The sequence below is a fragment of the Sciurus carolinensis genome, chromosome 6 (assembly GCF_902686445.1).
Source record: "Sciurus carolinensis chromosome 6, mSciCar1.2, whole genome shotgun sequence".
Classification (NCBI taxonomy): domain Eukaryota; kingdom Metazoa; phylum Chordata; class Mammalia; order Rodentia; family Sciuridae; genus Sciurus; species Sciurus carolinensis.
In genome coordinates, this window is record NC_062218.1 from 109,292,198 (window position 1) to 109,364,286 (window position 72,089).

At 34.4% G+C, this 72,089-nt stretch overlaps 1 pseudogene; it reads left to right on the forward strand.

The window, feature by feature from the left end:
* Positions 1 to 18,818: 18,818 nt before the first annotated feature.
* Positions 18,819 to 18,936, forward strand: LOC124987728 (uncharacterized; annotated as a pseudogene).
* Positions 18,937 to 72,089: the final 53,153 nt, after the last annotated feature.

Genomic DNA, 72,089 nt, shown 5'->3' on the forward strand with positions numbered 1-72,089 from the left:
AAGGGATAAAGGAACAACTAAGTGTAACTTCTCAAAAAGAGGAAGAAGAGGAGGAGGGGCTTACGGGGAGGAATTAGAAAGAGCATCAGGGACACGGTCCCCCCACCAGTTATGTCAGGAAGGAACACCAATCCCTTCCTGGAGGCAGCAGTCTGCCCCCTATATCCCCCAAGGTACCCTTGGGAGGAGTTAGCTCCTGCTATAAATCAGATGGGTTTTTCACCATGGGGAGAAGAAACCCCCCTTAAGGAAACCTCAGCAGTCCCACAATTCTTCCCTGTGCTAGAGGACCTAAATAGACAAAGATTCCACCAACCTCTGGATTTCAAAACACTAAAAAATTTTAAGGAAGCAGTAGATACGTACAGTCCACAGGCCCCATTTACAATTAGTATGTTGAAATCAGTATCGGGACTAAATCTAGTGCCAGAAGACTGGAAAAGGACTAGGCAAAAATTTACAAGGTGTTACCTGCCCCATTCAAGCCGAAGGACAAACAGGGACTAAGGGGCTGGGTTTTCTGGAGGGGCCACTGAACCATTAAAGATAACATGGAAATCCAATAATCCTATCTGGGTCCCCCAAGTGGCCCCTTTCTAAAGAAAAAATAGAGGCGGCCCAGGAAATAGTCAACAATTAAAGGAAAACCATATCATTCCTTCCACTTCCCCTTGGAATACACCCATTTTTGTAATAAAAAAGAAGTCTGGGAAAAGGCAACTCTTGCAAGATCTGAGAGCCATAAATTCCAGTATGCAGATTATGGGCCCAGTGTAACTGGGTCTCCCCTCATTAGCTGCTATTCCAAAACATTATCATCTCATCTCTGTAGACATAAAAGATTGTCTCTTTTCCATTCCTGTACATCCCGAGGATAGCCCTCGATTTGCCTTTTCTGTTCTTTATTTGAGTAATGAAGGGTCTAATACTAGATACCAATGGGTGGTCCTTCCCCAGGGAATGGCAAATAGTCCCACTGTGTCAAATATATGTTGGCCAGGCTATATCACAGATTAGACAGAATTATAAAGAACTTTATTGTCTCCATTATATGGATGGTATTCTTTTGGCTTATAGGGAACAGAGACTTTATTAAGGGTATTTGACAATATTATTAAAACCCTACAAAAATGGGGATTACATGTGGTCCCAGAAAAGGTGCAAACCCGCAGCCCTATTACCTTTCTAGGGCATCAAATATTAGATACCTGTGTTAGGTCACAAAAAATTCAATTAGCCACAGAAAAACTTAAGACTCTAAATGATTTCCAAAAATTATTAGGTGATATAAATTGGATAAGGCCAAATTTGGGAATCACCACTGGTCAACTTAAGCCTCTGTTTGATATTCTCCAAGGAGATTCAGACCCTACATCCCCCAGAAATTTAACTCCTGAAGGTAGAAAAGCCTTAAAGTTAATAGAACAAGCTTTAGAAAATGCTCATAGTGATAGAGTTGATCTATCCTTGCCTTTTAATCTCATAGTATTAGATTCTGAATATACTCCTACAGGTCTGTTGTGGCAAACTGGACCCCTGATATGGATACATTTGCCAGTGTCCCCCAAAAATGTTTCCCCGTATCCTGTGATGGTGGCAAATCTAGTTGCATTAGGACTTAAGACAGTCCTTTGAGTTTTTGGAGTTCATCCTCAGACAGTTATTGTCCCATATACGGCAAAACAGATTGAAATACTAGTTAACAATAATGAAGATTGGGCAATTGTCTATTGTTCCACCATGGCCACATTTGATAATCACTTGCCAAGTTCACCTATTGTCAGCTTTTTCAAAAGACATCCTGTTATTTTTCCCTCAGGTTGTTAAGGCTCAACCTATCCTAGCAGCAAAAACAATCTTTACAGATGGCTCCTCCTCCGGTACAGTTACAGTAGTTTCTGATAAAGTACAGACTATTATTACTTCTCATAAGTCTGCTCAAAAAACTGAACTAGAAGCAATAATAACTGCCTTACAAACATTTCCTGAGGAACATTTAAATATTTATACTGACAGTCTCTATATTGCCCAACTTGTGCTGTGGCTTGAGACAGCTGGACCCATTAGTCCTCGATCTACCTTATAACAATGCTTTTTATCAAGTACAAACTCTTCTGTGGACTCACAAAGAACCTTTATATATAGGTCATAACAGAGCACATTCAGGCTTACCTGGGCCTTTAGCTCAAGGAAATTCTACTGCAGACTCTACTGCAGACTGCTACTCGAGATCCTCATGTATTTAATATTATAGAAGAAGCAATTAATTTCCATAAAGATTTTCATGTCAATGCTACTACTCTCAAAATAAAATATAACATTACAAAAGAACAAGCCAGAGATATAGTAAAACAGTGTCCTGCCTGTGCACCTCATTTATCTGTTCCTCATTTTGGAGTCAATCCTAGAGGACTCCTTCCAAATCATCTATGGCAGATGAATGTCACTCACATCCCTGAATTTGGTGCTTTAAGGTTTGTACATGTAACTGTAGATACCTACTCAGGATATATATTTGCTACCGCCCATACAGGGGAAAAAACAAAAGATGTAATCAGTCATTGCCTTCAAGCCTTTGCTACTATGGGAAGGCCAAAATCATTTAAAACAGATAATGGGCCTGTGTATACTTCTTCTTCATTTCAACAGTTTTGCTCAAAGTTTAATATCTATCATTCTACAGGATTGCCCTACAATCCACAAGGACAAGCTATTGTGGAAAGGTCTAATCAAACATTAAAAGTCTGCTTAACTAAACAAAAAGGGGGAATAGGGGCATTATCCCCCCCCCCAAGAACAGACTTAACCTTGCTTTATTCACCCTCAATTTTTTAAAATTTGGATGCTATGGGCTGTACTGCGGCTGATAGACATTTTAGTGGAAAGTCTGGTGGTCATCCACAAGCAATGTGGAAAGACATCTTGACTGGGTCCTGGAAAGGACCTGACCTAGTATTAATTTGGGGGAGAGGATCTGTTTGTGTTTTTCCTCAGGACCAATAACAACCTATCTGGGTCCCGGAGTGCTTGATAAGAACTATCCATAAGAAAGAAAATGGCACCGAAACAAAATGATGGTGATGGTGGTAAGTCTGCTGTTGTTAACCCTTCCTAAAACTTTTGGGGATATATTCTGGGGACTGCTATCTGCATGGCCTATTCTCTTGCCTATCACTCAAGACACACGTTTTCCCTCAATTATTTCCTAGTACAGAACTTCTAGGTAGCCCTTACCTACCAGCTGGTTCCACTGTAAAGCCACTTATTACTAGTGTAAACTTCAAGTTAAGGGATAGTCTTTGCTTCCTCTGGTTAGCCACCTTAAAAACCGCCAATGGTATCTTGCCTTGTGTGCAGTTTGCTTCTAATTGGAATCTTTCTTATGGGTATTATCAAGGAAAGGAATACTATGGCCTTGCTTTAAGTATAACCAAGGCCATTGGTAGTGTAAATTATACACAACAGCCTAGATGGGGTCCCACTTGTACACCAATTTCTTATGGCAATGTTGGATCTATTAAATGGGATATGTGTCAAGGAGATGTTACAGCTTATAAGGTGACTCCTTACTTTTCCTTTGGGCGTTTGCCATAGATTGGGAAACTGTTAATGAAATATTTAAAAATGCAAATGCATCATATAGATATGCTGCTTTAGATACTGATTTTGCTACCGATGACTATTCTCCTCTTTCCATGTGGTCTCTTTGTAGTGCGTCTGCTTGTATGGACATTAGTCTGATTAGTTTGATACAGGGAGTCAGTCTTTCTATCTCTTCACAAAGGTGCAGAATAATGCAAGCCTATATAAAGGGAGTCTTTACCCCTGCTTATAGTTATACAGGGTGCATGGCCAATTACTCTTCCTTTAATCAATCTTTCCCCCCTACTCCTGTGTGTGTCACATCTCTGTTTGTGTTCATTCCATCTAACAGTTCTAAGTTTAATATTAACATTACTAATAACAATGATGATGATACTGAGGTCCTTAACTGCACTAACCAAGAGTTTTATGTATCTAGTTGTTGGAATGCTTCATTATTTCCTCTGGCTGTGATTGCCAGGATTCCTAAATTTATTCCAGTCCCAGTGACCTTAAGTCATAGTGAGTGGAATTTCCTACCTGTGAGAGCAAAAAGAGATTTTGGTATCTCAGCTATTATAGCCATTGCTGTTGCTGCAGTGGCTGCTATAATTGGCTGATAAGTTAGGAGCCTGGGGGAGGAGAGAGGGAGAGAGAAGAAGAAGGAAGAGAGAGAGAGAAACAAAGGAGACAGAGAAACAGAGAAGACGCAATAAATCTCATCAAACTAAAGATTAGTGGTGTCTCCTTTCTCCGTGCCAGTTCCGCTGGACAGAACACTACTAGCTTCCACATAAAAAAACACTACTAGCTTTCACATGAAAAAAAAAAAAAAACAAACACTACTAGCTTCCACATGAAAAAAAAAGAATCTCTGAGTCTGGCTCACTTTATTTAATATGATGCTCTGCAGTTCCATCCATTTTTCTGAAAGTGCCTTAATTTCATTCTGATTTATGGCTGAGTAAGACTCCATTTTGTATGTATACCAAATCTTTATCCATTTATTTGTTGATGGACACCTAGGCCAATTCCATAATTTAGTGTTGCGAATTGCTATGATAAACATGGTAGCATACTGACTTGAATTATTTTGGTTAAGTATCAAAGGAATGTTGTAGTTACATCATCTGGTAGTTCAATTTTTAGTTTATTGAGGAAAAGCTGTTATGGCTTAAATGTGAGGTGTACCCCAAAAACTCAAGTGTGAGACAATGAAAGAAAGTTCAGAGGAGAAATGCAAGCAAGTTCAGAGGGTTGTGACAGTTTTAACCTAATCAGTGAATTAATCCCTGAAGGGAATAACTGAGTGCTATCTGGATGCAGGTGGGGTGTGGCTGGAGAAAGTGGTTAATTGAGGACCTGGCTATGGGATATATATTTTGTATCTGGGGAGTGGAGTCTCTTTCTCTGCTTCCTGATGGCAATATGAGCTGCTTCCCTTTGCCATATTCCCCGCTTCCCGACCACCATGATGTTCAGGCTCACCTCCAGCTCTGAGGAATGGACTTCTATGGTCTAAGACCTGTGAAACTGTGAGCCCTCAAATAAGCTTTTCCTCCTTTAAAATTGTTCTGATCAGATCTTTTAGTCACAGCAATGAAAAGCTGATTAAAACAAAATCCATTCTGATTTCCATAGAGGCTGCATTAATTTCCATTCCCACCAGCAGCTTATGAATTCCTGTCTATTCACTATAAATTTTTCCTTTGCTTTGTTTTGATGCAATTCTTATTATTATTTCCTTACTATTAGGGAATTAAGTGTGCAGTTTTTGTCCTAATATTTCCAAGTGTCAATTCTTATTATTTCTTTACCTATTGGAGACCCATTCAGGATGTTGTTGCCTATAAGTTCAAGAGTGTCATGTTTGTTTTTTTTTTTCTTGTAAAATTTCAGCTTTTATGCCTAGGTCTTTGATTCATTTTATATTGTCTTTTGTACAGAAGGAGAGAGAGGGATCTGGACTCACTCTTCTAAGTGTGGATGTCCACTTTGCCAGCACAATTGGTTAAAGAGGCTGTCTTCTCTACCATATTTTTTACCTCTTTGTGAAGAATCAGATGACCATAACTCTGTGGGTTTGTCGTCTCTCTATTCTATTCTTATACAAGTCTGGTTTTTGTTGTTGTTGTTTTGTTTTGGTTTGATTTTGCCAGTACCAAGCTATTTTTGTTACTCTGGCTCTATAATATAAATTGAAATCAGATATTATGATTCGTCCATTTTTATTCCCTCCTCCCTCTGAATTGTTTTAACTCTTGTAAGTCCTATGTTCTTCCATATGATTTTTAGGATTGTTTTTTCTAGTTCTGTGAAGAATATCATTGATATATTGATGGGGATTACATTGAATCTGTAGATCACTTTTGGAAGTATGGCCACTTTAACAATATTAATTCTACCTACTCATGAACATGGGAGATATTTCCATCTTCTAGTGTCTTCTTTAACACCTTTTTAAATATTTTGTAATTTCAATAATATAGGTCTTTTACCTCCTTCGTTAGATTTTTTCCTGGGTATATATATTTTGAAACTATTGTTAATGAAATTGATCCCCTAATTTTTTTCTCAGTAGATTTACTATTGCTGTGTAGAAAAACTATGAATATTTGTGTGTTTAATTTGCATATTACTGCTTTGCTATATTTTTTATCAGTTCTAAAAGTCTTTTGGTGGAACTTTAGTATCTTTTAATTATAGTATCAGATCATCTGCAAACAGGGATAATTGGACTTCTTTTTCTATTTGTATTCCCTTTATTTCTTCCTCTTGCCTAATTTTTCAGGCTCAGATTTCAAGTACTATATTGAATAGGAAGGTCAGAGTGGACTTCCTTGCCTTATTCCTGATTTTAGAGGAAATGTTTGCAATTTTTCCCATTCAGTATGATGCTAACTTTGGGTTTCTCATATACAGCTTTTATAATGTTGAGATAAGTTCCTTTTATCCCTAGTTACTTTGAAATTTTTTATCATGAAGGTTTGTTGAATTTTGCCAAAGTTTTCTCTGCCTCTATTGAGATGATTTTATGAATTTTGTCCTTGGTTCTGTTTATGTGGTGTATTGCATTTATTGATATGTGTTGAACCATGCTTTCATCCCTGGAATGAAACCAACTTGATCAGGGGTTAAGATCTTTTTAATATATTGTTAAGTTAATTGGGTAATATTTCATTAAGGATTTTTGAATCTATGTTCATCAGTAGTGTTGACTTGTAGTTTCATTTCCTTGAAGTATTCTTATCAGGTTTTGATATCAGGATGAACCTGGCTTTGTAGAATGTTATTGGAAGCATTCCTCCCCTTTCTATTTCATGGAATATTTTGAGAAAAGGGTATTAGTTGTTTAAATATCTGGTAGAAGTCATCTGTGGATCCATCTGCTATTTGACTTTTCTTGGTTGGGAGGCGTTTTACTACTGCTTCAATTTCATTGATTGTTATTGGTGTGTTTAGGTTTTCAATATCCTCTTTGTTCAGCATTAGTAGGTCATCTGAGGTTAGAAATTTATCCATTTCTTCTATATTTTCCAACTTTTTGGAATATAAGTTTTAAAAAGAGACATTTGTGATACTCTGAATTTCAATTGTGTCTTTCAATATTTCTACTTTTATCTTTTCATTAATTTGGGTCTTCTTCTTTCTTAATAAGTCTAACTAAGGGCTCATAATTTTTTTTTTAATCTTTTCAAGGAACAAAGTCTTTGTCTCATTAATCCTTTGTATTATTCTAGTTTCTATTTCATTATTTTGGATCTGAGCTTTATTATGTCTTTCCTTCTACTAGTTTTGGTAATTTTTTTTTCTTTCTTCTTTAAGACTTTGAGATGCATCATTAGTTTATTTATTTGTGATATCTTTTTTTAATGTAGGCACCATTAGCTATAAACTTTCCTCTTAGAACAATCTCTTTTGTGTCCCATAGATTCTGATGTGTGTGTTTCCGTTTTGGTTTAATTCTACAAATTTTAAAATTTCTTCCCTAATTTCTTCAGTGAGCAGACTCATCATTCAAGAGTGTCTTGTTCAATTTCCATATATTTATATAGTTTCTGTAGTTTTTCTTGGCGTTGATTTCTAATTTTATTCCATTATGATATGTAAAAATACAAAAGATCAATTCAATTTTCTTTACTTGCAAAATTTTGCTTTATGGCCTAATATAAGGTCAACTTTGGAGGAAGTTCCACATGCAGCTGAAAAGAATGTGTACTCAGTTTTCATCAGATAAAATACTTTATAGACATCTTTGAAGTCTATATGATCAATAGTACAGTTTAAATCTGATGTGTCTTTGTTGATTTTCTATCTGGATGAGTTCTGTATTTGTTAGAGTGATTTAGTGGAGTCCCCAATATTGTATTGGGACTTATAAGCCCCTTTATAATGAATAATATTTGTTTTTTGAAATTGAATGCACCAGTAATGGGGACAAAAGTATTAATAATCATTTATCTTCTTGTAGTATTGCTTTCTTTATCAACATGTAATGACCATTGTCTCTTTTGACTAATTTTGGCTTGAACTCATCTGTGAAAATAGCTACTCCTCCATGTTTTAAGACTCCATTTTCATGCTATATAATTTTTCATTCATTCATTTTCAGTCTCTGAATGTTTTTGTGAGATGTTTCTAGGAGACAATATAAGTTGGATATTGTTTTTTGATACAATCTGCCAATCTATTTTTTAATTGTAAAATAAAGACCATTTACATTTAGCATAATTATGGAGAGGTATATGAAGTATATTATTTTAGAGAGATATTGAAGTTTTAAATACCCCCAGTACCTGCATGTTTTACCCAATCCCAAGATTATGGAATATTTCTTTTATGATTTTGCTATGAAGTTTTCTATGTAATTTGTCTGTACTTCCTCTCCTTCTTCAAGACCTATGCATCTTATGTTTGTCCTTCTAATTTTAATCTCAGGATTCAGAACTTCTGTATTGTCTGTTCATAAGTTCTTGCTTTTAATTCTTTATTAGTGCCTGAAAATTCTAATTGCTCCATCTTGTCTTTGAGTCCTCAGATTATTTTTTCTGTTTGATTTGTCTGTTGGTGAGGCTCTCCACTGAGTTTTTAAGTGTAATTAGTTGTTTTATTTTTCATTTCCAATATTTCAGTTTGATTTCTTTTCAGAATATCTCTATGGAAATGCCCTTCCAAATATTCTGTGTTCCCCCTGAGTTAATTCCTTAAATCTTCTTTTAATTCATTGATCATTTTATTAACCAACTCTTTGAGTTCTTTGTCCAGTATTTCCTCCACTTCATTATCTATGAATTCAGTCATTGGAGTGTTGTGATATCTTGCAGATGTCTTATTACCTTATTTTCTCATGTTTTCTATATTAATGTGTTGAGATTTTTTTACACCATTATTCACAGTTCATTCTATTGAGCTCCTTTTTCTTTATGTGTCCCACACTGGTGTATATCTGAGTTTCAAAGTACCCACTCGACATGAGCATAATGTTATCATCAATCCTCACACTGCTTTAAGATAAGGTACTAATCACTGATAACTACAACCATTTGAGAGTGGTTCATATACTTAAAAAAACACGAAACCAGTCTAAAATATTCTCATCCACTCTGCTAGTCAAAAAAAATGGGAAATGGGAATAATACTCTAGGATAGATTGAAAATTTTGGTATCAATGTAAGTGAAATTATGATTAAATTATATAGGTCATGGAAAGAAAGGAAAGCAGCAGCAAAACAAAAAAGAGGGTGGGAGAGAAAGACAGAAGCAGAAAATGTGAGAATAGAATAAGAGTGCAGAAATAATGAAGAAAAAATAAAGAATAAATCCAATTAAAACATCAAAAAATAATTAAAACTGGATTAAAGTATACACTATCAAATAATGGTAAGACCAATTAAATCAGGACCAAAGATAATACCAGGTAATCTTTTTAACCTTAAAGAGTCTAAAATTACTCTCTGTTAAGATATTTGATATGAAGAGATTTCTTACTTGGTCTCCCAGATTTGGATTCTGTCAAGTGTTGTAGGTGTAGCAGAAGGCTGTCTCCTCAGCTTTTCCTCTCTGTTTCTCTAGGTCTGGAGGGAGTGACTGCAGTATGGTTTCTGTGCTGGGTTGAGGAGATATTTATTTTTCCCTCAGTAACTCATCATTCTGCATCAAAAACTGCCCTAGGACTCTAGTCCTGGCACTTATCCACTTACGCCTCATTCTGGCCTCTTTCACAAACCAAGTTGGCTCCTGCAGTTCCTTGACATGCCTGGGAACTTAGTAGCTTTCTGGAGGGTCAGAGGAAACAACACTGGATTATCTGTTGCCCAGAAGCCAGATTTTTCCTTGGCAGGGACTGCAGCCTTGTGTGCCCTTCTGTAGAATTGCTACATGTGCCTAGGGCTTCAAAACCGATTAGCTTTGCCATTCTCTGCTGAATTCAAGGTGACTCTGAACATCACCAGATGAATCTGTGCACTTGATATATCCTGCTGAGGGATATAAAACCATGTGGAGTTGTGGTAGGCCTGTGCTCTCCCTCGTAGTCATTGGTGGTAGACCATGGCAGAGGGACAGCACAGAGCACAGGTACTGCTCCCTAGGTGCCACCCTCTCAGAAAGTGTCAGGCGCTGTGCTCCATTCAACTCCCATTGCCAAATGAAGGGAGGGGGTCAACAGCTTTCAGCTCTTAACCTCCCCACTCACAAATTACTCAGATGGTTTCCTTCTGAGGCATTCCCTGAGATAATATTTGCTCGTATCTCTAAGTGAGATGAAGCTGAAGGAATTCAGTCCTTTTTAAAGCCATAAGTATAGACAAGCACTTTACAAAATGGTTGCCCACAACAGTTCACCAACAACAAATTGAGAAAAGGAAAGCATTTCTTTGCAGCCACGGCCCCAGTTTGACTCATTCTGATTTTCTTTTCTGGTTTCTGAAGGAATCTTGTCAGCTTTGTCTCTCTTTCTTTCTCTCGTTGATGTCTTCTCACAGACCTTGGTATAGGTGCAAGTTTGGAGGTATCAATTCTTTCCTGCTTTCTGTTGTGATAACCTGAATTTCCAAGTCTAAATGTCTAACAATCTAATATTGTGTCTCAGTGCATTCCCTCTCTCACCCACCTTTCTGATGAGTTGTTTTCTTGTTGCTTTGATTCCAAACTGTAGAGGAACTGACATCTGCAATCTACCTCTATCTTGCCATTTTGATTTTCCCCATTATTTCTTCTTTTTCCCTCTGATCATTTGGAAATGTACTTTGTTCCTATCGATTCCTAGGAATTAAATTTAGGCATGTATATTTACTATTAATTTGTGAATTAATCAAAGTACAAAATACACAAGGTAATAGTTGGTAGTATCAGAATCTAAAGGAGTGTTTACTACTGACATACATTTTAAACAAGTAACCTGGTTGCTTTTCATACACAACTGGAGACCTAGATTAGGAAGCAATTACACCAGAAAAAAATATCCTAAATTAGGCAAAGGCAATTATGCTTCAATTTTATCTATTTGTTTTTGATAGTCTAGGCAAAATGGGAATAGGCACTACTGAATTTTCATTATCTAGCAGAAGGAAATACACCAGATAAAGGAGAGACATATTTTGTATTAACAATGAATTTGAAGAGTAATTTTCACTGTCAGATCTTAAATACGCTTTCAAATAACTTTTTAAGTAAGGACATTGATCAGCGTAATGGACTGTGTCATCAGGAGCTATTCTACAAAAGATAAAGAAATATGCTTCATATCATCTATAGCTTAAAGCCAAAATCATCATAATATTTGAATCATATTTCTACAAAGGATTTTTCAGAGATAAAGCAATTGTTCACACATTTTCTTTTTTGAGCAGGTGCAAGCATAGAAGACAGAACTCTGCTTTTTATGTTACAAATATGACAAACAATTTTAGGACTTATCTGTGATTAACACATTTGCATTTAGCATATGTAAGTGGCTAAGATATGGGCTCTGATCTCAAGGAATTATAGTTCAGTAGGGAAGACAGACCAACCCACAGAAGAGGACACTAAACTGTGATAACTGTTTACATAAACATGTTTCTTAGGTATCTCAAGGGACTAGGTCATGATGACTTCTTATATAGGATGACACTCATTGGCTCTTAAAAAAATGTGTGTGTAAAGTATAAAAACTGTTTTTGCCTCTTCAGTCCCCATTTTCTCTTTCTGTAAAATAATTCCTTTATTCCTTATGAAAACATCTCCTCTTCCAACTGGCTGGACTATCACAGTCTTGCCTAACTTTGCAACAGAAGTCATAGTGAGACCCAAATCAAGGGAGTAATCTATCCCCACACGTTCAGTCCAGAAGGGCAGGACCCAGGTAAGGCCAATCGCAGGGTTTTTTTCCAGGAATTATTTTGATTACTAAAGAGTTGAAGTTAACTTTCTTTCCCAGATCTCAAGAGTACTAAAAAAATAATTAATTTCCTGGAACTTTGTAGTGCTATCTTTGCTGCTATTTAGAGAAAGTCTGCTTGCATAGGATAGTGCAATTTATCTGGACCCATAATCCTAGGTTGAAGTCTCACAAAGAAGAAGAGAGGACCACACCATAAAAAAAATAGTGTTCTGTTTAAAAGTACATGTCAAAAGACCTTGAGAATTTTGTTTTAGCTCATAATATTTTCCAGAGATAAAAATGGGAAATTTTTAAAGGAAGGTTTTTCTATGGTCATACAAGGGAGAGAATACTTTCCTTGTATGTGTGGGGAAGCAATCTGGAAGAAAATATGGTGAACATATTTATCAGATTATCTTGAAATAATTTGTCCTGAGGAGATTTTTTATAAAAACCTTATAAAGATGATTGAATGTTGAGATCTTTACCAAGTAGTCAAGTTCAGATATTCTACATTGTTTATTTCTTTATATACTTTAGGTAGAGGGATTTCAGTGAGAAAGACACATTTCTTAAAAAAGTTATATGAAATACTATGTGTGCATAATATGTTAAAATACAATCTACTGTTAAGTATATCTAAGAAGAGCAAATTAAAAAATATATGGAAAAGACTAGTTTTTCTTACTGAGGTAGAAGTTTACTTCACGTGGACAGACTTGAGGAATGCCTACAAATGTCAAGACTTTTGTTATTATTCCTGTATCCCCAACATAGATTTGATTTAAGGTTTGTAATTCAACAGTCCAAATTATTTCAGAAGTCTTCATTATCAGTTTTTTGTCATTGTGACAAAATATATGACAAAAATGACTTAGAGGAAGACGAAATTATTTTGATTCATGGTTTCAGAGATTTCTGCCCATAGTCAGTTGACTTCCTTGCTTTGGGTTTGAGGTTATGCATAACATCATAGTGAAAAGACATGGTAGAACAAAGTTACTCACTCGTGGCAGCCAGAAAGCAAAGAGATTGAGATAAAGAGACTCAAGGACAAGAAATACACTTCCAGGGCATGCCTCCAGTGACCTAGTTCCTATACTAGACATTACCCCCTACATTATCCCTCCCTAAAATTCCAATTAGCTATTTATTCTTCAACAGATCAATCAGTTGATGTCATAATCCTCACAATCCAATCACTTCCCCAAATATCCACCTCAGAACATTGCTGCTTTAGGGAATAAACCTTCAACACATGAGTCTTTGGGGAGACATTCCAGATCCAAGTCATTATAAAGTCCATATCTGAAAAAGTCCAATAACAAATGTTGCATTTTCCACAATAAAAGAGGTTTTCTGTGGCATGGATAAATTGTTTCATTTTTTGAGGTCTGATTCCTGATAGAATGAGAAAAATGATAGTACTAGAAAAGGCGACCATAGATAACCACAAGGTGCATGAGGGAGTTGCTTAGTATTACATCTGCAAGTCAAAGAATGAAAACCACAAATAAAGGCTTGAGTTGGTATTATTGACAGAGGAGTAATTTAAGGATAACTAGTTACTTGTAGCATGAACCATATTAACAATAATTCCACAAAACAAATCTTATTCTCCAATTATTACTTCCTGGCAGCATATAGAAAGTCATCTGAAGCTGTATCAAACATTTAGATGGGGCTGAAAAACCAAGCATTTTGTGATATATTTATGTGATATATTGATATATTTATATATTTATATATATTGTATGATATTCAATACAAAGATAACTTTCATATAATGGAAAATATTTTTATGGTTAAGGGGTAAAAAAATTCCATGATTTTGAAACTCAGGTGTGATTCTTATTATTTAAACTTTGTTTCTGCCTATGTAGGATATATATATTTACACTTACCTAATAGGTTTCTTGTGAAACTTAAAAAATAGAGTATTACTACATCTTATTATAAAATTTAAGTTGCATAAAATATCAGTATTTTTTAAAATTTTCACTATGTAATCCCATACATTTTAATAGAAAATTGACAATACTTGATAAAAATTGATATTTTTCCTTAAGATTTGAAATTAGTAATTTGACAACATAGGAGTATTTACTCTTTTCTTTTTAAAAGTTAGCACTGGAAGTCTTCTTTTTTGTTGCTTTGTCTTTCTTTTCTAACTTTAGCAAACCACCAGACCTAAACTGAGTTATGATAATAAATTTTTAAAACCAAGCAAAATAACAATTTAAAATTTACTCAGTGATTTATATGTCACAGAAATAATTCAAAATCTGAAATTATATTTGCTGCAGCCCCAGTGGTCATTGTGAATCTTAGTTTGGCAGAGATCGTAGAAGGCCAGTCACTGGCTAGAAATATTAACAAGATTCACAAAGCCATTAAATGTTGATATTGTTCATAAAGAATTTTTAAAGGATCATTATAAATCTCAATAATGCTCTGGTCAAAGCATTTACATTAATTAACTAATGCTGATTTGGGGACTAAATATTTTTGTATAATTTCAATGAAAATTATTGAAGCACAAATTCTTATTAATTATTAGTGACTTATTCTAAACTCCATTTCTTATATGTGTGTGTTTAGATGTGAGATCCATCCCTGGATAGCATTTTGGGAAACTTCTTCTTGTCCACATCTCATCCAATTAATCATATTTAAATGAAGTATTTCTGTCATCTGAACAGCCTAATACTTAAGTTGAAATACTTGTTATTCTAAAGGTACTTAACCTATAGCACTGATGTATATTATTATGGGTGACAGTATCTCAAGATCAACACATTCCTGGGTTTGGAATGTTGGCAAAACCAAGAGAATGACCAATATATATTCAAAAGCTGGCAAAACTCCCATTTATTTATTTCCTTCAACAAGTTAAGTTGCAAGAGATCATGAATGGAAAGGTATTTCCTCCCTGGCTCTGCTCACTCAGGGCACATGAGTCCTGTTTGTAGTGACCTCTGTTGGAGGATGATGTAACAAGGAATTATACTTGCCTTAGGATCAGTTTATGACCGTCTGCAGCATGTTCTAGAGACTATGAATAATACATTTTAAAAAAAATAAAAGTGAACTAAGCAACTCAGTGAGACCCCATCTCTAAATAAAATATAATAAAGGAATGGAGATGTGGCTCAGTGGTTAAGTGTCCCTGGGTTTAATCCCCAGTTTCACAAATGAAAAACAAAAACCTGTTTTGTCCCCTCTATATTTTAATCTATGATTCATGTTTCATTTATGTGATTCATTTTCTTAATATTTTTTGTTTTCTTATTCTTTCATTAGAATTCTTGATATTCTGTGCTTTCATGATGTTATAATCCTTTTTTACATTATTTATTGCTTCAGCCTATAGTACATTGCACATAATATATGTATCTGAAAATTTGAGATTGGGTTTAAAATGCATACAGAAAAGCTTCATTTTTTATATATCAGAATGGCCACACTTTTATTTTCACTTTTCTGTAAGCCCCTTGAAGAGACTTCATGTAAATACAAAAACAAAACAAAACAAAAAACAACCTATAATAGCAAGGAGATTGGAAGGAAGTAATTGTTGAAATGATTTTTAATATTTTTATGGAAGAAAAAACTGACTTAAAGAAGGCTTGCAGGTAAAGCCAAGCAGTGGAAGGTAGAGCCATGGCAGAGGTGACAGCTGCTCTTTTAAGCAGAATTCCAATTATGAATATGGGTCCAGAAGTTAGAAAAGGCACAGAAAGCAGACATTGGCAGATAGCCTCTGAATGATGGTTAAATCAGTAAGTCTACAGGCCTCCTGTCCCTCTGCCCCCTGCCCTACCTAACTCTATTCCCATACCCTTATCTCTAGACTCTCCAATGAATGACTTACCCTTAAATGAGGCACCTGAGGGTTCTTCGTTAATGGCTCCCAATGTGGATAATGATGCACTCAGAAAAAGACTTCCTCACTCTGTAATTCAGAAAGTGCTCCATCTGACATGGTACTCCTGGCATATGCACCCTAAGATGACCTTCCATTGGAGAAGTCCACCTGGAACCCAACTCTATCCAGAGGAGTATGGCATAGAATCCTCTCTGGGAGGGGAGGAAAACCCTATTTGTTTTCTAGAACAGTAACACTATGATCCATTAGTAATTTGAACAAGAATCACCAGAGAAGAATAATGAATGAGAAATAAAGCACCATAACAAAAAGAACAAATATTTCCAAAGGGAAAATGGATTATGCAGAAAATAAACAAGTCTAGTTTGAGTTTTAGTTATTAAAAAATAGAATGTAATGAAAAAGAAACAAGAATAAAAGATGATAACAGAAACAATAGCAATCGACATAATAAATTTAAGTTGAGAATAAGATGAATTCATAGAGCAGAATACATAATGTAAGAAGGTTAGAATATAATTTACAACTTTAACTAAGTGAAGGAAAACACAAACCTTCAGATTAAAAGAATGAGATGAATGAAAAATGATTCACATGTAGAGACATTCTTGAGATATTTACTAATATCAGAAATTAACAGAATTTATATCCTCCAGAAAAAGAAATATGATTAACTACAAAGGATGTAAGTTATGCTACATACAGGACTACATCTCCTGCTGCATTTTGTACACATTCTTTTCTCTGCAAAATGTGTGTGTGTGTGTGTGTGTGTGTGTGTGTGTTGGGGGTTGTTTCTAAACTTTGACCATGTGATAGAAGCTTGGGATAAAAGTAGGGTTAGTAGAACTACTGTTTTTATTACAAGAAAATAGATATACCAGAATTGTTTTGGAAAAACAATAGTAAGAACAAAAACCGATGTAAAAAGAATTAATATTCAGAAAAATAATAATAACAAAAGTTGAGCATAATTCTGACAGATTTTAAAAGGTAAGTGATGAACACATTAGCTTCTTTGTGGGGCAGTGCTGAGGATTAAACCCAGGGCTTGGAGCATGCTAGGCATGCACTCTGGCACTGAGTTACATCCCCAACCCACATGAACTTTTATTATTCCTTTTTTATTTTAGACTAATTGAAATGTTAAATAGCAGAACAGAGATCCCTGTGTATTCTTCACTCAGCATAGCTAATGTTAACATCTTGCACAACCACAACACAGTGATCCAAACCAAGAAATTAGCATCAGTAAAACAGTCTTAACTAAGCTGTCAGCCTAACCCAGACTTCACCAGTTTTTTCCACAGACATCCTTTCTCTGCTTCAAGATCTCACATTGTATCTAGTTGTCATGTCCCCTCAGTCTCCCTCAATCTGTGTAGTTTCTGAGTTTTTCCTTATTTTTCATGACCTCAACGCTTTTGAAGAATACAAGGCAGTTATTTTGTAGGATATCCCCTACTGTTTATTTGTCTGATGTTTTTACAAGATTGAGATTACGTATCTTTGACAAGAATACTCCAGAAGCCCTGGCCTAAAAACACACATATGACCTCTTAGCTTGTTACAAAGGTGACACTGTAGAGCTGTGGGGAAAGAGAAGCTTTTAAATAAATTTCGTTGAGTCAACTCAATAAATATATGAAAGAAAATGAACATAGTCATTTCTTTATATCATACACATTGATCAATTTCAGGTGGATTATGTTTTTAAATACAAAAGGCAAAGTGACATTTTAGAAAGAAAACATAGGAAGACTTTGGGATCTATTTTTAAGAATAGGACACAAAAGAAATATGCAGGCAGAAAAATAACCTGGACATTTACAATTAAAAACCTTCATTCTTAATTAACTTAATGACATCAAAAGATATTCCTTAAGGGAGCAAAAAGGCAAAGCACATGGTGGAAAAATATGTTACTTGTTTATTACATCTAGAATGTATGTGTCATATCCAGAATATGTAAAAATTACTAAAAATCGATGTCAAAGAATTCAATGGGTAAATTTTCTGAACAGACATTTTATAAAAGAATCTATGATGAATCTATTCAAATTCAAACAGCAATGAACACATGAAATAAGTGTTCAACCTCATTAGTTTTTAGTCAAATGCAAATTTAAACCACAACGTGATGTTTACTCACCTGTATGGCTAAAGTGAAAAACACATATGCTACTACAGTGCCAAGTGTTGGAGAAGAAAATGACCTAAGAATAGGAATTGTCTCTTCTGTGTCTTCTTTTCCCTCCCTTAATGCTTAACATCATCACCCTACTAAGAGTCAAGCTAGTTAGGCATTTGACACCTGAACTTTATAAGATGGGTGACTCCTGTAAGTTTGGTAGGGTAACTCAGAATGTAGCACTTACAGGGCACCAACAGTGGACACTACATGTTGAAGTCTTGCTGACTTCAACAAGTCTTCACTTGACAAAGTGAGTGTGGTCCGGGCCTATTGGCCCTAAATCCCTATGTGGTTGTGAGGATTGTTATTGTGTCTATGATGAAGGAAATGAGAGATGATGCAACACACGAAGTTTTAAACAGAAGACTCCTGAACCAACCTGAGGATGGTGACTTCAGGATTGAGGCTTGAGCATATAGTTTAGATGGGGATCAAACACATTCGAAGACACACCGTCTGTAGCTTTTTTTAAAAAAGTAATCAGGTGTACTCATTAGTATTTTGGGCATAAAAATCATGGAATCAGGGAGCAAAAACAAGAAAAAAGGCAAAAACAAATGCAACCAGAACAACAGAAATGACGACACCACTTCACTGCAAGCAGGCTTCTCCTCCACAGGAGAAATCCTGGTTCAACTCAACTCTATCTGCCACCTGTGTGACCCGCCGGGACAAGGGCCTCCACACCTCCACTTCAAAGGGAGGAAAAAATATGCTTACTTCATAAGATTGTTGGTAGTGTTAAATCAGAGAATTAAATTAATGGAAGCACTTAGAAAAATGTATGGAACAGCTTCGCACAGTGGCAGTATCATAGCCAATGAGGTTTATCTGAGGCATGGTTGTTGCTAATTGAAAAATGTATGGAACACTGTAAATGCCCAGTAAATCTGTAAGTCTACAGTTAAGTGCCCAGTGCCAGTGGCACATGCCTGTAATCCCAGCAGCTTGGGAGGCTGAGACTGGCAGGTCACAAGTTCAAAGCCAGCCTAAGCAGTGACAAAGTGCTAAGCAACCGGTGAGACCCTGTCTCTCAATAAAATACAAAATAGGGCTGAGGATGTGACTCAGTGATCAAGTGCCCCTGAGTTCAATTCCCAGTACCTTCCCTCCAAAAAAATTGTGAAGAAAGAAGTGGGTGGCAAAGGAGGAGTACAGAGGAGAAGAAAGACTAGGAGAGGAGATGAACAGAGATAAGCTTTGTGTTGAGCATGGGACACATATATTATTAGATTGCCAAAAGTAACGGGTACAGTGAAGGATACACATGTGGTTTGGTGATAAAATAATTAATATGAAGCCTGGCCAAAAATTGAGGGTAGAACAATTTCTGAAGAGCAAATGGGTGACTGATTTTGAATCAAAGCAAACATCCATACCAAGCAACTGATTGTGATAGTTTCAATAAATGGGAAATTCTTTCTTAATAGTTTTTAGTGATGAGCACTTTTCCAGAAAAATGAATGGTAAACTTAAGGAATCTTTTCTAGTGATTCACACTGGATCTGTCATAAGTAGCATGATTTTTGTCCATTGTCCAGCTCTTTATTTTTCAGGACTGTGGAAATTCAGTGTGGAATAGGCAAAGTTTTCATGCTCCTCAGAGAGCAATTTGCTCTTGCCTCAAAATAGCTTCTGTAACATCACTGGTCCTTATATCAGTGAGCTCCAGCTGTGATTAAAGTCATCCTTGCTGCTTGAGTCACTGAGTAGGAGTCTTAGTTTCAATCACAAGGTTTGGTCTCTGAGAGAACCAGAGGTCATTTTCTGCTGCTCAATGCAAGTGATTGTCTGTCTTGGAAGATGGATTTTTTCCATTACTTACAATTTTATGTTTTTAAAATTTTTTTTTAGTTGTTGATGGACACAATCTCTTTATTATATTTATTTATTTATTATTTTTATGTGGTGCTGAAGATTGAACCCAGGGCCTCGCATGTGCCTGTCAAGTTCTACCCCGGAGCTACAACCCCAACCCATACTTACAATTTCATGTTTTGTAGTGAACATGTCATATATTTTGTTGCTAATTTGGGAGCATCAGGATGTTCATTATTTCACAGATTAACATTTGAATCATAATTAAAGAGTTCAATATAAGATTCCCCCTTAATGTGTCATAATAATTAGTTTAATAATTTTATACAATTCAGGATAAAGATAATGTTAATTATAGTAAAACAGCATTGCCTAGGAGGGCTGAAAATTCAGCTTTACATTTTTAAAAATATAGTGCACAGTGCAAAAACTTAAAAAGAAGTGGAGGAGAAAAAGCAATCATGGTCTTATTACAGATAGATAGATATAGTTTGCACTTAAGTACATTTGCTTTTAAACTTTTAAAATAATTATTAATATACTTAAGATCAGGCCACTGTGAAAATTTTTAATGAGCCAGGTGTCTTAGCATTCACCTGTAATCCTGAGACTTGGGAGACTGAGGCAGGAATCAAAACCAGCCTCAGCAACTCAGCAAGGCATGAGGCACATATATGAGTCTGGTCTCAAAATAAAAAAAATAATAATAAAGAGAAAAAAGCTGGGAATGTGCCAATGGTTAAGTGTCCTTGGGTTCAGTCTCCAGTAGCAAAAAAAGAATAAAACAATTTAATGATGTAAGTGCTGTCCCTGTATTTTTAGAAAACCTGTTTCTAAACATTATAACATCATTTTAATGATTATGTAGTATTTAATTGCTTTGTGCATTTTTCCAATTACTAACTGAATGCATGCTATAGGTTATTAACATTATTCTCACTCTATCCTAAAGCTAATGTTATAGCATGCTTATTTCCTTTTCTGTAAAATGTTCATATTCTTTGCTAGGTGTTTTAATTTCGATAATCGCCTTTTATGATGCTGGTGTTCTCTTCCTACTTCAAATATACCATCACTGTATCCTTGCTTCTTTTGCTCTTGATTTAATTTAGCAATACTTTATTTACATCTTTCTAAAAACATTATCTTGGATCTATTGAATGATTCTACTCTTTAAGTATTGAAAAGTCTTTTTTATCTGATTCTTTTCCTTTGATTTTAATCTATTTCATTTCTTTGATGCTTTTTTAGAGATACTTCTTTTCTAAAAATTTAACCTGTGAATTCAATACATATGTCTTTGTTTTTTAACAGTAGAAATGGTATTATAAAGATTTCAAAAATAGTAAAGATACAGTTTTGTAATGTTTTAAGGACTTACTATTCATATCTAACAAAAGTAGATATATTGTCATTTTTACTGCAGATACTTTTTTTAAAGGCTGAAAACATTATTTTACTCTCTCACGTTATTAAAGTAAGTTCCTGCTAATGGCTTATGTGCTAATGTGTTTGATTTCACGCATATTTTTAAGATTTACAACAAATATATAATTACACAAGATATATGGCATTGCTTTGCCTATTTTTAAAAAATATGTAATAATAAAATTTGTATTTTACCATTAGTCTTCTTTTAATTTTTTTTACAAATTGCATGTTGATTCATTGTACACAAATGGGGTACATCATTTCATTTCTATGGTTGTACATGATGTAGATTCATACCATTCGTGTAATCATACATGTACATAGGGTAATGATGTCTGTTTCATTCCACCATTTTTCATACCCCCCTCCCTCTCATTTCCTTCTACATAATCTAAAGTTCCTCCATTCTTCTCTCACTCCCCCCCACACCCCCATTATATATCATCATCCACTTATCAGGGAAAACATTTGGCCTTTCATTTTTTGGAATTGACTTATTTTGGTTAGCAAGACATTCTCCAACTCCATCCATTTACCTGCAAATGCCATAACATTATTATTCTTTATGGTTGAATAATATTATATTGTGTACATACACCACAGTTTCTTTATCCATTTATTTGTTGAAGGGCATCTAAGTTGGTTCCACAATCTAGCTATTGTGAATTGAGCTGCTATAAACATTGATGTGGCTGCGTTTCTGTAGTATGCTGATTTTAAGTCCTTTGTGTATAAACCGAGGAGTGGAATAACTGGGTCAAAAGGTGGGTCCATTCCAAGTTTTGTGAGAATTCTCCACACTGCTTTCCAGAATGGCTGTACCAATTTGCAACTCCACCAGCAATGTAAAAGTGTGCCTTTTCCCCCACATCTACGCCAACATCTATTATTGTTCGTGTTCTTAATAATAGCCATTCTAATTGGAGTAAGATGAAATCTTAGAGTTGTTTTAATTTACATTTCTCTAATTACTAGAGATGTTGAACACTTTTTCATATATTTATTAATTGTCTGTATATCTTCTTCTGTAAAGTGTCTGTCCAGTTCCTTGGCCCATTTATTGATTGGATTCTTTGCATTTTTTGTGTAAAGTTTTGTTAGTTCTTTATAAATTTTGGAGATAACTGCTCTATCTGAAGTGCATGTGGAAAAGATTTTCTCCCATTTTGTAGGCTCTCTTTTCACATTATTGATTGTATCTTTTGCTGAGAAAACGCTTTTTAGTGTGAGTCTATCCCATTTGTTCATTTTTTTCTTTGATTTCTTGTGCTTTGGGAGTCTTGTTAAGGAAGTCTGATCCTAAGTCAACATGATGAAGATTTGGGTCTATTTTGTCTTTTATTTGGTGAAGGGTCTCTGGTCTAATTCCTAAGTCCTTGACCCATTTTGAGTTGAGTTTTGTTCAGGGTGAGAGACAGCAATTTAATTTCATTTTACTGCATCTGGATTTCCAGTTTTCTCAGCACCATTTGTTGAATGGGCTATCTTTTCTCTATTGTACGTTTTTGACTCCTTTGTCTAGTATGAGGTGACTGTATTTATGTGGGTTCATCTCTGTGTCTTCTGTTCTGTACCATTGGTCTGCCTGTCGATTTGGTGCCAATACCATGCCATTTTTGTTACTATTGCCCTGTAGTATAGTTTAGGATCTGGTATTGCGATACCTCCTACTTCACTTTTCCTACTCAGGATTGTTTTGGCTATTTGAGGTCTCTTATTCTTCCAGATGAAGTTCATGATTGCTTTCTCTATTTCTATGAGGAATGTCATTGGGATTTTAATTGGAATTGCCTTGAATCTGTATAGTGCCTTTGGTGGAATGGCTATTTTGACAATGTTAATTCTGCCTATCCAAGAACATGGGAGATCTTTCCATCTTCTAAGGTTTTCTTCAATTTCTTTTCTTAGTGTTCTGTAGTTTTCACCTCTTTTGTTAGATTAATTCCCAAGTATTTTTTTTTTTTTTGAGGCTATCATGAATGGAGTGGTTTTCTTAATTTCTCTTTTAGAGGATTCATCACTTTTGAATAGAAATGCATTAGATTTACATGTATTGATTTTATATTCTGCTACTTTTTTGAATTCATGTATTAGTTCTAGAAGTTTTCTGGATCCTCTAAATATAGAATCATGTCATGGGCAAATAGTGACAGCTTGAGTTCTTCTTTTCCTATTCGTACCCCTTTATTTCTTTGGTGTGTCTAATTGCTCTGGCTAGTGTTTCAAGGACGATGCTGAATAGAAGTGGTGAAAGAGGGCATCCCTGCCTTCTTCCAATTTTTAGAGGGAATGCTTTCAGTTTTTCTCCATTAAGAATAATGTTGGCCATGGGGTTAGCATAGATAGCCTTTACAATGTTGAGGTATGTTCCTACTATTTCTGTTTTTTCTAGTGTTTTGAACATGAAGGAGTGCTGTATTTTATCAAATGCTTTTTCAGCATCTATTAAAATAATCATATTCTTAACTTTAAGTGTATTTATGTGATGAATTAGATTTATTGATTTCTGGATGTTGAACCAACCTTCCCTGGGATAAACCTCACTTGATCATGGTGCACTATCTTTTTAATATATTTTTGTATGCAATTTGCCAGTATTTTGTTAAGGATTTTTGCATCTATGTTCATCAGCAATATTAGTCTAAAGTTTTTTTTCCTTGATGCATCTTTGTCTGGTTTTAGTATCAGAGTGATACTAACTTCATAGAATGAGTTTGGAAGGGTTCCCTCCATTTCTATTTCCTGGAATACCTGAGGAGTATTGATATTATTTCTTTGTTAAAGGTCTTGTTGAATTCGACTGAGAATCCATCTCGTCCTGGGCTTTTCTTGGTTTGTAGACTTTTGATGGCTTCTTCTGTTTTGGTGCTTGAAATTGATCTGTTTAAATTGTGTATGTCTTTCTGATTCAATTTGGGATGTTCCTATGTCTCTAAAAATTTGTCAATGTCTTTGATATTTTCTATTTTGTTGGAGTACAGATTTTCAAAGTAGCTTCTAATTATGTTATGTATTTCAATGGTATCTGTTGTGATCTTTCCTTTTTCATCATGAATTCTAGTAATTTGAGTTTTCTCTCTCCTCTTTGTTAGTGTGGCTAAGGGTTTATCAATTTTGTTTATTTTTTCTAACAACAAACTTTTTGTTTTGTCAATTTTTTGAATTGTTTCTCTTGTTTCAATTTCATTGATTTCAGCTCTGATTTTAATTGTTTCCTGTCTTCTACTATTTTTGGTGTTGAACTGTTCTTCTTTTTCTAGGACTTTGAGATGTAATGTTAGGTCATTTAGTTGTTGACTTTTTTATTCTTTTAATGTATGAGTTTAATGCAATGACCTTTCTTTTTAGTAATGCTTTCAGAGTGTCTCAGAGATTTTGATATGCTGTGTCATTGTTCTCATTTACCTCTAAGAATTTTTTTTTATTTCTTCCCTGGTGTCTTCTGTTATCATTGCATTATTCAATAACATGTTATTTAGTCTCCAGGTGTAGGAGTAATTTTTATTTGTTATTTTATCATTGATTTCTAATTGCATTCAATTATGGTCTGATAAGATACAAGGTAGTATCTCTATGCTTTTGTTGTTACTAATGGCTTCTTTTTGGCATAGTATATGATCTATTTTGAAGAAGGATCCATGAGCTGCTGAGAAGAAAGTATATTCACTTGGTGATGGATGAAATATTCTGAAAATGTCCATTAAGTCTATATCATTGATTGCATTATTTAGTTCTATAGTTTCTTTGTTCTGTTTTTGTTTGGAGGATCTATCCAGTGGTGAGAGCAGTGTGTAAAAGTTCCCCAATATTATTATGTTTTGGTCTATTTGATTCTTAAAATTGAAAATGGTTTCTTTGATGTATATAGATGCTCCATTGTTTGGGACACAGGTATTTATAATTGTTAGGTCTTGCTGATTTATGCTTGCCTTAAGCAGTATGAAATGTCCTTCTTTATCCCTTCTGACTAAACTTATGTTTAACGTCCACTTTATCTGATATGAGGATGAAGACCCCTGCTTTTCTACTGAGTCCATGTGCATAGTATATTTTTCCCCATCCTTTCACCTTTAGTCTGTGAATGTCTTTTTTTATGAGATAAGTCTCTTGAAGGAAGCATATTGTTGGGTCTTTCTTTTTAATCAATCTGCCAGTCTATGTCTTTTGTTTATTGAGTTTAGGTCATTAACATTCAGGGTTATTATTGTGATATGATTTGTATTCCTAGTCATTTTGGCTTATTTTTGGTTTTTCACTTGACTTGATTTCTCCTTTGATTGACTTTTCCTTTAGGGTAGTTCCTCCCTTTGCTGACTTGTATTGTTTTTCATTTCCTTCTCTTGAAATATTTTGCTGAGAATGTTCTGTAGCACAGTCTTTCTATTCATAAATTCTTTTAACTTTTGTTTATTGTGGAAAGATTTTATTTCATCATCAAATCTGAAGGTTAATTTTACTGGGTATACTATTCGTGGTTGGCATTCATGTTGTTTCAGAGCTTTAAATATATTGTTCCAGACCCTTCTTGCTTTTAGGGTCTGGGCTGAGAAACATGCTGATATCTGTATTGGTTTCCCCTTATAAGTAATCTGACACTTTTCTCTCACAATCTTTAAAATCCTATCTTTATTTTGTATATGAGGTATTTTCATTATAATGTGCCTTAGTGTGGCTCTGGTGTAATTTCATGCACCTGGTGTTCTGTAAGCCTCTTACATTTGATTTTCCTTTTCATTTTCAGGTTTGGGAAATTTCCTGATATTATTTCATTGAACAGGTTGTTCATTCCTTTGGTTTGTATCTCTGTGCTTTCCTCAATCCCAATAATTCTTAAATTTCATCTTTTCATGATATCCCATAATTCTTGGAGGTTTTTTCATGGTTTCTTAACATCTCAGTTTGTTCAACTTTATTTTCAAGATTAAATATTTTGTCTTCCTTGTCTGAGATTCTGTCTTCCATGAGATCTATTCTATTAATGATGCTTTCTATTAAGTTTTTAATTTGGTTTATTGTTTCTTTCATTTCAAGTATTTCTGTTGGGTTTTTCTTCAGAATCTCTATCTCTTCATTGAAGTGTTCTTTTGCTTCCTTCATTTGCTCTTTGTTTATTGGAGTGATCATATGTTGCCTGCATCTACTCTCTTATCTCATTTTTTGCTTCATGGATCATTTTAATTGTGCAGATTCTAAATTCTTTTTCTGTCATTTCTACTGCCATGCTGTCATTGGATTCTATCAAAATAGCATCTTGGTTTGTTAGAGACATTTTCTTCCCCTGTTTTTTCATATTGTTTCTGTATATTCCAATCTATTAGTGAAGACTGAGGTTGAAGTTTCCCCTCTGCAGGCTTATTGTGACCCTGCAGTTTTCCAGTACCTCTCCTTTGAAGGGGAGATCAACATTAGAAGCACCCAATACAAAGAAAATGCAGCCCTGAATCAGATAGTTCCTATAAAGACATTAACATTATTGTAATGAACAGGATGAGTTCAATTATTATTTAAAGAATTTCTAGTGGAGAAAGAAGAGGATGGGGATGGGTGTAGAATGTAAGTGAGTAAATAGAGGTCCCTGTCAAAGGGCCTCCAGTCTCCTGTAGGTGTCTCAGGAAAGAGGCTGACTGTCCAGTGATGGTGGCCATGCCCTCAGGAATAATTCAAAATGGTTCACCGGCTTCCAAAGAAGCTGGGGAACTACAGTGAGGATGGACTCAGGGTCCAGCCTCCATCTGTGGTGGGGGCTGAGCAGGCTCAGTGTCTGGCGACTGTCTGTGACTGATGTTGGGTAGGCACAGAGTCCTCCACCAATCTGCAGTTGCGGGGGTGGCAGGTGGGCTTGGTGTCCTGCTACCATCTGCCGCCATTAGTCTTTTGTACTTAATAGTGTGCTTTAATGATATAATCTTGTTCATACACATAAGTATAGTTGATTCATTTAAACTAGTCTGTGAACTTTGGCATTATTGGTATATGTGTCAGAAAATTCTTTGTTAGAACTGTCTTATGCTCTGTGGTATGTTTAGTATCATCCCTGGCCTGTATCACTGAAAGATGCTTGAAAAGATGGTCACTCTTATTGTACTGATAAACATAGCAATGGAACTTCCTCCACTTCCAGGTGTGACAACATTTTGTCTGCAGATATCACCAAAAGATCCTTGATGGAAAAAAATCAACTGACAATTCAACTAATATATAGTAATATATTATAAGAAAGGTTCATTTGATGGATAATTGGGCTGTTTATAGTTTTCAGTATTATAAACGATACTGTAAAGAACAGCAATCATGCATGGCTCTGGTGCACATATGCTAGAATTTTCCCAGGGTACATACCTGGTAGTGAATTTGCTAGATTGTAAAGAATGTTATCTTTATATTCAAAAGACTCTGGAAAGCAGTGTGGAGATTCCTCAGAAAGCTTGGAATGGAAACACCATTTGACCCAGCTATCCCACTCCTTGGCCTATACCCAAAGGACTTAAAATCAGCATACTACAGAGATACAGCCACATCAATGTTCATTGCTGCTCAATTCACCATAGCCAGATTGTGGAACCAACCTAGATGCCCTTCAGTTGATGAATGGATAAAGAAACTGTGGCATATTTATACAATGGAATATTACTCCGCAATGAAGAATGATAAAATTATGGCATTTGTAGGCAAATGGTCGAAATTGGAGAATATCATGCTAAGTGAGATAAGCCAATCTCAAAAAACTAAAGGACAAATGATCTCGCTGATAAGCGGATGAGGACATATAATGGGGGGTGGGAGGGGCTAGCATTAGGTTTAGGGTTAGGTTTAGAGTTAGGCTAAGGAGAGCGGCAAGAATGAAGGAAAGAAGGACTGTGTAGAGGGAAAGGAGGGGTGGGAGGGGTGGGGGGAGGGGAAAAATAAAATAAACATCATTACTCTATGTAAATGTAAAAAAATAAAAAATAAATAAATAAAAAAAAGACATGTTGACTTCAAAATAGTCAAGCAAATTTAAATAATCATCAGCAATATATAAATATCATGTCATTCCATATCTTTGTTAATATTTTCTTTAATAAGAATTTTAAAATTCTTATCAGTATTTTAAGTACAAATAGTAACTTGGTTATTTTAATTTCTATTGCAATGGTTACCATTGAGAATAAGTATGTTTTTAGATGTTTTATTAACCATTTTTGTTTCTTGTTTCATGAATTTGCTGTTCATGTTCTGTTCCTATTTTCAAATTGGGTTTTATTTATTTTTTAATTCATTATAGATATATTTTATCCAAAATATAGCTTAATTTATTGTTATTTCTGTTTTACAGTTTAAAAATAATAGAGCCAAAATTTCCAGCTTTCACTTTTATGATTTTATTTTGTGCATTTTTTTAAAAAAACCTTAAATCATGAAAATGTTTTTGTTTATTTAAATGTTAAAATTTTCCTGTTTTTTGATGTTTTCCTTTAATTCAAGTGAATTTATTTTGTACTTTAACATAGTATTGGGGTATAATGAAAATATACAATCAATTGCTCCTAAAGTATACAATTTTCGATATATGTATAAACCTGTGGTACTATCACTATATTCAAAATAATGACCATGGTTTTCATCCTAAGATATTTTCTCTTGTCTTTTAAAAATCTTTCTTTCCTGCTCTTCCAAGATGCCCATCTCTTTCTATCTGCTTTCTGTCACTGAAGATTCACTTGCATTTTGTGGACTTTTCTATAAAATGGAAGCCGCTACACTTTGGATGTTGACTGTCCCCAGAGGTCCATGTGTAAGGGCTGAGGTCTCAGAGTTGTGCTATTGAGAGGTGCTATGACCTGTAGGAGGTCAGGCTTTAAGTTAGGTCGTCAGGTCCTCGGGGTGTGACCCCACATGATTGTGGGACTCTAGCCTATCCAATCCCTTTCTATTTCCTGGCTCATGATGTGAGTGATTTGCTCTGACACACTCTCCATCATTGCCAGCTGGCACCCCCACCAAAAACCCAAAGCAGTGAGGACACCTGATTTTGGACTAATTACCATGAGCATAAAACCATAAGTTAAACAACCTTTTCTTTTTATTTCTTTTTATAATTATTATTATTATTTTGTACCAGAGAGCCACATTTGCCGTTCACTTTTTATTTTTTTATTTTATTTTGAGGTAGGGTCTCACTAATTTGCTAAGGGCCTGCTAGGTTGCTGAAACTGACTTTGTACTTGAGATTCACCTGCCTCAGCCTCACAAGGCCCTGAAATTACAGGAGTGTGCCACCATGCCCAGCTTCTTTTTCTTTTTATAATTTAACTACTTCGGATAATTTGTTATATTGTTATATGTATTTATTTCTTGTTTTATAAAGCATTATTATTTTGAGAATCATCATGTTGTTAAATGAATTAGTCATTCATTATTTTTTAAGTATACTGCCATTGTATGGCTATATCACAATTTTCTTATTCATTCATCTGATGTATATTCAGCAGTTTTCAGATCTTAGCTTCCAAAAATAAAATTGGTAAGAAATGCACAAGTAAGTATTTATATAAATATATTCTTTCATTTCCTTAGAAGTGGAATGACCAATTCCTGTGGTAGACGTACATATGTCTTTGTAAAAGCTACCAAATCCTTTTCAAGTGATTGTAGCACTTTAAAAGTCCAGTAAGAATATATGAGAGTTCCATTTGCTCTTGGTTTTGGTTGGTGTGAAGAGATTCTCTTAATCAGGGTTTATATTTTAATTTTTTTCTAATTTTATATGTGGTAAAAACTCATTTTTTAATATTTGGGCATATGTGATGCATATTTAAGGTAAAAATATATTCATATGCTATATTGACACAAATCTATTTATCTCATAATCTTTTGACTTTGCTTCAATTTCATGTTGATGAATTGATAATATTCAAGTAATTTAACTGTTTTCACATTTGAAGAATCAAATATGCAAATGGTCTCACTAATTTGATCTAATTACCAGGGTAAAATTGTAGAGAAATATTGTGGAAAAATTACAACACCAATGCTGGGAAATATAATTTGTATTTTTAGATTTTCCATTTTATTCATGATATTAGAGAGCTATCTAACTTCCTCAAATTCCATCTGAAAATTAAGGGTATAAAATGTTTTCTCTATACTTTTCAATAATTCCTGAAATCAAATTTGTATTTCAAAGTTCTTGTTATACAAGCTTAGCAAATGTAAATTACAGTATTCATCTTATCCAAATTAGTTTTACTTTTCAATAAAGGATGAAAATTAATGAGAATTCACTGTTCTGACAATGGAGAATTATAAGATATTTATATAGTTCACAATTCTACTGTGGAGGAGTCTTAAATATTCTAATGTTTTTGAAAAAAATGAGTTGGCAAAATTTAAAGGTAAATGAAAAATATTCTCATTAATATTGATTGCTGCACAAGTTTAAATATTAATGGTTCCATTTTCTTTACATTATCTGATCAATGGTATATCATGAGATATAAATGTTGACAATATTGCAAATTAGGAAATCAAAGTGCTTCCTTTGTTTTTGTTTGCAAGTATGTCACGTGATATATTTGCAAGGCAAGTGTTCACAGGAACACAGGCAAGCCAAAAATGATTTTAAAGAAACACACACACACTCCTCGGAGAAGACAATGAACCTTATTGTGTTTTTATATTATAGGGACTATTATGCTTAGCACTTCATATTTAATCACAAAATTTCTCCTAGCTTTAGAACAATAACTTATATTTTTCATTTTTATGTTTCAGAAATTAAATTTTACCTTGTGAGTTATTTATGCAAGTGTACAGATAGTAACTTGTAATAAATTTAGAGAGATGTGAAATAAAGTTAATCAGAAGCAAATTGCATGCTATTGTTGTTAGTATCTTCAGTGTACATTATTATGAAATGGTTCCCTAATTTCTCTGTTATTTGCTCTTTCTTCTTCCAAGTAGCCTCCAGGAACCATGGGACAGAGGTTTCTTTTTTGAGGCTTGAAGAAAGAAAGAATAAAGGTAAAAGAAACTTTTCCAAGATTAGTGAGTCACTTTTAAAGACCATTACTCTAAATTCCTCTTATAATTCACTATCTACTTTCATCCCATTGGTTGCCTTTATTTGTTAAGGAAGCCAGGAAATGCAGGTTTTAAATGTAGGCACATGTATAAAAGAATTCTTCTACAGAGGAGGAGGCAGAAGATATATTCAGCAACTGGTCTTCTCTAGCCCAAAAGGCAGAAGACTGTCAGTGTATATAATTATTGGAAGATGCTACTTGTAATACATGGTCGTCTCAAGATGGGAAGTTGGTGCAAATGTTGTGAGGCAAATTTTCATTTATATTTTTATCGAGTGAACAATCTATATAAAATAGTACTATTTGCTTGCCATCTTTAATTTAAAGCATCTATAGCAAAAATAGTATAATATTGTTAGTATTAAAAAAATTTGGATTATATACTCCAAAACTTTTATTTTGTAATTAAATCTGATTGGGATGTGGATGACTAGCCAGTGCTGTCTTCAGTTGACACCTCTTCCAAGTTCCTATTTGAGATCCAAGACTCACTGCCTTTCAACTGTCCCATGTTTTCATTTTACCTTTCTCCCACAGGCCTTTGAAGGCATCAGTAAGTGATGACTAGGAGAAAGTAAAGAAAATGCCCAGGAGTGATACCTAGTCACATATTTGAGAAGGGAATTATAGTCTATGAAAGCATGCTGTATGATCTATGATTTGATAAATAGATAGGAAACAATTGTGTCTTATTCGACAATTTAAAGATTCTTCAGTTAATTATGGCATGAAATATGGTTACCTTTAATAATCCAACAGAAAATCTATCTCAGTCTCTGAGTCACTAGATCCATAACAAGCTAACAGGTCAGTAGACTTAAAAGTCTTCAATTAATGATGGAAAAGTTAAAATTATTCACTAGTTGTTGAAAGGAAAACCAAAATATTTAGAAAACAACAAACATAAGAATACTTTATATAAGAATATAGCATGTAGATCAGTTCAAGGACGTATTTGCAAGCAAATTAATTAGCCTGCTATTTTCAATACTTACATGATAATTCAAATAAGTATAGTTTTGTTTGATGGTATCCTGGAGCACCTTGAAGCAGAATTTTTTAAAAGCTGGAGAAAATGCAAAATTATCCATTCATAGGCATGGGAAGCCTCCTGCAGTAACAAGGACTAAGAAGGTCAAAGTTTGGAATAGGAAACTACTTGGAGGTGGATTCTTCTATATTATCCATTGCAGTATAACATTAACATAATCTAGATATAAAACAGACACAGGGACCAATGGAACAGAGTGAAGAACTCAGAAGTAGACATTGGCATATGCAGTCAACTGCTGTTTGATAATAGCACAAACAATACACAGTGGGTATTCTACCCTACAAAAGGTAGCTTTTTTAAATAAATGGTGTTGGAAAATCCAGTATCATCAACACACAAAAGATTAAGATTAGAACTTTATCTTACACAACAAACAAAAATAAATTAAAAATTGATTAAAAACTTAAATGTGAAGCCAGAAAGTAAAAAATTCTGTGAACTGTTTGGATATGAGGTCTTCCCCCAAATCTCCTGTGCTAATGCAGAAATGTTTAAAGGTGAAATGATCAGACCGGGAGAGCTGTATATCTAATCAGTCATCTTAGTTTGAATGGACTAACTTGGTGGTAACTATAGGCAGGTGGGCCATGGATGGAAAAGGTGGGTCGGTGGGTCACTGGGGTCAAGCCCTGGAAAGGTTCATCTTCCCTGCAGCCTTTTCCCTCTTGCTCTCTTTCTCTGCTTCCTGGATGCCATGAACAGAACACCACAGCAGGTCACACCCTTCCACCCTGAAGTACTTGGGCCCAGAGTACTGGAGTTGGTCAACCATGGACTGAACCCTGAAACCATGAGCCAAAATAAACTTTTTCTCCTCTAAGTTTTTCTTGTTGATTAGTTTGATCACAGTGGCAAAAACCTAACTAACACACATTTCTGGGAGAAAACATAGGGAAAAGTCTCCTTGACATTGACCTTCACAATGATTCTTTAAAATTTGCTATGACATCAAAAGTTTAGGTAACAGAAGCCAAAGTAAACAAGTGATATTACTTGTGTAGACTAAAAACCTTCTGTCCAGTTAATGAAATAATCAACAAAATAAAAAGTTAGACTGTGGATCAGGAGAAAATATTTGCAAACATGTTTTTTATAAGAAGTTAATATTCAACGAATGTGAGAAAATCATACAATGTAGTAAAAATCAATCAAAACAAGCCCCTAAACCCAGAATAATCTGATTTTAAAGTATGCAAAAGCCTCAAATAGACATTTTTCCAAAGGAGACCTAGAAAGAGCTGACAGGCATATGAAAAGGTGCTAAACAAAACCAATCATCAGGGAAACACAGATCAAAAGCTCAAGGAGATATCATCTCATACCTATTAGAATGACTATGACCAAAATAACAAGTGTTGGTGAGCGTGCGGAGTAAAGGGGGCACTGGCACACTGCTGGTGGGAATGTGAACTGGTGCCACCATTGTGGAAACAATATGGGGACTCCTGAAAAAATTCTAAACTGGAAATTCTCTGTGATGTAATTCCTCTTCTGTGTACGCACCCAAAGGAAGTGATACGCTTGTCTCAAAGATACATTTGTACTTCCAGGCTCACTGCAGCATTATCACAATAGCCAAGGAAGGCAAAACTAAAGCTCTGACAGAGCATGGTCCAGTCAGAAACCTCCATGGGTTGGCTAACAGGTACAAACTGACCTGAACGAGTAAGATCTGGAAACCTAACCTACAGTATGGTGACTATAGCTGGTAACGAAGTGCAATATAGTTAAAACTTTTCTAGGAATAATCATCACAAAAATGTCACTATTGTTAGCCAGTGGATATCATGAGCTTGATGGTGCTATCATTTCACAGTATATCAAAACATCACATTGTACATCTTGAATATGCATGATTTTTATTTAATGAGCATATGCCAATAAGGAAGGCCAAAAATGAAAACATTGATGTGCCTTTGACAGCAATTTCATTCCTGCATGTCTAGCCCATGGTTTTCCATGCACATATAAACCAAGAGATGCTAGTCAAGAGAAATAAATGTTCACAGCAGCATTATTTATGATAGGCAAAACTGGAAATATTCAAAGGAAGAATTGATAATTGCATTATATTCACACAATGGAATAGTATACAACAGTAAAGATATTTTTGCTCAAATGTAAATAAAAATGTTTATAGCTATATAAAACTCCACAATGAAATCTCTTTCGGAATAAGTTTACATGCTAGAAGAGAAACAGATCCTGCAGATACTAAAAGAAATCACAAGTGATCAAATTTTATTATTCTACAAAACAAATGGCAAGTTAACCAGAAAATAAGTAAAACTGAGGCAAATAAAAGAAGTGAAGATAACTTATATTCCTGATCATCTAGAGCTATAACTGTGAACATTATAAATATAAGACTTAGAAATCATAATTAGATGATGAGACTGAGTGACGACTTTTTCTGATTATGGAGAAGATATAATGATTCATATAATTTTAAGAAATTGATATAAATAAGTAAATATGAATGTTTATTTTATATGAAAATAGACAAAGGAAAATAATACATATAAGTATTAAAACAATAATTTAAAACAAAATAATTCAACATACTCAATAGAAATTCAAAAAGAAAAAAATGAATATGAAAGCACACAAAAATAAGATTATATAAAGAGTACTAATATCACATTATTAAAATACATGTGAAAAGGTTAAACTGACCAATTAAAAAATATAGCTCCCTCTGAATGGATGAAATGTAACTCCAACAATATGTTTTCCATGCATGGAAAATTTGAAAATAAAATAATCTCAATGCTACACAATCAGGTATTGGAGGTATAAGTAATAAAGAACATGCATATTGTCAAAGTAGATAAATGAGCTGATAGATCAAATAAGAGACACACTGAGCAGAGATGGATAGAAGTTATGTACAGTGAAATTAGGACCATAAAACTAGAAGAAAACAGGATAATATTTTCAGGTACTAAGGGTGGTAAGGTTTCTCAGACAGGTCTAACAAAAAGTGCTCATTATAAAAAAGAAAAAAAATTGATGAACTTAGAACTCATCAAAATTAAAATATTTCTTTTTCTTCAAAGGACACCATTAATGAAATAAAAAAGGCGAGTTTCAGACTGAAAACAAATATTTACAAAACCTGTATCTCACCAAAGAATTGTACATAGACTATATAAAGAACCCTTACAACTCAATAAAGAGAACCCAACCCCCAATTAGGCAAAAGATTTGAATAAGCTCTTCACAAACCAAAATACACTAATTGTCAGCAAGCACTTGAAAACAAGTCAGCATCAAAAAATGCACACTGAACCCGCAGGTCACCGTCTTCTCCTTGGCAATCTCACTCTTGTCTCCATCTGCTCCAGTCAGAATTCCATCCCCATCAACCACTGGAAATACCTTTGTCAGAACAATTAATGTTTTCATACTCAGAACTAATTTTTTTGTGTTCTTACCTCTCCTTTCAGCTGAAGTCCATGAGGTTGTTTATGCCTTCCAACTTGGAACATTTTCTTCTCCCAGCTCTTCTTTTTATAAAAGAACACCAGCCCAGACTTCCTGACAGAAGTGAGAAGTCGTGTAGCCAAACTGCTTACTTGACTCATCTCTTTAGATGTCTCCTCGGCAGCCCACGTGGAGATGTCCCAAGAAGAAATCCCAGTTCTCTCCTCCCTCCAACTTTCCTGTCTCTGTTGATAAGCCAGCTCTTATCCAGTTGCTCAGCAGAAAATAAAGAACAATCCTTGATTCCTTCTTTTATAATCGTCCCCCATATCTGACAGATCAACAAATCTTACAGACTTAGCCTTCAAAAAGAAATAAAAAACATTGAGTCTGACTGGTTGTCTCGGTTTTCATTAAATGCATTCTGGTTGTAGCATGGTTATTTTTGTTGCACTATTAAAATACTTTCCCAAGTGTCTCCTTCTGACCCCCTTTTCTCCTCTACAGTTCACTCTCCAAGCAGCAACTGAGAACGATCATGTAAGTTTGAATTAGTTCTTGTTGTTTTTCTCCTTACATCCTTCTCTGCCTGATTGATGCCTTTGCACAGCTCTTGGAATGAGGCCTTTTATTCTTTCTCTTAAATTTGTTCTTTTTAGTTATAGATGGCAGTGGAATCTACTTTGATATATTTAAACAAGCATGAAATATATCTTACTCTAATTAGGATCCCAATCTTGTGCATGTACACAGTGGCGAGTTTCACTATGCTGTATTCACATATGAATGTTGGAAGTTATGTCCCATTCATTCTACTATCTTTCCCATTCCCATCTCCTTCCTTTCCCTTCATTCCCCTTTGTCAAATTTCCATTCTATTGTTCTTTAACACAAACCTCCACGTATCAGAGAAAGCATCCCATTTTTGGTTTCTTGGGATTTACTTATTTCATGTAGCATAATAGTCCCCAGATTCATCCATTTACTGGCGAATGTTATGAAGTCATTTTTCTTTATGGTTGAGTAATACTCCGTTGTGCATATATACCATTTTTCTTTATCCATTCATCTGTTGAAGGACACCTAGCTTGGTATCATAGCTTAGCTATTGTGAATTGAGCTGCTATAAATATTGATGTGGCTGCATCACTGCAGTATGATGATTTTAACTCCTTTGGATATATACCAAGGAGTGGGATAGTTGGGTCAAAGGGTGGTTCCATTTCTAGTGTTTTGATGAATCTCCGTACTACTTTCCAGATTGGTTGCACTAATTTGCAGTCTCATCAACAATGTATGCATATACACTTTTACACATATCTTTGGCAACATTTACTGTTACTTGTATCCTTGATAACTTCTAAGTGCCAATATCATCTGGTCCCTGAATATCTGCACCTCTATTTTGTTCTCATCTCTTATCCTCTTACCCTCACTTATTAGTTCTTGTTTTCTTACTCCTCCTATCCTCTTTCTCCTCCTTGTTTTTGTCCTCCATTCCTCCTTCTATTTCTATTTCTAAAACAGATCAATGTTGTAAACAGGAATGGATTTTCCTTTTGCTTTACCTGGAATTCTATAACCATACCACATGGTACATGGGTAATTCCTATTAGCACTTTTAATCTCAGCCTTCCCATCCAATCAACTTAATGGTTTTAACCTTCTTCTTCTTTTTATTATTTATTTTTAAAAATTATTTTGCTGAGTGGAAACTGGGGGTTGAACTCAGGGGCACTTGACCACTGAGCCACATCCCCATCCCTATTTCATATTTTATTTAGAGACAGAGTCTCACTGAGTTGTTTAGTGCCTCCCTGTTGCTGAGGTTGGCTTTGCACTGGAGATCCTCCTGCCTCAACTTCCTGAGCCTCTGGGATTACAGGCATGCACCACCAAGGTGCCCGGCAGTTTTAATCTTCTCTTTATCACAGATTCAAATTTATTTCCTTCATATCACATATCTGTTACCTGCACTATCCATTTAATTATTTGATTTTTACTGTTTACTTCTCAATCTCTGAGTGCATGAAAATCTAAGTCAAATGAGAGTAAAGATTTTACTTTTACTTATTAGTGTAACCCCAGTGCCTAAAAGAAGTGCTCAGTAAATGGTAAATAAATTAATACATGGAAATTACTCTTGAAACTATTATTCCAAATACAAGAGTTTCATTGTTTAGCCACTTCTCTGCAACCATACAAAAGCAATCATGTAAATGAAGAATAAAGACCATGGAGTACAAAGATAAATTAGAATCTGACCACATGAAATTAAATTAGTTCACATTTAACACAGGGATGTTAGAAATGAAAATAACAACATTTTAGTTTATTTGGGAAGAATTGAAAAAGAAACCGTTTCACCTCTAATGCTTTTTGTTCCGCAGCTTGGTATGCATTTTGTCTAATTAGTTGAATTAACAGGAGAGTACATTTTGGAAGATGATTCTAGAAATTTGTACTTGAGGGGGATAAATTAAATTTGGGCAGCAATTCAAACTGCTGAAGAAAAAGCAATTTGTGAGCACATTATTTAGACTCTCAAATTTAGAAGACAATGAATCTTAGTCCATGGTCAGGATCCAGAAGAGAGCATTTAGGAAGGATATTTTTGAAAATAATTTTATTCCTGTTTAACTGAAAGTTTGAGAACTTAAAAATGTACCTGTACTTTGTAATAAATTTATTTGGAGGAATAACATTTAACAAAGCGAGGTCAATAGTTTGGATGAGCTAAAGAACTATGTAATAACAAATTGTTCTTTAGGGTTAAAAGGAATTGGAGATGTAGCTATTGTTGTGTAATGATTGAGAGGATATTTTCAATTCATTGAAAATTCTGAATATCTTTTTATACAAATATTTACTGCTCACAATGTTAATTTGAGGCTTACAGGCAGGTATTAAGAGGTTATGAATACTTGGAAAAGTTCTGTTTTTTCCTTACTTGTTATTCATTTCGATGGACTTATGGTAGTCTTCACTGTGGTCTCTGTAGCCTCAGAGGAAAGAGAGTTGTTTTTATGCATCTTTAATTATCTATAGTCCCATCTACAACACCTGTAATCACATTCCTGGTGACCCAAGAAAGGGCCCATCACCATTTGTTTTCTGATATTGGTAATACGAATTGACTACAGAAAAAACTAATAAAAATAATACAAAACACTTGACACATCACATTTGAATGGAATTATAAAGATTTAATTACCATTTAATATGAGAATGAAAGTCATCTTATAAGACATACCAATACCGAAGCAAAAATAACTAAACCATGGTATGTATTACAAATGAAAGATTAATGTGAACACCTAGGGGATTATGTCTCTGCTTTGTTATTCTGACCATCTGTTAAATACATGCCAGCGTGCCTACAAATGAGCTCACACACTCACACACACACACCTCTACTTCCCTTAGTTCTACTTGCACAAATACTTGGCATAATTAGTAGTAATTTGGCAGTGTGATTGGTTCACATTGTTTTATTTCAAAATCCTATCTTTCCATTCATTTGTTTTTAACATTTTTTTTGAAACTGAAATTTACATTTGTGGGTGTTAATTTCCTACTCCTTCAATTGAGTGGCCAGTGTAGATCATTGAGGCACAGTATTTTCTGCTAGAGTATACCACTTTTCAAGGGTGATTGTTTTTCTGGTTTGCTCTGATTTTTAGTGCTAAATTTTGCACAGTATGGGACACTTGCTGACCCTGGCTCTGAAAAAGAAAGCATGTGGAAAGGTCTTTGAAAACATTAGATAAAGCAGAAGTTAAGGTGCCCTTAAAGGTTTATGCCTATTTAAGTATAAGTTCATCTATCAGCCCATGTCTGATATAAGAATGGCATCTAAACTTGAGGACATTTCTAAGTGAAAAAGTGCTCATTTGAAATGTTACCAAGCTGAGAGCAATGAACAATGTCAGGATAAAAAAAAAAAATGTTCTGCTAGGAATAGAAATTACCAGAACTGATGTAGAAGCCTCTGTTCTGTAATATATAAACAGGTTTGAAATCTTAAATTCACAATTTTCCAGTTGTTTCAGAGGCTTACTGAATTCAGTCACGATCATCTCTGTGGCCTATGACTTCCCTACTTGAAACCATTCCAGTGGATTTTATTGCATTTATGGTTTATTAGTGAGTTAATCAGACAGTATCCTCTCTAAGGGATGGCCTCATGTAGGCTGAGATTGAAGGATTTACTAATTTATCTGGAATGAGACAGCTCTAACTTTCCTTTTAATCTTTTGAAAGTCATTGACTCTCTTTCTTTGAGTTTTCCAATGTGTCCCTCTGAAACACCTCTTGATAAATATTGCTATTTTCTAACACTCCATTCTTCTATTTTCTTGCCTACACTACCTTTTCTGATCTGACCCACCCACAACACACTTCTTTGCTCCTTTTTCTTCTTAGAGAAGGACATCTTGGATCACACTTGAGATGACCTCATCTGTCCCCATGGTCTCAGTTGTGACTCTCTATACCTGTGACTTCCAAGTTTCTATCACCAACCCAGAACTCTCTTCTGAGAGTCAGACTTATGTAGACAATTGCTACTGGTTTTATGAAAACAAGTTTCATGTGTTCCTCAATATTGACATATCAGAAATACTGTTCATAATTACATAACTATGCCTTTCTCAAACAGCTCATCTTCACTATTTGCCAATTTAGAGAATAGTGCTACCTTTTCCCAAAGCCTAGGAATTGGGACTTATTCTTACTTTTGCATTCATCCAGTCTATCACTCATCAGTTCAAAACTATCTAAACTATACTTATCTCTTCTTTTTCCTTAGTGGAGATCATAATCTTTGCTCTCCTGGATTATTGCAACAAACTGTAATTTATCTCTCTGTGGATGAATGGCCTTATCCTTTCTTCAATAAATTCTACACACTACAGCCGGTTGGCTTTCCCACAATGAATCTTATCATACCATCCCCAAGTTAGAAATTCTTCAAGGCTGAAGTCCAAATTTCTTAGAATAAATTACACAGAATTTTATGATCTGTCACTTATTTAGCGGTCCATTCTCATCCCTGAATGCTTATCATTTTCCTCCCCTGTTCCCCTCCCTCATCTGTCTGGTCCTGCCAGAGTCAGCTGCTTATGGATCCTTCAGTGCTGTCCCTGTTCCTGGGCCTAACTAGTTAACACTTTTGACCTTCAATATTCAGGCATCACATTCTCAAGGAAGCCTGTTGATTGCTGCTTCTATGTTACAAAGTAACTGTTTATACCTCCTTCATGAGCATTTATTTTAGTTTATTGTGATTTTTCTTTATTCACTTGTCTTTATGCAGGAGTCATGCATTATTTATCTTTCTGACTTCAACTTTCAGCATGGAGGGGGCACAGAGTAGATGCTTGGCAAAAGCTTGATCAATGTCTAGAATGAAAGCCTTAAGAGCAGAGAACAACATGGGTTTCTGACCTGGCTATGATAAACTTGAGGCGTATCTGTGCAAATGAAAGCAAAAAGGGGTAATTTTTTACCTTGTTACCCTTTCCATGCTGGACAGAATCAAGACACTATTCTACATTGTCTACATGATTGAATTTTTTTCTCTACATATATTTTCCTAAAAAAGAGTGTGTTTTCTACTGTAACTCAATCTCACACGACTATTAGTATATATTTTATAGCAACACTCAAAAGAGAATGATGATAGAATGAAAATAAAACTCTGATTTCTTACATCAACAAATATGGATTTTAACCTGAATTCTGCAATTTGTCAGTCTGTAATCCTGCACACGCGACTTGCCTTGTTTTGTTCTCAGTCTTTGTATTTAAAGTGGTGAAATGTAAAAAATACAACTTTTCTTTTAGGATTATTATAAACATTTAGAAACAAGGCACGTCAAATAACATTGTGTGAATGGTCAATAAATTATTATTATGTAGGATTGGCAATAGCAGTTCACGGTTCTGCAATAGCAACAGTTATAATTCTACTACAAAACTGAATTCTTCTGTTTTAATCTCAAATTTGTGAAGTATAATAAATATGAAGTTCCTAGAATGTAAGTGAGCTCATAGTTTTGCTTGCATTTTACTAAGAGCACCAAGATGTAAGTTCATCACTATTTTGATATTTTTCATATCCAGAAATTTATTAATTTTACACATTGCATTTTCTGTCAAGTATATTATCAAGTATTATGGGAAACTACAGCAGTTAAGGCATCGCCTTATCACAAAGGAACCTAAAAGTCATTCAGTTAGCTTGGAAAAGTAGAAGAAAAACATTTGAAAATTAAAAGTAATTTTTTGCTCGGCATATTATGAAAACTAATTAGTAAATATTAGTAGCCTTGAATATCCAGATTATCACTTTATATAAAATAATAAAAATTTCTGGTAAATATACAGTCAATTTAAACATGGAAGTGTATATTATGTTAGCTTAATGACCTCATCCTGCTTGTTAATATGTTTTTCTGATTGCTTTCAAATGTTTATTTCCAGATGGGACTTCTCTCCTGAACGCTAAGCTCATATATACTGCATGCTTGCTATCTCCACTGGATGTGTGATGGAGACGTAAACGCCTTCCTTGAGCAGTGACCTCCCTGCCACCTTCAACACGATCTTCTCATGGCAGTAAACAGAAACTCTACCCTTCAACAAGTTTCTCAGGCCGACATTCCCAGAGTCACCTTTGATTCCCTTTTTTTAAAATATTTTATTTATTTTTTTTTTTTATTGAAACCATTTTTTTATTTTTACAGACTGCATTTTGATTCGTTGTACACAAATGGGGTACAACTTTTCATTTCTATGGTTGTACGCAATGTAGATTCACACCATTCATGTAATCATACGTATACATAGAGTAATACTGTCTGTTTCATTCTACTATCTTTCTGTACTTCATCCCCTTCCACCCCATTTTCCTCTACACCTTCCAAAGTTCCTTCATTCTTATCTTCCCCCGCATCACCCTCCCTTGTTATATATTGTCATGCACTTATCAGAGAAAACATTTGGCCTTTGGTTTTTTGGGCTTGGCCTATTTCACTTAGCATGATATTTTCCAACTTCATCCATTTACCAGCAAATGCCACAATTTTATTCTTCTTTATGACTGAGTAATATTCCATTGAATAATATACCACAGTTTCTTTATCCATTTGTCAATTGAAGGGCATCTAGGTTGGTTCCATAATCTAGCTATTGTGAATTGAGCTTCTATGAACATTGATGTGGCTGCATCACTGTAGTACGCTGATTTTAAGTCCTGGGTATTAACCGAGGAGTGGGATAGCTGGGTCAAATGGTGGGTCGATTCCAAGCTTTCTGAGTAATCTCCATACTGCTTTCCAGAGTGGCTGCACCAATTTGCAACTCCCCCAGCAATGTATGAGTGTACCTTTTCCCCCACATCCTTGCCAACACTTATTATTGCTTGTCTTCTTGATAATAGCCATTCTAAGTGGAGTCATTTGAAATCTTAGGGTATGTTTAATTTGCATTTCTCTAATTACTATTACTAGGGATGATGAGCACTTTTTCATATATTTGTTGATCCCCTGTGATTCCCTTTTTTAATGTTACTAATTTCTAATGCTGGCTCAATCAGCAAATTTTGTTGGCCTTTTTTTTTTAAAAACACATCACAACCCAATGACCTCCCTGTCCCTGACTCTTAGCCTACCCTAGGACATTAAGGCTCTAGCCTTGATTACTGCAATGGCCTGCTCCTTTCATCTCTCTGCCCCCTCATAATCTATTGTCTGCACAGTAGTATCCAGAGATATTTTAAAACATAAATCAGATTCTATCAAGCCTTTCTCAAAGTCTTCAATTACCTTCCTGTCAAATTCAAAAGCCAGAGCTCCTGAAGAGGCCAGCAAGACTCTTGTGGTCTGGCCCCACCACTTTTCTAATTTCATGCTGCCACTGCTTCTGTGGTTTTGGGGGTTCAGTCACCCTCGCCTCTCTCCATGTTCAGCTCACTAAGGATTCAGGACCGTTGTGCTTGTTGTTCTTGCTGCCTGGAACATTCCTCCCTGAAGTCTGCATGGCTTGCTTCTTCATCTACATCAGGCCTCTGTTCTGATTTCACCTTGCCAGAGAGCCTCACCTTGTCTACCCTGTATGCAGTGGTGCCCACCCCAGCACTCTCTCTCATCCATCTCAGTGGTACTTATCATCACTTATCATATTGATACAACTATTTTTCTGTCTTATTGCTAGAACTTAAGCTGTAAGAGGGCAGCAATTATCCTCTCATATTCATTGCTTTACCCAAAGGGCTAAGTCAGTACAATGCTTAACACATGATAAGCACTCAATAAACATCAATTCAATAAATCTTTTTAAAGTAAGCAATTACTATCACTGGGAAACAAAACAGCAAGTACTACTATCTCTTTTACATAGTACAAGTTAATAAAAGTTAATATTATAAGTATATTAACTTTGACGCCAATGAACCTATTTACTTATCATTAATCCATCACCTTGCTGTTAATTTCTACATTCTTAATTTCCCATTGCTGAGTTTATCCAGAACTATGGGTTGTACTTCTGATGTCCTGATTCTCTCTTTAGTTAAAATAACATTTTTGGAAAATAAAGTTTTCAGTGTTACTTTGCAAATATGAACATTACCTTTGTACTAGTCTTTTGAGTTTCTAAATAATAGTCTCTCAGCCTTAAAACAGTCTTGAAATAGTATTTACCTTCCTGTCATCTGTAAAGCATTAATCTGTCATCATGCCTTTTAAAAGCAAAGTACTATTTTTCTTTACTTTGCAGAAGGCAGGAAATGTTAAAGCAGTTCATTAAATTTCCATATGCTTTCCTAAAAGTTTCCCTACCTATTAGAATAAGCTACTGGGTCTTTCAATAAAGTTACCTTTTAAAAAATTACTAAATTTAAATCATGTACTTATTGAAATGTATGTGTGTATTGTGGGTTTGTGTTTGGGAGTAATATAGAGACATAGAAATAGTATAGGAAGGATTGTTATAGATCTTGTTAAATTAATAGTGCTTCAGATCTCAAGTGGGAAGATGTAACTCAGGCATATGTGTTTTACCCTATCTGGATATCTTTCACTTCTGTGGTTTGATGTTTACATTTTTCATATACAGGATATGATAATTATGAAATTTATTTGGATTGACAACATTCTAGAATGCTCTGAAAGAAAGGTCAACCTGCATTTTTATTGGCTGCCCTATCCCTTTTTAGCTCCATGATATCTGGCAAGTCATTCAGCATTTTTGAACCATAGTTTCACTGCCTATAAAATGGGAGTAATAATAGATATTTCAAAAAGTTATTGTGAAGCTCAAACAAAAACATTTGGTAAGCACCTACTTAGGTAGAAAACTGGTAGATATTTTTTGAGTGAAAAGTTAAATGAATGGTAGTTGCTACTGACCACCAACATGGCACTACATACCAGCTCCCACATTTAATGAAGAAGTGCTGCAACCCAGGTTGGAAGTCACAATCCCACCCAGGGGCCAGTGTTCGAAAATGCGTAGGGATTTTGATCATGTGAGTGACCCAGGAAAGTGTGCTGGGATAGCAGGACTTCAGGAGGCTTCTTTAAGAATTCCTTATAATATTGCAGAGAGTTTTTGCTTCAGATTTCAGCAGCAATATAAAGAAGTCTTCCAAATTTCCCTGTAAATTACATGTGGGTCAGAGCTGGACACATGATAAACAAATCCTTTCATGCGGGTTACCAGGCTCCTTTGCTGATATTGATCCATCCTAACTTGACTTGCATCTCATTGCTGTTACATTCTTACTATATATATATATAGTGCATTTTACTTGGTATTACTCAGGCCCTCTCCCCTAGCCTACCTTTAAACTGACACCAGAATTTTCTTCCCTAAATTAAAATTTGATTATTTAATTCCCAGTCCTATCCAAAATATCTCCATTATTCACTATAAGCATCAGAAAAAAAAATTCAAATGTATTATAACACAAAGGCTATATTCTCCTATCCTTTGCAACTTCAACTCCCAACTACATGCTACACTCCTTGCTAGTACCAGCAAATAATATGTCCCTTCTTTTATTCTATTAGTGTAAATGTTGCTACTTTTGCCTAGGAATTTTCTTCTCTTTCTTCATCTTTCTTTAAGATGAAGCTCACAACTCACCCCCTCAATTCCCTGTTCAATAATCTCCTTGTTCACAGTGCTCTGATGGAGCACAGTCATGTTTCCACTAGGGTTCTTTGCATGCTGTGTTGCATCTTAAAGCGATGAAAGTGAAATGGAGGAATGGAGGAAGGAAAAGCAGACAAAGATAGAGCAAAAACTGCAGTAGGGAGGAAAGAGATAAACAGATAAGGAACTTTATAAAGAAAAAAATTTTCATATGAACCTTGGTGCCAAAAGGATTCTAGTTCTGTATTATCTATCTCCAGGTAGAGGACCTATACTGTCAGAATGACATTGACATATGCAAAGAAATTGGTAATTCACAGGATTTATTTGTTACTAATTCCTAGAATGTCAATTTCCATAAGACTAGATTTAAAATACTTTTTGGGTAATCATACCAGTGTATATTGTACAAGAAAATATAAAACATGAAGGGATGATTATCTTATTTAAATTGGTTTCATGTTTACTCAATTTTTTTCAAGCTAAGGTTACCAATCCACTTTTCAAGCTTTGTTCTATGTGTTTGTCCTCTTCTAATAGGAATGACTATCTTTAAATGATTGTAAACAATAGTTTATTTCACCTTAGTATTCAACATAAGACATACTTATAAATTTTAAATGGAGTAAAAAGAAATGAAACACCACAGGAGAAAAATAACTATTCTCAGATAATTGGAGAATTGTGGATGAAATTGCATTTGAATTTAATCTTGTAGGATAAGCAGAAGTAGGCACAGGGCGGGGGAAGTGTATGTCAGTTTGGATCCTCTGAGAAGCGGATACCAGTATGCGATTATACCTGCAGAGACATAAAAGGGAAATGTGATGGATAAAGAGTGAAGGTGCAAGAGTAAACAGAGTGCCTCAGAACATTAAAAGAAAGAGGAAAAGTGGGTAGGAGTTGTTTCAGACTAAAACACAGTTTTGGGAAAGTCTCAGGCAAACTGATGAAATTCTCCAGACCAAAGCTGCCTATTTGAAAATACACATCACACAAAGCAGGAGTGAGCCACGATCATAACTTCACTGTGCTGTCACTAGCTGGGAGTAGCCCAGGGAACATGTTGTGTCAGCATTCACTGCACCACTGGCTGCAAAGGGCTATCAGTTAACTCTACTCCCTGTAACATATTTTCATAAAAAGATCCGTGGTTGCTATAGGGAGTAAAGGCAATCAGGCATAGAGAAATTACAAGATGTTTATGAAAGAAAACCACATCAGATTGTGTGGAATATAATGTGCATTCAAGGTGGTAGAGGAAAGAAATTATAAAGATAGCTTGAGACTAAAACTGAAGAATGTTGACCAATAAAATGGGGGATTTAGTTGGAATAATCTTTCATAATAATGACTCATTATGAGTTTAATTTTTTAAATAGATGGATGATGCTCTAAGATTGTCTTGTAGAAGAATATTGCAAAATTCACGACATTGATTTTAAGTAGGAGGGAGAGTACAAGTCTAGGTTTATGCCTAGAGCTCAAGGCCTGTAGAGGAAAATTTAACTTATCCATTACAAAGTAAGTTAATACCATAAATTCAAGACATTGCTTATAGTGAGCTCAGAGAGGAGGACATGATCAGGAAAATATCCTTGGAGAACATTTTAATTATGAGAAATCATATTACAAGTTGAGAATTCTTACTTCCTATCCAAATTTTTTAAATTATGTATTGAATTTTTTTAAATCAATAAAACTTTTTCTGTCGTGAATATATAAGGTCAAATTCTCATTGAGAATTTTTCCTAAGGTGAGACACATAAAGATGATATTTAACATAATTTAAGATAATTAAATAAAGATGATGATGGCATATATTGACCAAATAAGCAGGTGATCCCGTGCAAACTTAAAACAGAAATGAAAAACAGCAACATGGCTCATGCACACTCACACACACACACACACACACACACACACACACACACATTTACACACAAGTTTAATAAAGCGAAACTCTCAATTATTTTCATTGAAATGCACACCAGGAATATAGCATACTAAGAAAATATTGATGAGAAATTAGAGATAACCTCTTTGGTGTTGATTTCCCTAAACAGCCATGCCACACACATGTACACACTCAGTACATAGATACTTTTCCTTCACTCAAAATTGTCCTTTTGTGCTTATTTTTCTTCCTTTCTCCCCACTTTTCTTTACATTTTTCTTTGCTTATTCCTTCTAATTCCATCCTGATTTTACATAGTCTCTGAGTAATCCAAACCCTTAGAACTCTTGTTTTTTTTCCTTTCACCAAGAAAGTGCTCATTGAGACACCATTTCTTGGCAAAATTCATGTTTGGAATTCTTACTCTTATTTAATAAATATAAAACTTTGTTACCAATCATGACTGACATTACAAAATATGGAAGGTAAAACAAACACCCACAAGACTTGAGGTTTTCTATGAAGTCAGGGAGCTTGAGATGCTGCTGAAGGCCAGATTGGCCAAACTCCAGGTCAAACAGTGGGGGTCTAAGGTAAATAGTCTTCCTCTGGTGTTGGAATGCACTTTCCACCAGCTAAAAGGAGTATTGAGGCACCATGTGAAGTTAGAGCAACCTATGTTGCAAAAGGGTTGAGCCACTTAGAAAAATCTATATTACTTCCTAAACAATCAAATCTAGTGCTTTCACCTGTAGAGAGAAAAAGTTTCAGGAAAGGTGAAGTGAAATCATTGTTTGAATAACAGGAAACTGACAGTTCCCCATTTGACTCCAGCAGGAAAAACCCATTCAATTTGTAGACTGTTGGTCACACTCACACATACGATTACATTAATATTTGAGACATTATTATGTTTTGAGATGATTGCTGAAATTATTCTAAAAGTCCACATGTTTAAACAAAAATGATTTCTAGTAACTCTCCATTTAGCCCAACTGAGCTCTCTGATTTAAAATGTCAAGCTCCAAGTCTCTGGCATGGAATAAATAGAAATAAGACTGGGAACAGCCTCATGTTTCTGGTACTACATGCTTTCATTTTTCTGTTTCATATTCCATATTATATAACCTTTCCTTTAGAGGTGACCATAAATTTACTGTCAAGATTAGGACTTCAGACAATCATATTTCTTATTTTTTTTTCCTTCTGCGGCTTGCAATAATTAGAATAATTAGAAAGAATAAATTTTCTTCACTTGAGCATTATTTTGAGGATGAAGACCTATAAATCACAATAATTCAAAATGTTAATTTCAATAAGTCAAGTCCAACAACCTTTTGAAAATTTGATTAGGCAATATGCCCAGGTAAGAAAAATAAATGAAATGCATTAAGGTTGCTATGATTGTTCAGTTTAGCAAATGTTTTAAAAATTAGCTTGAAGTAAAGAAGAGAAGCCAGATGGACAAGTGAAAAGTTAATAATCAGATTCAATTGTCCAGAAGTTTCTTCTATACAAGCAAAATATATTGAACTTAATGAATAGAAAGAGGAAGAAATCAATGGAAATCTTATTGAATACATATGTAGAAATAAAATCTTCTTGGGAAATCGAAACAAAATGATGCATACAAGTTGCTTACATTTTCAATTAGGGAATAATTGGAATTCTGATTTCAGGCTGAAAGAAGCAGATGGATCCTCCTTGAATTTTGTTTTCCTTCCCACTATATATTCAATCCATCAGCAAATCCTTTTTTCTCTACCTAAAGTAGAGAAATCTCCACTTCTACCCAGTCCCTCTGCTAACACTGGTGCAGAGATCATCTCCAGCTTGGATGCCCCAGTGACTCCTTACTGTTCTCCCCACTCCCACTGCCCCTGCAGTTTTAGTCTTTATCCTGCAGCCATGTGCAAAACTAAGTACACTGTGGTCCTGACTGAAACTCTTCAGTGACACACTTAGGAGGGAACATACCTATACCACATCTCACAAGCCCCGACCCATCTGGTCCCTGCCCACCTCTCTGACCTCATCACCAACCACTGCTTCACTTCCTCGTTTTCCCCTGCTGAGCTGCCCTCTAAGCTCCTATGGATATGTTCATTAGTCCAGAGCTTTCATTTACACTTGTGCTTCTGCCCGGATCTTTATATATCTTTCTTTATACATCTTACCCCTCATCATTTGGGGTTTTCAGTTAAACACCATTTCCTCAGAGCCTTCCTTATAATGATCCATTCACTATCTCTTTATCCTGCCTTATTTTCTTTATTATCATCATTTTACACTGTATTTTCTATCTAGTCGTTTGCTATCTGTCTCTCCCACTAAAATTTAACTCCATAACAATAGGTTTCTTAATTTTAGCTTTACTGGCCATCCCTATGGTAAGACCAGAAAATGTAGGTATTCAATACATATAAATCCAACAAATGAGAGAATGAATAAAAAACAAATAGCTTTTATTTTTCTTTGTAACTATTGAAATGTCTTTCTTTACTGTACGAATTTTCAAAATTATTTTTTCAAAGTCAACACCAGAAAATTGATAATGTATCAAGTGATACAATCTGTGATGCAAAGCACAGAGTTGTTAACATGATATATCTGGGGTGCAAGTAAACACAATACCTCAGCATTTCTGTACCAATGGAGAAAATTTCATAATCCACAACTTGCTTAACATGACCTGAAAAACCGCCCTATGACAGACGATGCAGCAGTCTAGGCACACATGCCTTTTTATTTTCTCCTTTCCTTTGAAGTCAATAAGTATTTCTAATATGGCTTTTGGTGGCTACTGCTGTTTTCATTATTATCCTTATTAAAGGATTTGATTTGATTTTACTCATTAAAAGTTAATGCAAATGAAGCTTTCAGAAACTTTTAAATGTTGATAAATCTTTTAGTTCCTATTTTCTAAATTAAGTGGTATAATACATGATGAAATTCACACTCTAGACTCCTCATTAAAATTACTTGCAAAATGATCAATTTATAAATTCCTCACCTATGAAATGTGAATAAAATGATAATAATGATGATAATAATAATATATACACATGTAAATGCTTCATGGGGATACATGAAGGCTATGTAGGTTAATATATATAAAACACTTAAAACAATTTTTGGTAGACTGTAGCATTAAAGTATGTTAATTTTGAGGGTTTGTTCATTGTGTAAGCTTTCCCAGATAGAAAATATTACAATGTTCCTTGAGGAAAAATATTCAGTACATTAATATTTACATCAAAGGATTTAGGCCTGGAAAACTTGGCTTCTGCTGTCTATGAGGGATCATAATATCCACTGTCTCAATTTCCACAAATTTCATTAAATCTGCATAAATGACATGGTTTCAAAATATAGTCTTAATTTCCAGGAAAGCTAAAGCTCTGAGGTGAAGAGTGACATTACTTTCATTTTCTGGTAGTCTATTTGTAGGGGTTGATCTTTTATAGAAAGCCTCGTCACTGTAACTGAATAATCAATTTTCCTGAGTTGATTTGCTATTCCAGCCAAACCTTGTCAATTGATAAAAACTGCAGCAAATTAGTTATGTGCACAGTCAAGACCTCTGTTATCTCATCCTTTGTTTCTTTTGGTCCATACAGATTTTATGACAGTTCATGTAAACAGAAAGAAATAAATGAGATGAAGATTATATATGTATATATATATATATATATATTCATATGATATCTATGTGTATATATGTAATATATATATTTGTGCATACATATGCACATTATTCTTATTTAAAAATATAATTATGAAATGTAACATTGACCGTCCATTTTAGGGATTATGGGACATTAGTCTGTTGAATCTTTAGAGTCTAATAGAAATTTTATTCTAACATGGAGTTAGTGACGAGGTATGTGTATGTATGCCTGCATGCGCACATTTGTCGGGTAGTGGGGATGTTTGATTAACGATGGAAAAATTCTGGTTAAGCAGACAGGATGGAGTTGAGCTATGTCAGTTGTGTGAGTTATCTAACTTAAGTAGCGTTAATACTGAAAGCAAGTAGATAGATCTTAGTTTGTGAATTTGAATGTGCAAGAAACATCATAGTTATTTTTGTTTTTCACTATTTATTTAAGTCTGCCTTAATCTCACCTCATTATACCCAGGTAGATAATAATCTTAGTCATCGTTAGAATTTCAGCTCATGTCCCTTTGCAAAGTTGAGCAAAGATCCAAACCATCTTTGCAAAGAAGAACATTTGAGAAGTCATTCTTATCCCTAGTCTTTTCTTGATCAAGCCCATGTATTCCTTAAAGTCCAGGGGTTCCTACAATTACGCCTCACTTGGCTTGATTGGATCAATTATCTGAGATGTTCAATAAAATTTACTATTGGAAAAGACATTCATATCTTAATTATGGTTTAATTGATTTCAAGTTTAATCTTTAAGGAATAGATAATTCAGTGTCATTGAAACTAATCTAGGCCCTAAATCACAATAGAAAATTATCCATTTTTTTATAAGTTTAGAATAATTTGGCACCAATATGTAGTAATATACTAAAAAAGTTATAGGTCAAATGTCATACATGAAAATACATTAGAAATATAAGTAAATAGAGTTCATGAATATGTGAAAATAAGAATAATCTGTTACCAACTAGTATTTACTCTTGGAATTGAAGAATAAAGTATCAGAATATATGTCATAATAATGAATTTCCTTAACAAATTGAGAAATTATTAGAATACTCAGATACTTGGAGGAATTTAATAACATGCATGAGTTATTTATAATCAAGAAACAGAAAAGTCACATAAATTTTTAAGTAATATTTATCATTTTAAAAAATTTAAAAACAATATACATTTTAGGTAATAAAATACCATAACATTCAAATTTTAAAAAATGCAGACACACCCTATATTTTAACAGTGAATTGCAAGTTCAAATAAATGCACTATGACAGAAAGAAAACAATAGCAGTATGAATGTAGGAAAAGAAGAGTCCAAATAGATCTTCTTATTGAGATATGCTTGTATATCTAGAAAAACTGAGTGTTAACAATCTCCTTCTAGTTTTTATAATATATTTTAATAATGTGACTACATTCAAGGTAAATGTAAAAATATTAATATTTTCTCTATTTAATCAATATTCCACCGTACTTGTAATGAGAAACAGTATTTCACAAGTATGACCTAAAACATAACAGAATTAGGAAAACATTATTAAATGATCTTATAGTGAAATGGAAGGCATTAGACCTTTCTGAAGAAAATAATAAATTAAAAAATTAAACAGGGACGTATGTCATGTTGTTTCATAAGAATCATAACATCACAAAAGTACTATTCTCTCTTGATATTAGGAGAGAAATGTATACAATCTATAATCAAACTCCTATAGAATATTTTGGCATAAACAGGATTGGATAAATATTTTTAAGTTCATATGGAAAAATAGATGGTTGTTAATAGTCAGAGGACATAGAAGGAAAAGAAATTGTTTTCTTCTCAGCATTGTATCATTAATAGAAGAATATATTTTAAAACCAGTGTAAAAATATCAATATGATGTGGAATAGAAATAGATAAATGAGTGAGATAAAATAGTGAATGCTGTAAGAGATTCCAATAGCCATGCAAATTTTGTTTAATAAACTTTAATTTTAGAATGATTTTAGATTTAGGAAAAAGTTATAAAGACAGTATAGAAAGTCCTTGTGTATACTTTATACTAGTTTCCTGTAGTTTTCACACCTTACATAATTATGGTACACTGTCAAAAGTTAAGAAATCGATATGGTTCATTACCCTTGAACTAAATTCTAGACTACTCTTCATGAGTTTTCATGTTCTTTTCCTGTTTTAGATCCAACCCAGGAGAACTGCTGCATTTAGTCTTCATGACTTCCTTGTTTCCCTTGGTCCATGATTCCATGTGAATTTAAAAGCCAAAAGGATCATTTCAATTTGTTGGTAAACTGTGGTATCTATCTGAATGAAAATGACATTTGATTTTTATCAGAGCAAAATTAAATTTAAAAAAGATCAAACAAAGGAACAAAAATGCAAATGTAAAAATTCTGAAACAAAATGCATCAGTGAAAAAATAAAACTAACAATTTATGAAGAAAGTTTATAGCACCAGATTTTTGGGTGAGGAGGCAATTTCATTAAGATTGTTAAATAAATAGTCCAAGTAATAATTAAAAGAAACATGTAGCTATTTAAATGATTTTATAGCTAAAACGCCCTAAAGAAAATGTTTTAGTCAGCTTTTTTGCTGCTGTTACCAAAAGACCTGACAAGAACAATTTTAGAGGAGGAAAAGTTAATTTGGGGGCGCTCACAGTTTCAGAGGTCTCAGTTCATGGATGGCTGACTCCCTTCCTGGGTTTGAGTTGAGGTAAAACATCATGGTGGAAGTATGTGGCTGAGGAAAGCAGCTAGGCACAGGGCACAAGGAAGGGGAGAGATCACCTCACCATGGCAAAATATAAACCCCAAAGGCATGCCACCAAGGACTCACCTCTTCCAGTCACACCCTACCTGCTTTCAGTTACTACCCAGTTAATCCCTATCAGCGCATCAATTCACTAATTGGGTTAAGGCTTTCAAAACTCAGTCATTTCAGCTCTAAACTGTCTTTCACTGTCTCACACATGAACCTTTGGGGAACACCATATATCTAAACCATAAGAGAAAACAATAGTAATCAGATTTGTGTGTATATATGTGTACATATCACACACACACATAGTAATAGAGAAATATTTAGTGTCTGTCATCATCAAAAGATTCTTAAAAATTGACAATGAAACCGAAACTTTATCTAAAAGAACAATTAGCAAAGATTATAAAATGTTCCAGAAGGCAAATTTTAAATAACCAAAAATATATAAAATAATGGAATTAAAGGGAACTAAAACGAAATGGCAAAATTATGGAGAAAGATTTGCACTACCACTGGTGTGCATTACATGCGAAGAAAAATATACATTCACACTTAGTAAAAAAGAGATTGTTAAGGCTTTTTTGTAACCAGCCAGGTAATATCTACTAAAATAAAATTAAGTGAATATCTTGCAAAGTGGTTGTTGATTTTTAAAGGTTATAACATAATATTTACTGTATAACTTTGTGTCTATAAAAACATACACGATTTTAAAAATACAAGCAAAGAAAAAGCTGCTAAAATGTATATAAATGATTATGTTGTTTATAAACACATTAATGATATATTCTAAGATATTAACATCATATTAACAAAGAGAAAAATGAGTGTCATGAGTGTTAAGGTGATTAGGTCTTTGTTAATATGTCATTTTCTTAGTTTACTTAGTATAAGAAGCTTGTAATGTTTTACAATTTGAAGATATCAAATACTGTTTATTAAAATTTTTTCTTTTTTTTTAATTGTAAACAAATGGGGTATAACTTGTTTCTCTGGTTGTACAAGAAGTAGAAGCGTACCATTTGTGTAATAATACATTTACATAGGGTAATGTTGTTTGATTCATTCTGTTATTTTTCCTTAACACTTTGGAGGGGAAATGATCTTAAACTGGAACTGTCCAAGCATCTTTTAAATCAATATTGAAACATGTAACCAATTCTAAATACATGAATCTGCATTTTTATTTAACTTGTGAGAATTACTGTGTCCCCATTTGTCTCTGTAGCATATTGGTGATTCTAAGTAGAGGCACCACAAAACAATACATGATAAAGTGGTGAAACAGGATTCAGAATGACATTTTTATTTGGTTTGTTTAGATTTTCTTTTACATTGACATAACAAGGTAAAAATGAGGACTGTTTCCCCCATAAAGACTCAGTCCCTGGGTTTCAGGCTTTTTCTCTTTTTCTCTGACACCAGCTGTTTTCCCTGATCTCCCATTTTCACTTGCAATCCAATAAGTTCATATTTTTAAGTGTTAAATAAACATTATTGGTGTAGGATCACACAGGAAAACTTGATATTTCCAGTAGGCGGTGTAAAAACATTGGATATGAGCAATAAAAACTGTCATTTTATGCAAGTAGGCCATGAAGTTCTCTGGGAGAAGGTCATGGAATGACCTCACAAAATGCTTCAAAACATTCTTTCTATGTTGAAAAATATCATTTCAGACATTAAATCTTATTCCTATGTACATCACCACATTGAATTGGAAAATATATATGCAAGTTGGAAAAGCTTTGTTAACATATATATTAACCTAAAATCTTCAAAACAAAACAAAATTAAATGGATGTTATTTCGCTATTTGTTATGAAGAATTCAAATTCAAAATCAAAACGTTCGTTTGTTATGCTGTTTCAGGGGGCCAACTCTGTCTCCTAAATATAATAAAAATATCTGAAGTGTTCTATATGACCATTTGAAGGGCTTTGTAGGTGAAATCATAATTAGTAATGTTGTTGCATCTATGAACCACAGTTTCCTCATCTGTAAAATTTGTCTTATGACAAAATACCTGTCATAACTGTGGCACTAATATGTAGTGCATTCATTGGAACTGCAGACTCTAAAAGCAGACTGTGTAGGTTTGAATTCCTCTTATTCCTCCTTACAACTATGTAAGCCTAGACAGTCTACTTAATTGTTCTATACTTCACTATTCTCATCTGCAAGTTGAAGATAATGATATCTATCTCATAGCATTAGTGTGCAGATTAAAGTGAAGCAAGTAAAGCTCTTTGATGGTGCCTACTGACACTATGTTTTGGTTATTATTGACCTTTTATGAAAATGTATGCAAATCACTAATGAAAGTGGCACATGGCTTATGTACAATATATGCAAATTCCTCCCTAGTTTGGGGCATGTATTTAGCACTGGCAATTATCTTTAAGACTTTCAGTCCTCCTTTCTGATATTATTCACGCCTTCCCAGCTTTGTTCTATTCAATTCAAAGGAAACAATTGTCTTATGCTGGTTTTTTAATACTATGCTGCCTGTCTTGCTGTGGTGTCCACTCTGAATCCACATTTACTCTGCTAATGCATCTATACATCTCCCTTATTCTGTGTATACATAGGTGCTCTCATCCATTTCCTTCTTTTCCAGTAGGTTAAAAAATTAGGAGATGTAGATTATATGTTAAAATGCTCCTATCAACATCTGAAATTCATCTGCACAATACAAAAATTTTTCCTTCTCTTTCACACTTTTGGTATTTCTCCTTAACAAAAACAAAAATCATACTTACTGTTATGGTTTAGATATGTGGTGTACCCCAAAATTCAGGTGTGAGACAAGGCAAGGAAGTTTGGAGGTGGAATGATTGGGTTATAAGAACCTTAACCTAACCAGTGTATTAATTCCCTGATAGGTTATAACTGTCTATAGGTAGGGCTTGGCTGGAGGAGGCATGCCTTTGGGGTTTATATTTTGCCATGGTGAGGACAGCGGTCTTTCTCTCTGTTACCTGGTACCATGTTCCCAGTTACTTTCCTCCACCACCCTTCCACCATGACATTGCTCTAGGCTGCCTTCCCTCCAGCCTACAGCAACGGACTCTGACATCTATGGACTGAGACCTCTGAAACTGCAAGCCCCCAAATAAACGTTTCCTCCTCTAATTGTTTTTGTCAGGTCTTTTGGTCATAACAATGAAAAAGCTGACTAAAATTTTACCAAATTACTAATATTGGTTGAAAAAAAATTACTTCTTCTGTATCTCTAGAATTCACTTTTCTTTTTTGCACTTTCACACATAGTATGATAGTGCCAGTTCTCATTAGAACTCTTCTTGATCAGCATTTAGGTGTGTTACCCATGCACACAGCTGGTTAACTACCCAATCCCTTCTTTCCTTTTTAAAGTAACTGATCCCCTGTATTGTTAAGTATAGCAGTGTAGTGCATAACTACTTCTTTTCCATGTTGGGGTTGGTCAGTACAACCTCAGTTGTCATGTGGAGGTGAATTAGGAGATTTTAGCCATGCACCCAAGGAACCACAAAGATGCCAGATCCCTGACCACAGTGATGGTGGAGACTCCATGCCTGCTCTCGTCTGCCTACCACTTAGTCTCTGCTATTTTGTGGTTTATGCTAAGTGAGGCCAAACTTAATTTAACTGACATACTGCATCTTGAATCCAATCTCCATTCTCAGAAGGAATTTCTTAGGGCACATGTGAACTGTGTCCATCTCATGCTTAAAATATCCCACTGAATTCCTGTCGCTCAGAGGACAAAATAGAAACTGTTCAAGCTGCTACTTACCATTCTTTATTATATATAATCCTTGCTTAAGTCTTTAGCTTCCTCTCTATTGTCTTTCCTTAGGATCACCTCTCAGATATATTCGACAACAGGTTTGTCCTAATAAGAACTGGTAAGGTAGGAGCTGTGAAATTACAAAGAAGACAGTGAGTTACAGAAATATCTGAAAAGTCATGTGTGATCTTCCAAGTACCACTCTAAGGTTCTTTTAGGACCTTGTGAATGCTTTATTAGAAGCTTTTATTTCATTTATTTAGAATTTCTATTTGTTCTTTTCCTCTATTTCAACCAGATTTTCTTAAACAAAGATGCAATGTCTTTCATTTTATATCCCCAGGTCCTTGCAAGTTAGTTGTAAAATATTAAACACTCCATAAATGTGTTCCATTATTGATTAGAATTTATGTTGACTAAATTCTCAATGAAAAGATTTCCACTGATAATTTTCTTCGTTCTGTAAATCAGCATATGCTCAAAGAGATCCAAGAAATCCTCCTTCCTTTAATATTTGATCCTGTGCCCAAATGATAGATGATTTATTGAGCACTTTGAATGTGCTGGATACACAAATTTTTTTTCATACAGTGAGATGTTTCCTATTATTATACTCTTAATTTTGCATTTGAATTATCTCCAGAATTAGAAAAACAAAACAGTTGCTAATGACTCCATAAGTCATGAAGCTGAAGTTTGATCCCAGGAAGTAAGACTCCAGAGCTCCATGTGTTGCACTGCCTCCCTGGAGTGGTTAACTGCTGGGCACTGCAACCAGAGTAAATCTGGGTTCAAATTGTCTTCTACCATGTATTACCTATGTGATCTCAGGGAAGCCACTTAAACTCCTTGCCACAATTCTTATACTTGTAAAATGGAAATAATAATTAATCTTCTCTGTGATTTTTTTTTGTGAGAATTAAATGAGTTGTTTAAATGATTCCAAGTAATTTCCTCTTCAAATATGGAGACTTTTTGCTTGTTTGTATTTTAAGACATTCATTTAGATAAACGAGATAAGATAAAACATATTTTTCAGTTAAAATATTCTTTACAATTGATTTTCAACCTTGGATGATTAAAAATTCCAGGGAGTCAAATAACACTCTCAATGCTCTTCTGTGCTTCAGTAGAAGGACCCTGGAGTTAACCACAGTAGAACAGCATCTGCTGTAGCTCTTATGGGGGATTAACCAAATACCCTCATAATTAAATTGGTCAGTTAATTATGCATGTTCAGTGAAATAACGGAAACAGTTATACTTCCAAGGACTTGAGTTTAGTTGATTCTGACTGATTGAACACACATTTCTTATTTTGTTAATCAAAAGTGATTAACAAAAATAGATTTATTGCTTCACCTGAAATTTTGAATTCTGCATAAACCCACTGAAAAATATCAGAACTTTCAGCGAAATATTTAGACTTTCTCTGAGTCAGAATGACTTGAGGAAGGAAAATTCAACATTGAAGACTGACTAGGAAAAATGACTACTGGTAATAATGTTATGTGTTCAATAATAGTGGCATTTATTCTACAAGTAAGAGTGTGGACAAATTCAAGAACTGATCTATACACAGATTTTAAATCAATATCCTGGCATATAACCAGGAAATAGGACAAACTAAGCCTAAGTTAGCAGAAGAAAGAAAATATGTTTACATTTATCATGTAGTACATGATAAATGTATATAATTCTTATTTTTCAATTAAAATTAAATAGAAAAAGAATTGAGCTATGCATAAATGTCATTTGCTATTAACACAAAGTCCTTTGGGGAAATCGTGGAGCATGTGTTTAAAGAGATATTTTTAAGATTAATGAGATATAATAAGGTTGCAATCCAACTACTTTCAAAATAGTATTTTAGGGCAACACTCAAGCTTTCTAAAGGAAAGTTACAAGAATTTTTTTGGTCATGTTCCTAAAGTAGGGTATTGTTTGGGAATATAACTAGCAATTGCGTGTGGTAATTTGTGACAATTACCACTATTTTAAACTCCAAGAATCCTCAGCTGCAGTCCCTTTTTAGCTTCTCTGCCAGAAACCAAGTAACTGGACTTTAAAACCCATAAACACAGATATGATTCCATGCAGGTGTCTTTTTGTAATTATAACACCATTACTTTAATAGCAAAACCAAGAAATTAATAATGATCCTCCCTCAGAGGGAGGAGGATTTGTTAAATTTCTGAAAACTGTATGTTCACCTTTTACCTTCAGCACCTCCAACGTAGACTGACAGTTTTAGGAAATAACTCCCCTTCTTGCTGTAGTTCCAAACAGGTGTTCAGGGCCCTCAGTCACAGAAGACTTTCAGAGTTGTTCTATGACTCAGGTTTGTTTTGTCTTGGAAAAAGGCATCATTTTGATTGGCTTTTTCACACCCACCCCACCGAGCAATGCCCCTCCAGCCTTCAGGTTTCCAGCTTCTTCTAGATTTGTAAGAGAAAAAGCATCGCAAGCGTCTGAGAATTAGCCAGCCATTCACCGTTCACATTCACTACTGATCTTCCCCTTCTTTCCACCAGTTAAAACTCTGAGTGTCAGATTTTGTTTGTTCTTTGGATAAATAATTACTTCCAATAAGTTATTTCCAATTGGCTCCTCTAATTTTAAAACAAACATTAAGTTAAAAAAGCATTTCCTAGTTGATTGATAACTAAAAAAATTAGTCTTATTCTACAAAATTTTCCTTTTAAAGTTAAACTAAATATTGTAGGAGATAATAGTTGATATATTTTCCAGGTTTATAGTATTGAATTATAACTTGACAGCTTTGGAGAGTGAATGTCACTCAATATTTCCTGGAAAATTTAGTGTCATCTGCCCATTCCAAGTTTTTCCCCATTTTTCCATCATAGAATAGGAGAGGTGGATTTTCCATCATAGGGATAGGTGGATTAAGATTACAATAATATTTTGCCACAGTATAGACAAACATATGCAATCAATGACTATAGAAATTAATTTGTTGATGAAAAGTAAAATAAGCAAAACTAACTTTACTAAGATAATTGCTACTTTGTTTACATAATGGGTGAGTTCAAACACTGAAAAAAAGTCATATTGCAATAATTGATTCATCAATTAAATTAGTGTTTGTTGAGCATTTACTTTATGTGAGATTGTTTGAGGTGCTGAACCTGGCTATCAGCAAGATGGACAGTCACTGACCACATAGAACTTACATTCTTATGGAGGAAACTTACAGAACACAAAAAATGAGGAAATGGAATTACAAAAGTGATATGAAGAAAAATATAAATCAGGCTAAGTGTAGAGAACAGGGAGGATTATTCATGGTGATCAGAGAACATGTCTTTGAGGAGGTGACATTTAAGCAGAAACTGGATGAAATGAAACAAACTGAAAATATCACTGGAGGCGTCTTGTAGGCAGAAAGAACAGCAAGAGCAAAGATCTTAAGGAGAGAGCACTTGAGACTTGTAGCAGCTATTGAACTGTTCAAAGTAACTAGAGGCCAGGTCATGTGAAGCCCAGTGAACTGTGGCAAGGAGACAGTAAGAGCTATGGCACACCAATAAGAGTTTTCTGTAGATTGGCACCACTTCTGCTTTTGAAGTTCCTGGGAAAGTTTATGGCTATATCTCTCTATTTGATGCTTAAACCTGCAGGGTTTGTGAATATTAATGGTCTGGAGTCTCAATTTCTTCTTCTTGTAAAATGTGTTTTATCTATATTTCCATATGTTTGTAAAAGAATGGGTGGCCTCTACTCCAGCTTTGTCTGCTTTGTGGTTAGAAACAGTGTATTTCATTGCTACTGAACTTTATATTTAATTAAGTCCTACTCATTACTTACTACATTCTCACACCATTTTCTATTTCTGTGCCATTTCCTATTACTAAATTCACTATACTATTTAACCCATTTACCTTTTGTGTATAAGCCTGCTATTCTTACATGCCAGGACAAGTTGGAAAACAACTCTTTCAGGATTATATTTCCTGATCATGTCTTGAAAGCATGTAAATTAGAAAGTTTCTTAAAGGATCACATTTTTAGACTTGAATCTAAACACTTGGCAAGATAATTTATTGACATTGTCATCAAGTTCTGAAAGCTGAGAGAAATTTAGTACTTAAACTTCTGAGTAAGCAATTTGCTCTTCTGAGAATTAATACACACACTAAGTATCTGTTAACTTTTATAACATAATGCTGAGTTTATTTCATTTCCCTGGCAGGCTCTGAAGGTTAGTCAGGTGATGTATGACTATACTAACTTCATCCCAAACCATCCTGAGTCCTTCAGATGGCCTTCCGAGTGCTATTTGTGGGTCCTGTGTACCAGGAACTGGCTTTCTATGGACATGGTAGAGTGTGTATCTTCTCTCATCAGGCCTCTCCTTGTGTTTATTCTGTTGTGAAGACTCACTTAAGGCAGAGCTACAGAATACAAGTAGGGATTTTTACAAGGGGGGACCAACCAACATTATTTTCCTGACCAGATTAATTACAAAAAGATATCCCCAAGAAATGTGTATGCGGGAGAAAGGGCCAACACCGGGCTGCTTCCACTTTTTCACCAATTACTGCCAAACACAACGAACCAGCTCAAATCCTCAGATGTCTATCTCCTGAATATTCCTTCTGCAGATTTCAATTTTTCAACCCAGTGTAAATGAGAGGGAAAAAAAATCCCTAAAGCTTTTTTGCTCAATTAGTAATGCTGATACTCCATTCTGTGACACCTCAGCTTTGAATTTTGCCCTTTAAAATAAATGTTGTTTTTTCAATGCCAAGTAATGTTACTCAATTCTGTGCTCTTCGTTAATAAGGTCCAAGTAAATCTTTGAAAAATACAGTGGACTTTATATGGTTCTCTGAGGACTGTTTCAAGGCCAATGAAAAGAGAAGATTGATATGACCCTCCTGTACAACATCCAAAAGTGACTCAGAGCCAAGACTTAATGGCTTCATAAGCAGTCAGAATGAGTGATGCTGTTCATGAAGAAATTTTACTGAAATAATTAATTGGGTACACAGAGCAATTTCTCTTCAATATAGCATCATTTTATCATTCCTGAAGGAAAAACACAGTGAGAGCCACACACACAGATAATATGCTAAAACAAAATAAACAGACTTGATTTCTGTCCAGAAATATAAGGTAGTTATTTTCGGAAGTAAAGTAGGTAAATAGCAAACAGCCTAATAAATTGGATTTCCTACTTTTTTTTTTTTTTTTTTTTTACATTTCTGCTGTCAATTCTGTGATGTTGCATTTAGGTTTTACATTAGCCTTCAAGGCTGCAGTTGAAGTTCTGAGCACAACCAAAAGCATAAAAATAAAAAGAGACTGAAAGAGTAAGCCAAGAGTAGACTGACTCCAGGATGGTGAGAAAAATGTTTTATAAATAGTTGCCCTTTTTCTCATCACTCCTACTACTATTGTCTGATTGGAAACAACAAAGGAGAAGCCCCCATCAATGGCACACGAGAATTTGATTTGTAATAAATATTTAACATAATAGCTATCAGAAGTACTGATTTAGTGAATTTCTACAATAATGAAGTTAAAAAAATTTATAACTTGTTTGCACGGTATTGTGCATTATCTCTCAGTCTGAAACCCCTGATCCAGGGGATTCCTAAGTCAAGGCAGGACAGCAGTCAAAGTACTCTGGTAAGAGAAGTATAGCAGATTCTGCATTCAGACTCTCAAAATATTAAAAAGCATTCACTAATTAGATGATAATATATCCATGATGCATTTGATGCCAATGACACATATAAAATCTAATGTGTGCACAGGAACATTTCAATAATTTTCCTATGAGATATGCAATAATTTCCTCATGACTTGTTTCAGTGGCAATTAGAGAAACTATGTCCAGTACAGTCACTAAGAAAATGACCCTCAGGATATGCTACATAATTTCCTCTTTAAATTCCATCTAAAGGGTAAGTTCAATTTTCTATTGTGTGTTAGGTATAAGATTAATATTTCATTGCAATGATTTATATTGTATGAAATGCTTTCTCATCCATTGTATCTTAAGGTCTATGTATAATCGTATATTGCAAGAAAAACCAAGACTTCAAAATAAATCTGGGAACAATGAAATGGACACCTGTATTGTTTTTATCCTTATCCTGCATTTACATACCAGAATGTGTAGATACTGCATTGGAAGGAAGAGCTGCACGTGGGAGGATAGGGTTGGCTTTCATGAGATTCTGGATAGGACAGCCATAAACAGAGCTGCTCAGGGCAAAACATAAAGAGGCAAAGACTATGTCCTGAAACCAGCTCCCAAAGCTTCCTAGGTATAAGATCTGGAATCTCTGTACATCTTCTCTATCAATATTTCTTTAAAATTTCTAATAAATACTTTTGTAGGCAGAATAAAACCTCCCAAAGATGTTGACATCCCAGAGCCTGGGAACACATTATATGACATGGCAAAGGAGCTTTGCAGATGTGATTGAAGTGAGGAACCTTGAGCAAGAGAGGTGAATCTGGATGAGCCAGGGGGACAAAGGAACAACTTGCTGCTCCAAGTTCAGAGACCTGTGTCAGACTTCTCATCTGTAGAGCTATATGCCAATAAATCTGTGTTATTTTTAAATGACTGAGTCTATAGTAATTTGTTATAGTTGCAAAAGAAAACTTATACAATGCTAGTATATGTTTGTAACATAAGAGACTCTATCATAAACATTTAAATTGACTCCATTTTATAATATTGTTTATAACTATTTTGTTTATAAATTGTGTTTTCTACTGTCCAGGGGACAAAGGTTGACCACTCCCCCCCACACACACAAATAAATTTATTTTATGTCAATTATCCACATTTCGGAGGTTAGTAGGTGGATAGATAAAATATTAATGGATAAAGAAACTTGCAATGCCAATTGGGTTACATAAATTCACTGTCAAGAAAACATTTATTTTTCTCTTTAAAATGGAAAGAAAATAACCAAAGACTCTGTTTTAAAAATAGAGTTCTATTTCTTTTTCATTTCTGAACTTTGAAATAAAGATCAGAGAAGAGGTACAAGAAGGTACTGGGATTGCAGGTCTATTATTTGACTGCTTCATTTATTCAATTGCTCAATCATTCAATTAACATTTATTGACCTCTTTCTCTTTGCCAAGCATTGTATAAAATGTGGAAGCAGAAGTGAAACATGTTATAATACCTCCTTTCCCATAACCCTTAAATTTATTGAGAGATTTCCTGGGATGAAGAATAATAGGCTGAAATGCCCAATTAAGTTTTTTGTTAAAGCTGAGTTTGGAGCAAAGCAGTTAATACCAGCTGAAAAATAAAGGTTGGTTGAAATAACTCATTGCCAAAGTTCCTTCTTGCTCTGAAAGTCAAAGTAGCTGCTCTGAAGGGTGAAGTGAGAATAGCATACTGAGATTATGAAGAAACTACTTGGCTATCCAAATTCTGTGGGAGAAGTCAAAATTTTCTCTGGGCAGAAATTAGGCAGGATTTACACGAGCATGACAGCAGTTGAATGTAAGGAGATTGTAAGGCTTACTAATAACTAGTTTTAGATGTACTCATGTCTCTGAATCTTATTTTACATTGTATTTATTTGTCTGTGTCTTATAAATCCAATGTACTTTTTTCCATTGTAATGAAGAACTCCATTATGTAAAGAATCATGAAGATCTCAAACTTCTTTCAGGTTCCCATCTCTGAATAGCCTCTCCACAGCCTGGTATCTATTAATAAGCTACCAATGCTGTTCCTACTGAGTCCACCTACTGCTCAACTTCCAGGGACACAGTACTGGGAGAAAATCAAAGCAGCAGTATCCAGAAGAAGCAAATCTAAATTTTCAAATCAGGAAGAGATCAATTCTAATTTATCTTGTATCTGAGATTTACAAAATAATAATTTTTGATATTTTGGGGGTATAGGAAATAATGCTTACTTCCTTGGAATTTGAAATAACAATTTCATGAAATGGCAAAGCACATGGAGGAGAGGGTGTAGGAATAAGTATCTAGGCAATCAAAGACAGGCAGATAAAAATAAATATAAGTTTTAATGTTTCAAAAAAATTTCCCTGCTCTTCAAATTCTTTCTTTGCTATTTGAGGGAAGATTCATCTACAGCTCTATTTTTAGTTTTATTCTAAAATGAACTAAGTAATGTAAAGTAAGTCTCTCCATTCACTTTCATTTTTTTTCCTTTTTTTCCTTTTGCCACGACAAAAGAAGAGAAATGATATTTATTTCTCCATCTCTGGTATTCAAACTGAAAATTATTTTTATCTTATAAAAATAACATATAAATATATATATGAAAATAACAATGATTGCAAAATAATGTTTGTTCCTCCTATCTCTGCCCCATTCCATCAGATTGAAAGCTTTATATTCCATTTCTTTCATCCTTATTCAAATTGTGTGCATTTCTGAAATATAAGAAAACTTGTTTTCCATATTACCATCTACTTTCAAATTCAGATATAATTGACATTTTTACACAATTCCATTGACTTTATAATCCATTTAGAAATAAATTTTTAAAAACACCACTACTTCACATATTTTGTATCAGTTTTCTGATTAAGAGATTTGTGTTTTAATTTAATTTCTAAAGGTTAGGATGTTTTCTTGAACATTCTTTCAGACAAATAGTTTCTCTGGTAGATGTACTGAATCTTTTCATGTCCCAAATGTTTCTGTCCTATTTGACAGATAAATTATATCTTAGCTGGATATAGTATTAAAACACAATCCTTCACTCTCAGTTTGTAGATAATTATCCAGTATCTCAACTTCCACTGTAGCAGATGCAAATTCTGTAGCTAACGTGGTATTTTTAGAAGTACTTTCTGTCTCAATTCTAGTAAAATTTCTTTCTTTTTCTTGCAATTCAGAGTTTTGGTTATAGCATATCTGAAGTATGCATCCTCTTTGTCCTCTCTCTGTGTCCTTCTGGATTTCTCCATCCTGCTTCACTTTAACACTGGGCAAGATAATAACTTTTCCCTGGAAGCTCTCTGCTCTCGGCTGTTACCTCTATTTATCTCCTAAGCCTCTTTCTTGCTGCTTTTTTTCTTGGTCTGTATTCTCTAGGCCTCTCTTCCATGCTTGGGTTGATTTTGTCTAATCCTTTGCCTTCTACTGTCCCTGAGAGTGCAGGACTTAAACATGGGTCTCCAGGCCTTACACTTCACATGCAATTGTTTTCTAATCTTTTCCACTTCTGTGAACTATTGACCCAAACCTTACGTACCAAACTAATTTCTACCCAGTCTTCAGAACTCAGCTCCACCCTTTGCTAGCTTACTTTCTTGTTTAAAAACAAACAAACAAACAAACAAAAAAAAACTTTTTTCCTTGCATACCTTTCCTTCCTTTATATTCAGAAATAACTTCAAATTTACAAAATAAGGTATACTTTCCACATAGCTTTTCCCAGTATTTACATTTTATGTTATCTTCTGTCACCCATCAACACCAAAAAATTAAATTAATGTGGTGTGTCCTAAATGATACTTTTCTCTTTTCTTCATTATTTAACATATATCTATTAGAATTTCATTGTAAGGAAGAATTGTTCTTCCCCATTGGCTTATATACTACATGATTTATTTATACAAGTATTTATATAAGTATGTTATTATATGAGTTATTTATTTATACATTTAAGTATTTATATAAGTATCTATTGCATATGATGAGATATAATTCATCAGTGTCATTATTTATTTTGTCCTATTTAGTCATTGGGCAAATCTTCAGATTGGTTTCTATGTCCTTATGACATCTGCTTGTCATGTTTTGAATATTCCTTTACCTTCTGGTCTCAGATAGTTTCATTTCATTTTATACTTTCGCTACCCAGTCTTCAAAGCAAGAAACTTTGTCTCCTTTTACCACAGAATGGTGTTTCTTAATTGATTTGTGCTGCTATAACAAAATACCACAGATTGAGTTGATTGTAAATGTTAGAAATTTAGATCTCACAGTTCCAGAGACGGCAAAGTCCAAGATAAAGGCACTAGCTATGTCTTGGGTGGGGGCTCGCTTCCTCATTGATAGGACCTTCTTGCTATATCCTCACATGCTGGAAGGGGTAAACAAACTCCTTCAAACCTCTTTTATAAGAGCACAAATTCAATCCATGAGGGCTCCACTCTTGTGTTCTAATTACTTCTCAAAGTCACAACCTCTTAATATGATTGTTGGCAGGAGTGCAGGGAACTCAATTTCAACTTAGGAATTTTAGAGTCCACAACACCCAGACTATAACAGGTGTGTACAATAGCATACACAATACCTGTGTGCAAGATGGACCTATTGCTACTGGGATATTCTTTTCAGGTTCTTGCACCAGGAAAGACAGTAAAAAATTTATGCATGATTATACACACATAAAACACATGCACACACACACATGCACACTTACACACACACAAATCTATAATCACATATCTACAAGTGTATATATTAAGCACTATGAGTTCATAAAGATAGCTCTGACTGGAAAATAATAGCACAGCATTTATTTTAGTCTTCTCCTTTCTTTATTTTAGATTTCTTTCTCTGATAGTAAGAAACCTGCCTCATATTCCACAATATATTTCTTTTTTCAATCCTATAATACACATAAAATTTATTTTAATTGAATTATTAATCCAGGACTATGCAAAGAAACAAAATTACTAAAAACATACAGTATTTATGTGCAGCATTTTTTAATCAAAAGAAATTTTATGGTTTTGTCAAAATTGTAGAGTTTTGGATAAAGTGATATTTTCCAAAGTAGTTTAGCTCTTTTCTTCCCTACTTCCTCATTGTGCATCTATTATTTGTCTGTAATAGACTTAGATTCACTTCTTACTCTATGTATTTTATTTTTATCCCCTACTCCCAAACAACATATATGCATCTGATTGAATCGATTGATGGATTGATTGGTATTTGAATTATTACCATGGTCCTATGAGTCAGAAAAATATAAATCCATACTCAAAAAATGGTGCCCCCTTTATTCCTTCAATTCAATTCCCATCATCTCCGTCTTTCTGGCTCACTTTCTCCCACATGCATAGTATGGATAAAGTATGAATGTTTTAGAACATCTTTGTATTGTCAAGGTGCTGACCATAAAGTTTGCAAAAATTTGCTCTCTAATAAACAAAGTATAAAATTCCCAAATGAAAATATTGTCATTAAATGTGTATAATAGTATATTTTGTTTTTCAAATTCATTAATTGAAAAAATATTGATTATATTTATTTGTGATGTTTAATAGTTTTATATAGTAATAACCTCTATTTAGATAGCAATTAGCTATGTATGAGGTATGTGCTGAGTACTACTTTACAAAATTAATATTAAATCATTTCAATTCTTACAATTAATGATTGCCCTACAATGTGGGCAATACAAGTAGTTAGTCAACATTCTTACAGTCAATAAATCACTCTGAATCCCTTTTTCTTAACAACTGGGCTATTCATCGGATTATCCTACGGTTTTCTTCAGGAGTGAATGACTTATCTTCTTTTTTCCATTTTTAAAAAAGAAGGTCTTGCCTTTTTTATTTTTCAAAAGAGCTCTTTAATTATTTCCTGGATTGTGATAGAATATTTTTATTTACTTTGTCATTTCCCTTTCAAATAAAGGCTATGCTCTTTTGGGAGGTGTATTTTTTAGTTTTTACTGCATTTAAGTATATTAGTGTTTTCCATTATGACTTGTTGGAAGTTTGACAAGATAGAGGACACTCAAAAGCAAAGAGAGAACCATAAACTGAACCAAATTAAATCAAATCATCCTACCTGCTGTGATTTGAGAGTTGGATCTCCACCCCCTGGAAGTTGTGTTGGAAGCCTAAGACCCAAATTTATATGTTCATGACATTTGGAGGTGGAACCTTTGAGAGTTAATTAGCATTATCAGGTGAGATCATGCAGATGGGAGTTTCCATGATGACATTATAGCTTTATAAGAAAAGGGAGAGAGGTTTGAGCCTGTAAGTTTATTCTCTCTCACTATATCATGTTATAATCCAAAAAGGACCTCACTTGATTTGGCACCTTGATATTGAACTTCCCAGACTCTAAAACTGTGAACTAACTAAATTTCTACTCTGTAAAAATTAACCAGTCTATGGTATTTCATTATAGCGATAGAAAATGGATTAAGACACTATGTTTCCTCTCTAATCCCCATGTCCAACCTGGAGCCAGGGGCAAGGACCACCAGGAGAAGCGTGGCAGGGTAGAAGAGATCTGGAGCCCTTTTCTCTGAAGGTTCATGTGTGAGCAGGAAAGAGGGCAAGTGTTGAACTGGGGACAAGAATAATATTTTAACTTAGATTTGACTTGTTGGTACCCCAAAATAAACAAAATTATTGGGTTCTTTCCAAAATGTCCCAAATGTAGGAAATAGATATAATCATGGGTATGAGACAATAATGGGAGAAAGGGGTTATGATGATTAATTTTATATGTCAACTTGCCTGGGCCTTCAGGTGCCCAGATATTTGGTTGAAGATTATTATTGGTATGTCTAAGTGTACCTCTGGATGACATTAACATATGAATCACGTAGAGAGCAATGCATACTGCCTTCCCCAATTCAATCTGATGAATGTTAAATAAAATTAAAATGTTGAGTAAAGGGAAAATTTGTTTTCTCCTGGTGTGTCTTCAAACTGAGATAGCAGTATTTTTCAAAAGTCAGACTTGGACTCACACCATTGTCTCTCCTGCTTCTCAGGCCTTATGACTGTAACTAGAACTGGATAATCTGCTCCCTTGGTCTTTAGCTTGCCAACTGAAGATCTTGGGTCTCTCAGCTTCCATAATGTTACACAAACTTGTTTGTTTTCTTTCTCTGGTGACTCCTGAAAAATATAGGGGGTCTTTTCTATTTTTACTTCTTGACACCCTATCTTCAATAATTAAAACAAAAACATTACACTAACAATTATTTAATACAATGTAATGTATTAAGTATTTAAAAGTATATTTTCATATTTAATTCTTACAATTGTCTATGGTAGTAATTATTATTATGCCAATTTTACAGAGGAGAGCACCAACTCTAAGAGAAGTTTAAATAACCAACTTGTCTAAGATAATACTGAATGGTGGTAGTTTCAGTATTCAGTCCTCTGCTACCAAAATCTGTAGTCTTTTTTCCAAGTACTAATAATCCTACATTAACAAATCTGCAGGTCTTCAATCTTCTTTTAACATATACATGGCAAAACTTCATATCATTTTCTTTTAAGCCACCAGGATTTATTTACATTTCATTTAAAAAGTTGAATTTCACTGCAGTATTTAAATGGGTATTACTAAAGATTGAAATTCTGTTTTAAGTACTAAATTTTTTGTAGATTCAGGAACAAAGTATCTGCTTTTGATGAATCATCTCTGTACCTGGCAGTTTTTTCATGGTCAGAATTACTTAAAACATGAGAAATTGCATAGACTCAACATTTATGATATGACATGTTAAAGAGACAACTCACTTTCCTGACAATGTACATTAGGAAGATGATAATAGTACTAATAAAAAAATTGTTACACCCTTTAATATCAAGTGCACCTTGAATTACTTTCCTAAATATGTTTTTAACTTGGCAGGTGGCCAGACCATTGCTGCTTTATATTCCTAGTCAATATTAGCCCAAATATAAAGTCAATGGCACATTCTATTTTAGAAATAGTGAAATGATAAAAAGGCTTCATAGAAAATGCATTAAAATTCTCAATTTAATAAGCTATATAGTTCCTAGAACACTAAAGAGAAAAGTGGCGCACTATTAATAACTCTAAGACATCTTCAAATTAAACAGGGATGACATGTAAGAATTAGCTTTCTTCTTTGCAGTTTTAACCTACTTTTAGAAAAAGTTGATTTAATCAATAAAACATGTGGGCACATACGTATGTACACACAGGCATATCAAACACCGCTGTTCCTTCACACTTCAGCATGTCTTGCTCTTTCATCTCCTGTAAGTCTTTGCTC